The 72089-nt window shown below is 40.3% G+C and overlaps 1 protein-coding gene across 2 annotated transcripts; it reads right to left on the minus strand.

The window, feature by feature from the left end:
- Nucleotides 1-311: 311 nt before the first annotated feature.
- Nucleotides 312-32486, minus strand: LOC137281553 (amine oxidase [flavin-containing] B-like). Of its 2 annotated transcripts, XM_067812857.1 has the most exons (15): nt 32333-32486; nt 31534-31608; nt 26149-26218; nt 25700-25794; nt 7656-7793; nt 7148-7252; nt 6128-6219; nt 5525-5666; nt 5065-5214; nt 4443-4602; nt 3829-3973; nt 3256-3313; nt 3006-3103; nt 2306-2417; nt 312-1492 (listed from the first exon to the last, which is right to left on the minus strand). In XM_067812857.1, the coding sequence occupies exons 3-15, from the start codon at nt 26195-26197 to the stop codon at nt 1283-1285; spliced, it is 1554 nt and encodes a 517-aa protein (XP_067668958.1). In that variant the 5' UTR covers nt 26198-26218; nt 31534-31608; nt 32333-32486; the 3' UTR covers nt 312-1282. The 2 variants fall into 2 exon arrangements, with proteins under 2 accessions (XP_067668958.1, XP_067668959.1); XM_067812858.1 differs by lacking the exon at nt 32333-32486 and having other exon boundaries at nt 31534-31835.
- Between the last annotated feature and the right edge of the window lie 39603 nt (nt 32487-72089).

Below are 72089 nucleotides of genomic sequence, written 5' to 3' on the forward strand. Positions count from 1 at the left end.
CCCCTAAAGAACTTTTTAGGATGAATCTGGTTGACAATACAATATGTTCTTTTTGTAGTAGATCTGATGAGACCTTATGCCATGTATACTGGGATTGTGAGGAAACGAAAACTTTCTGGAAGAAACTTCAACAGTGGATTACTACACGTATCCAAGCACATCATTTGACAAAAAAATTGATTTGGTTTGGCTTTTTGGGTAAGAACCCATTAGTGACTCACTTACTGTTACCTGCTAAGAGGTATATTTACACATGCTCTTTAAAAAAACACAATTCCAAACGTTGATAATTGAAGATATTGAAAGACATATTTACCATCGAAGCTTTTATTGCCAGAAAAATAATAATGTTGGAATGTTTAGTTGAAAGTGGGCAAAGAACATTCAACTTTCCTGTCCACGAATATACTCTGGAGCATCTTTTGTGGATTCGAATATACTCTGGAACATCTTTTGTGGATTCGAATATACTCTGGAGCATCTTTTGTGGATCTTGTAAGACATTTTCAACTATGAATATACTGAAGTTATGTTAACTCACACAACTGACATCTTAATTTTATGAAAATTGTTTTACCACGTCAAAGATGTGCACTATATCTCATATAGAGCATGCACACGTGCGTTGCAAAGGTGCATCATAAATGTCCATTAATATAATGTTATGTATACTATTATTAGCTTGTTCAATATGCAATCAGATAATGTCATGTCAATATAAAGTAGCTATATGTTAATTTTCACAAAACATTCAAAGTAAACAAAGTATATGACTGATTAATTACAATACAATAAATGAATGCTTAGTATCATGTTAAATGGTTACATTATGCCAGATTCATCTGATTACAAACACCCTACTTCAAACAAATGCCAAAACAAACAATCATGTGAAAATTCTCTGACCATTTAAAAACATGTATTTAATGGTAATTGTTAGGAAAATATTTCCACTTTTAGTCCTAACAAGTGATGGATAGGATATTGATAAATGAATGGAAGCACGTTGATGTGTTGAACACGGAAAATTAATAACATTTCTTCAGTAAAACAGTGGGCAAAATATTACAGCATAAGCAGATAAATAACCCTAACCCAGCACTTGCAGATTGATTGCGTGCCACCAGGAAACCCTATCACAAAGCACCACTAGCCCTACCATGCTTAGAACCGACCTCCACCACAGAAGTCATTTTATCTCAAGAGAACAGTAAATGTCAATATGTCAGTCACTAGACTGCCTGTCACTGACATGTAGCTGGGATATCTGCTTGGTGTGGATTTAACCAAAGATGTCAGTATCCAGCAACTGGAGAATGACTGCTCCTAGAGCAACGCCGCCAGACAGCACTGCGCCGGCAACCACGGTAGTCACAGACGGCGAGTTCGCTTGCATCCATGAAGTCGCGATGGGACTGGCAGGATAGTCCTTTGATTCTGGTTCATCTTGCATAATCTCTGATTCTTTGATCTTTCCCTCGGCAAATAACACCTGCAAATAACAAATTGTTTCTTCTAGTAATCCGTTAAAATGTGGATATACTGTTATCATCCCTGAAGTTGACTTGACACAAGGATATTGTGTGCACGATTGATTCACTAAACAGGGATCACCAATATATCCGTGACACTTGTGATCCCCACTCCATGTCTACACTTGTGATCTCTCACTCCATGTCTGTGACACCACTCCAAGGATACACCTGTGACCCCGCTGTATGTCTACACCTGTGCCCCACCCCCACCCCATGTCCATACCTGCAATCTCCCACGCCACGTGTACACCCGTTAACCTCCCACTTCATGTCTGCACCTGTGATGCCCCGCTCCATTTCAATATCTGTTACTCTCCCTCTCCATGGCAACACCTGTGATCTCCCAGTCCATGGCAACACCTGTGATCTCCCATTCCATGACTACACCTGTGACCTCCTCTTCATGTCTACACGTGTGACCTCCCACCTTGTGTCTATACCTATGATCTCTGTTTCTTTGATCTTTCCCTTTACCTGTGACCTCCCATTTTTTGTTCACACGTGCGATCTGCCGCTCCATGTCTACACCTGCAAAACCAGTGTCGCATCGACTCCCATTTCTATACCAGTGACCCCCATGTCTCCACCAGTGACCCCCACATCTCCACCCAGTGGTCACCATGTCTACACCAGTGGTCACCATCTCTACACCAGTGTCACCCTTTTCTACATCAAATATCACCCCAAGTCTTCACTAGTGGCTCCCATGTCTACATCCGCGTCACCCATTTCTACACCAGTGTCACTCCATATTAACATGTGTCACCCACCTCTCTGGCTGCCCTCTCCCCAGCCTGGATTGCTCCCTCCATGTACCCCATCCATTCTGTTGCTGTTTCTGTTCCAGCAAAATACACACGGTGGTATGGCTTCCTGATCTCCCTGAAGAAAACATTTCGTCATATGCATGAAATATGTCTCCACTCAAATAACAGTAATGACTGACAATCATCTTTAGTTGGCATGACAAAGCAATGTACACTCGTATGATCAGACTCAACTGTCAGTGCGTTCGTGCGTTCGTGAGTAAGGAGAATACTGAATACTGTATTAAGGCTGTATCTTCTATTCTATACAAACACTCAAGGGAAGCGCAAACATAAAGTTCCCTATTCAGTATTAAACTACCACACTTTGCTATGTGTCCACCCCCTTGGCAGGCGCATTGTCGTAATAACATTGTGAGGGGAGCACTTTTGTGCTAGCTGAGACAGCATTGTCAAGCATTATCATGTTACCAAGTGTAATGTCATTTCGCTTTCTTTCCACACTGTGTTAGTACTCTGGGGGTGAGGTGTGACTATGTCACCTATGCTACCTTCCATACTCAGTCAGTAGAAGTGTGACCAGGTAGCATTCTCCTGAATATTGAATTATTGTAATGTCATGAAGCTTACCTTCCATACTGTGGATTGTCGACCGAGTAGCACCCCCGAGAATACTGAACCAGTGTAATGTGGTACAGCTTACCTTCCATACTCTGTCAGTACTCCAGGGGGAAGTGCGACCGAGTAGCACCCCCCAGAATATTCATCCTCCATCCAGTTCTTCTCCACATATCCGACAGGCTGAAGAAGTATTGTTTTGAGTGATAAGAAAGGTCTAAAGATGGCTGATATCAAATTGCATGAACCAGATATGTTCTTCTCTTTATTAGAATGTACCCATGAAACATTGAAGAGCAAACACTAAAACTATTCACGAACATCAAACTTATTACCTCCAAAAACTTCTTGCTTTTAAATATTTCTGCAAATTGCTGGCACAGCTTCTGCTTTCTGAAACGACGTATAACAATATTATCATGATAACATATACTGGACAAAATCGTTTAGGGATACTAGTATTTTTGTGACTAATATTTTATCAGTATGCCAATGAATAAATACATCATCATTCAGAATTTCAAAAATTTACAAACATCTCTAACTATTTTTGTCCAGTATATACTGAAATACTATTCTAGCAACAACAAAACTGACTGCCCCAGGTCTGAAGAAAACCATGACATACACTCTAAACAGGTTTTAGACTAAAAGACAAACTACATGCTGTTCATGTATATAATCTTTTGCTAAGAATATTTCTGGTAGTAGTAGTAGTAGTAGTAGTAGTAGTAGTAGTAGTAGTAGTAGTAGTAGTAATAGTAGTAGGGCGAGCATATTGTACAATTTGACATGGCACACTGATGGACATGGATGCTGACGAAGTTATCAACTACTGGTTCTCTTGGACCAGACCCTTCTGTTTGCAGGCTTTTTTGATAGAGATGACTGACATAACATTGACCCACCTCTCTTCCTTTGTAAGTTGACTCAGGCTACGACACTTGTCAGCCAGGATGAAGGCCATGATCGAACCTTGGGAGCCGCCTGGCTTTGTGTCATCAAAGCATGCTGCAGATGGCCCTGTATCACTCGAAGCCATTCCACTCAGATCTGTAAATCAAACATCACTAGTGATGAGACGATATTGTGCCACTTTGATCTGTAACTTTGTATATCACTAGAAATGTAGTATTGATGTGTAATTTAGATTTGTAACACTACCAGTGACGAAAACCTCATTTGCCTCTTAGACCTGTATCATTATGCATCATTAAAATGTATCAAGGGTGTGCCATTTAGATTTGTACTCGTAACATTACTAGTGACGAAACACTCCTTTGCCACTTAGATCTGTAAGAGTGCTCATGACTGGTGACGGGAGACTTCCGTGCCAGCTGGATCTGTAACATCAGTGTCACTGGAAATACACTTCATTGCCTCCTCGATCTCTAACACCATATACGACTAGTGATGAAACATTGCTATGCCATGTACATATTTAGCTCTTCCACGTGGATCTGTAAACTCATCAATAACAGCAGACCAGCTATTAGTTCCATATATCGTGACATGTGCTCACCAAGCTCTCTCCAGAATGGGGTGCTGTAGAACATGTTTGTCTTGATGATGGAGCCCATGGGGACTCGCTGAATCAACTGGGCCTTGAGACCAGGTAGCGGAGGAGTGAAGCGCACTCTGGATATCAGCGGCAGTGGCATGGCGCTGATCACGTATTTGCACTGAGGGGAAGAGAAAACACTCCTTAAGTCACCCGGGGCAGTGTGGTATTTTATGATTACAGTGCAACCCTGTTGTGTGGAACACGTCGGGACCAAGGGAAGAAATCGAGTTATCCACGTGTTTGATACATCAGCACAGAATAATGATACAGATAAGGAAAACGACAGCGAGATGAGTTCGACACAACCTATAATTCGTCTAATGTTCGAGAGATTAGGGTTCGACAGTATTTTAGTTTTGATAGTTTTTTTGTCACTGTCGGTGATATGCAGTTACAGTGACATTTTTTGCCCATTTCCTTGTCATTGTACCTTTATCACCATTTCTCAAGCAGTTTATGTGAGTGTTTCCGATGCATCTTATACCAATAGTCAGGTTTACAGAGCTTTATGCTTCAACCATTGATCCAGGGAGCATGATGCAGAAAGATAACACCAGTGTGGCAAGTGTGAATTACCGACCTTGACGACTTTCCCATCAACGGTTTGGACAATTGCTCCTGCACGATCCTGTGTCACGCTGGTGACTGGGGAGTTGAGATGAACATCAGCACCGAGCCAGTCACTCATCCCCTCAGACAACTGCTGGGTCCCACCAACGATCTTTTTCTCCTTGGAAGACATAAACAATGGGTAAGCACGACAGATCTTGCATACTTCACGAGAATTTGACTAACATTCATTGCGTGGTACATCATTGATTAGGGACAACCTGTTTCTACGGTATCCACATTGTATCCATTGTATGGATGGAGTACAGACTGAGACTATCAGACCATGTGTGTTCCATCACTGATGAGAGACAACATGCTGACATTTAGGTCTCTGTGAGTTTAGGGCAGTCTGAGACTAACATTCAACCAACACCATACTGACATTGAGGTCATTGTCGGTGGTGTGCAGGCTGAAATTAACATTCTACCTGTGCTCCGTTAGTGATGAGAGATATCCTGTTGAAACCATGACCACCGTGGATATATTGGAGGAAGTATAGAAGGGACAACTGATGGTCCTCGGATGTAAAAATAGAGTTGATGAATATCTTGAGTATTCCTCTCACTTCCCTGAAATATAACAGAAGGTGCAAGAGCAAACATCGTCTTTTTAAAAAGAAGTCATTCTCTAGTTCTAACAGTGATTTGTACTCTTTCTAAATGCTAATTGTAACCACCATCAGGATGAGAGGCATATAGAAGATCCTACGCGGCCTTCTGTGTAATGTCATATTTATTGTACGAGTTAATGATTTGGAGTCAAATAAGCGAAAGCGGGTTTGATACTAAATGTTTCTCAAGTACAATCAAAATGGTATTTCACGGAAGCGACTTTAGTATTCCGTTTATTACTCTCCAATGTAATTGAAAAAAAACCTGCCTACAGGGTGATCACTCTCTGCTTTCCATGAGTCAAACAAGGTCTGATACTATTGTGACAGAGGTATTGTCAGACGTCAGAACTGTAAACCGTTATGGCATCATACATCTTGCGCTTGTACACTATCTATAATACAACACAATTCCTTTACCTCGTCCAGCACATAGAGTCGATGAACTCCTGTACAGTCATTGAGTCCCACTCCTTCGCCTTGGCTGCCTTCCAGGGAGCTTCGACGGGCACCTGCAAGCAGCATACTACTACGTTCATTCCATTGTTACCTGGTTCATGTTCATAGTGAGTGAGTGGGGTTAGTTCTACGCCGATTTAGCAATATTCCAGAAATATCACGGCGGGGACACCAGGAAATGGGCTCCACACATTGTATCCATGTGGGGAATCGAACCCGGGTCTTCTGCTTGACGAGCGAACGTCATAGATCTTCAAAGGGTCAAGCTACTGATGGTCTCGAAAAAAGTGGGATTACTACAAGATCGTCATACCAGTATCTAAGCGGCAGACGAGAAGTGAAGGCTCCTATAGGACGGATGATGAATATAGTTCACTGGGGTGGTATTCATAAAGGTTCAAAGACTTTTCTTAAGAGTTAAGAGTTTCCATAACAACGTTCTTAACTTGTAAGAAAACACTTAGACAAGTGATTTTGTTCTTAATTTACTTCGTAACTTTAATAAACCTCACGAGGACACCTAACTAGTTAAGAAAATTCTTAGTTATCCAATGTGGCGGGTCATGGAAACGAAACATCATACGCGCACATTTAATACTGGTACATATCATCCCATCATGAATGTGATTTAAGATATTGCTTAAGTGATTGTATGAACAGCTCTTTTCCCAAAATACTTCGCCTAAGGAGCATGGGCATCGGAATGGGATGGGAGATAACTCTCAGTAGAATGTCTGCCATGAAATGACCAAAACTGCTGCAGTACTCGGGTACGTCTTTTTGATGTGTTTTTACATGTTAAGATTTGGACATCAGTTCAAAGTGTTCTGAATATTCAGAGGTTTCGAAATATATTATGTAGATATACTTGGAGATGGAAAGGTAGCCAAAGAGTAGAAGTATTTGTTTTGTCAATCCTTTTTTTGGTGTTTTTGTTTGAGAAGGTAATTGCAACCATCAAGCAATTGCTTTGCTGTGTACCTGTTTAGCCATCTTGTCAATGATTCTCATTGCATTGTATTGATCCAGGTAGCTGATAGGATTTTTCAGAGTTGGTATTCTTCCCTTAAAGGCTGACCAGGAACCCTGAAAATATTCAGACATCACATGACACAAGTATGCAGGTAGTACCTTTGTGACTGTCCATTAAAGAAGTTCCATACAATGTATCTAATTCAAGAAAATTTAAAATTTATGTTGTGTCCACTGATTGGTTTACTCTTTGCTAAGGTCAGGGTGAAATGTCTTCTTACTGTCATTAAATTATTTAAGTCCTGAAAGACTATACATGTTGAGAATATCGTAATAATCGTTGTCATCTATAAGATGCTGCCTTCCATCAACCTCACAATTGGTTGTCAGGCTCGCTGACTTGAGACGTAAAAATACACTCAGTGAGTGACAAGGCACCAATCATTAAAGATGGTCATAAACAGAGATTGTCATAGTTAATGCCAACAAATGGGTTGGCTAACTATTAGTTACTAACATTAGTATACAGGATAGTCCTTTTCTCTTCATTGACATTGTACACTTGTAGTCCAAGTTCCTTGATGAGTCTGTACACTCTGTTCTGGGTGGGTCCAACGTAGGCGGCGCCTACATCTACCCAGCCGTGATTTGGGTCCTACAATTAAACAATCCCCTTTAACAAAACATTGATCACACGTAGAAAATATATCCTGATTAAAAGGTAAGCATTAGTTTCACCTGTAATCAAAGTCAGTAATCGACACATAGACAGTGATCTACACACCCGATACAAACTCACAAAAGTATCTTCTTGTTGGCAGTTTTAATAAAATCAGTGCAGTAGCTTTTGAAATTATGACACATAACAACATCCAGGTAGACCATATATTAACGACTTTGTATTACACTAGCGTCCAAAAGAAACTCCACCAAATGTTTTGCGGGTCTAATACAAGACTTAACCTAAGTATAGTAACATTAAATGTTTTATTGCAAAAATCAATCATTCAGCAACTTGATGGATAACGAGAACAAAAACGACGCCGCTCGTGATTTAAGATCACATGAATGACGCTGGGGTGCATTGTCCAATATTCGATCAGCAGCACATATTGTTCAATGAGAGGTATGGCCACCTTTAGCACTGTAGCTGAGTCTTGATTAGAGATCCGACACCATTCCTTTATCAGAGCAGCTGCCAAAGCGATCCTCGTCAATAGCTCACGACGTCCCAGTTATTCCCAAAGGTGTTCAGTTAGGGACAGATCTTGAAGAACTGGAACTTGCTTTCGTCAGCAAAGTGCACTCTTCGCCAGTTTCACTGCTGCCGGTGTGGCACAGTCCTGGTTCATCTCAGTCTGGCATGTTGATGTTGCCACGCCAACGTCATGCCCTTGAAAGGTCGATCGGTACAGAGACCATGAATGATGAGTCGTCTGGTCACACTCTGTCTGCTGACTGGATGTCCAGTACTGTTGACTCTTGATAACGTCACAGTGACGTATCGGTTCCTCGAGCGCAACACCCGTAAATATTGGTCCTCGTGTTAGGTAGAGACCTTCAGCCTAGCACTCTTTGACCTATCGGTAGTACTGCCAGTCTGTCGTAGACTTGTGACCAATCTTCCGATGGTGGGTTTGCAGCATCCCATGGCCCTAGTCACATGCTCTTGTGTCTGTTCCATCTGTAACATACCATTTACTCTCTCTCTCTCTCTGCTCTGATGTTAAGCGAGGCATGTTCCAGGTTGTCAATCGATTAAAATGATGTTACAGAAAAAAACAAAACATTTATACCCAAATTTCATACGGATAACTTTGTACAGTTTTCGTTTTATTCACGTAGATTCGTTTTTGTTCTATAAAATACGAAATGCAAGCCCAAATGTTCGCTGGGAACAGACATGTGTTCGAGATGTGTTTTTAGCTAATTTAGAATATTTTGACAATTTATAGTCGTTTTTATTTTGGTGGCCTTTCTTTTGGCCTCTAGTTTAGTTTGGTATGCGTTGGAAGAGTGTATTTTTCAAATTTTCATCACATCAGCTTAATACACCAGTCAACAAACCTAGAATAAATGACCAGTTCCTTGCATGGTTCAAATGTGTATCATATCAATAAACCAGCAGTGATGTTATTTATTTGTAGACAGGTTGGAAGACATCTCTCTCAGCCACCTGATGAAATGAAGCTGACATAACCCTTTCCACATTGTCGGTCACTGATGTATTACAGACTAGTTGAATAAGGAAAAGATGTTCTGTCGCTCACAGTTGTCCTCTCCTGGACTGTTATATCAGATTATTACACATAATGGAAAATGGTTTATTCAGTACCTTGACCACATGGCCCATTGTACATTTACAAGAAAATATACAAAAATTGGTACAAAAATTTTACATTGAAAACATTTTTCAGATATAGAGCAACGGATGTAATAACTGAAACATTTTCACTATTTAACAAATTTATCATACATTGGTTATTGATATTGTGGCGAATAGGCAGACGTTTGTTCCTGAGAGATTCATCTTTGTTACAAATATACTGAACATCATTGAAAACGCACCACCTGTAAATTTTGAAATAAGGCAATAGAATCTTTTGGAAATGGAAAATTAATGGTGGGAATTTTGATAATAACACACTAGATCGTAAATAACGCTCTACAGTAAAAAACGGATCGTTCGAACACATCATCGAACACATCACATGAAAACAACAAAATTCATGCACATCACACACGAAGGGCACAAATTGCATGCAGAAAGCATGCTGTTCAGGGGTATAAATGACCTTCGGCACAAAACCGTTCTCATTTTCGCAGTACTTTCGTAAGTAAAGTTTTTTCGCCATGCCAAGATTGTCACCAGAGGAACGAGAACAGGCCTTGGGTATGTTGCATGTCGGCGCTTCAAGCAGAAACATTGCACGACGATTTGGGTGTCATCATTCGACCATTCTGAGGCTTGCTAACAGATACCAACAAACAGGATCCAGCAGGGACCGGCAACGCCCAGGTCAGGCACGTGTTACCACCCCTCGTCAAGATCGAGACATTGTACGGCGCCATATTCGGGATCGAACCTTGCCCGCTGCCAGAACCGCCAACGCTGTCCAGGGTCGACGTGATTTGATCAGCGCTTCCACCGTCCGACGCCGTCTCCGTGCGGCAGGGTTACGTTGTCGACGCCCTTACGTTGGACCCATCCTGACTGACAGGCATCGCCGTGAACGCCGACAATGGGCTGAACAGCATCGTGTGTGGTTGTTACGACGTTGGCATGGTGAGGTGTTCTCCGACGAGTCGCGCTTTCACTTGCGAAATGCTGACGGGCGTCTACGGGTATGGCGTCGACGGGGTGAACGTTATCATCAGGATTGTGTTGTGCAAACCGATCGGTGGGGTAGAGGCAGCATTATGGTGTGGGGAGGGATAAGTTATCACCACAGAACCGCTCTGATTGTTTGTCGTGGCAGAGTGAATGCCGTTTACTACCGTGACAACATTCTTCAGAACAACGTCGTTCCCTTCTTTCACCAGCATCAAGATCTGCACACATTTCAACATGCTCGAGCCCACACTGCACGATTTTCGATACAGTATCTGGCTAACAACAACATTCCTCTACTTCATTGGCCTGCATTGTCACCAGATTTGTCACCCATCGAACACTTGTGGGATTACATCGGCCAACGCCTCGCACGTCGTCCGCAGATCAACAACCTTGGGGAACTCGACAATGCCTTGCAGCAAGAGTGGAATGCAGTTCCTCAGGACTTTATTCAGAGACTTATCCGTTCAATGAGGAGACGTTGCACAGCTTGTGTTGCTGCTAACGGGGGTCATACACGCTACTGACTTTCCATTTTGACCCCATCTTTATTTCATTGTCAGCTGCATTAAATCTTCACTGTTTTGCTTGATTGTTTTTTGCTTCTTTTCTTTATCAAACATTGGTCTACACAAATATGTAAAATTTACATAGATTGCTCACTTCTGCTCTTAGAAATCCACAATTTTAGGGGTGGTGCGTTTTCAATGATGTTAAGTATAAATAACACGTGTAATTCATCTTCCATACCCAGGCTGCTATGAGGACATAGTGCGTCAGTGTCAAGTTTGGTATTTTCTCGTCCTTTCTTGTTCATAGAAAAATTGTGCAGGGATATTCGGAGTTTACAGTATGCTCGTCTCAACTTTTTATCCAGTGGCAATGTAATATATCTCTCAGGTTGCAGAAGAGACAGTTTCACCTGCTTGTAGTGATCGAGAAAACTTTAGTTGTTGATGGAGTCATGCCAATCTTGTAAATATATATATCAATCAAACGTTGTTTAAACGTGTATATTAACGGTTTATGGTCCCGACATCTTGTATCATCCACACATATGAGAATCCAGTTACAAACAACAAATGTCGTACATTTGACACCCAGGTAGACTTGCCATTCTCATCCAGCTGTTTTAACATCATATAACAGTTCTATGGATATCTATGTGGTTCTTGTCGCAGAAGTCGAATCCAATATTTGATCACTCTAGGTTGACTACGGCACCCGTGGCGAGCCACCTCCTCGTGGTGGGTGCTGGGTTACGCCAAGAGCTCGCCAACACCCCCGTAGTGGACCCGGGGGGGATATTTGGTCCACCAACCCGTTTGCCGTGGGTTGCGGCCCTGTGTCGGCGGAGGAAGGGATCCTGGTGGTTGAGAGCGGTGGGGGCCTGCAACCGTGTTACTGTTGCTCAACACACCACTTTGGCCCTGGCTTCGCCTAGACGGGTGGTCGAGTGGGCCCGGTTCGACCGATCGGCTGGTCATGCCAAGCCCTGTGCATGGATTACATTTATATATGTCTTTGCACAAATTTATTTTGGAACTGTGTTATTTTGAGTCTTGGCCTAATTGTTCATTTCAAACTTTTTGATTTCGATTTATGATGTTCCGAACTTGCCTAGAGTCTTATGCCCAGAAGGCGATGGCTCATGGGCCAATCTGGTAGGACGTATCTTTTCAAGATATTCTCCTGCTTGAGTATACCCTCCTGGTATCCCTGGTGCCGTCTGTTGGAGGTCCATGGACATAAGGCATCGTCCTTGTTGACACTCCATGGTGGGTGGGGAGCTAGGAGGGCGAACTATATTTAATACAACCATGGCACCCCCACTCAAAAAAAGATCGTATGAATCTGATGATTCATTATCCTCTGAAGATGAGACTCCTACTGCCGTTGGTAATTCTGAAAATTGGTCTCGTTTCTTAGTCATGTCTTCACCAAATGATGGTCCACTGAAACTGAATCCGTTTGCTATCGCAAAAGGTACTGAAGGTCTGGCAGGTGACGTGAAAGAAATTAAAAAGCTCCGTTCTGGCTGTCTACTGATTGAATGCAAAAAGCAGATTCAATCACAAATCCTACTATCAACAAGGTCTTTGGCGAATGTTCCTGTAACGGTTTCCCCTCACAGGACTCTCAGCAGCAGTAAAGGCATTGTCCGAGATGTAAGTCGTTGTCTTTCAGACATGGATGAAGATGACATTCTTTCGGAATTAAGCTCACAAGGAGTTACAGCTGTTAAACGTTTTACATCAAAACGAAACAAAGAAATTATTAAGACCAACACGTATGTATTTACATTCGGTCTTCCTAAACGCCCAGAATCACTAAAAGCTGGATACTGTCATTTAAGGGTGGATTCTTACATCCCAAATCCCCTTAGGTGCTACAGGTGTCAAAAGTATGGTCATGGCTCAAAATCATGCCATAACCCAGCTGCCTGTCATCGCTGTGGTGGCAAATGTGAAGACAGTAAACTCTGTGATAAACCTCCTTCATGTGTTAACTGCTCAGGGAATCACCCCTCATCTTCCAGAGACTGTCCTGCGTGGGCATTTCAAAACAAAATTTCAAAACTGAAACATGACCGCAATATCACCTTTTCAGAAGCGAAGGCGTATGTTCTTGCTCTTGAAAAACCAGGGCCATCTTATGCGGCTACTGCTTCTGCCTCAGTCCAAAATGTTTCCAGACCTGTTTCATGTCATTCGGTAGCTTGCTAGACCGAATACACGTGGCTAGAGTCCTCGACTCCAGTTCAGACTAAACGTCTTCAAAAATCATCATGTTCTTCTTCATCACAAACTGAAGATCAATCTACAATGATACCAACGTCGCCATTGGCCCCTACATCGGTATCACAACCATCTCCTGTTGTGAAGACGACCAACACAAAGCAAGATAAATCAGATCGTGTACCGAAGGGTCAGCGTGATCCTATACGGATACATAATAGGTTTCACTCTTTGGAGGACATGGATGTCGCTCCTCTCCCCCCTCGGCGCAATAGAAGTAAGTCGCCTAGAAAAGGGAAAAATAGATCTCCCGTGCAACCTCCTGTCACATGAGCGTTTCCAGTTCGTTAATTCAGTGGAATTGCAGAGGCCTCAGGACCAATTTTAATGATTTACACTTACTAATACAAGATTATAAGCCGTCAGCAATATGTCTCCAGGAGACATATTTAAAAGAAACTGACAACTTTGTTTTACGTCAGTACAATACTTACCATTCATTCTCTCCACCAGGGACTAAGGCTACTGGTGGATCTTCTGTTCTAGTAAAGCAGGGTGTGATCCACAGTCCTGTGTTGCTTCATACCAGTCTTCAGGCTGTCGCAGTTCGGATAACTATGCACGTTGTTTTTACCTTGTGCTCACTTTACATTCCTCCAACATTGACGCTTCAGCTAGCTGATCTTCAAGCACTTTATGATCAACTTCCCAAACCATGCATCATAATGGGCGATTTAAATGGCCACAACCCACTTTGGGGCAGTGACCACACCAACAATAAAGGTAAATTACTTGAGGAATTTATTTCAAATAATGACTTATGCATTTATAACGATGGTTCACACACGTATTTACATCCTGGTACTGGTACATATTCTAATCTCGATTTGTCACTCACTGACTCAAATCTCTTGAATGAATTTGACTGGTGCGTCCATGACGACCTCTGTGGAAGTGATCACTTTCCAACAATTCTAACACCGGTAACCCCCTCTGATGTTCCTCCATCATCCCGATGGAATTTTAAGAAGGCTAACTGGCCTGTATTTGAAACCCTTTGTGCTGACAAACTTAAACCTGAACTTTTTGTTGATGTTGCTGACGCCGCAAAGTGTTTTTCTGATGAATTGAATAACGTAGCCAAACAATGTATTCCTATGTCCTCTGTACTTCCACACATTAGAAAACCGTGGTTCAATGATAATTGCAAACAGGCTAGAAAGGCTCGGAAAAAAGCTGAACATTATTTCCGTCGCCATCCTCTGGTCCACAATTTGAATAAATTTAAAATTCTAAATGCTAAAGCACGACGTACTTTCAAGCAAAGTAAACGCCATTCTTGGTGAACGTATGTATCAAAGATCAATGCACGTACGCCGATATCAAAGGTATGGAACATGATTCAGAATATCAAAGGTAAGGGCACAAAATCTAGCATTCACCACCTCCAAGATGGGGACCAACTACTGACAAATAAATCAGATATTGCAAATAAACTTGGAGAAACCCTGGCCAAACACTCATCTTCTTCAAATTATGTACCTGAATTTCAAAAATATAAAAATCAACATGAAAAGAAAGCTATAAATTTCAATTCTGATAATGGAGAAGATTATAATGAACTATTCTCTATTCACGAGCTTCATACTGCTCTTGAGCAGGCTCATGATACTGCTACAGGAGCTGATGATATACATTATCAACTCCTGAAGCACTTACCAGAATCCTGTTTAGAAACCCTTTTAAATATTTTTGATGACATTTGGACATCAGGAAAATTTCCATCATCATGGCGAGAAGCTATAGTAGTCCCAATACCTAAACCCGGACGTGATCATACCGATCCTTCAAATTACCGACCAATTTCTCTCACAAGCTGCGTTTGCAAAACCATGGAACGCATGATAAATAATCGACTTGTATGGTACTTGGAAACCAATAACCTTATAACCGATATCCAGTGTGGTTTCCGTAAAAACAGAAGTACCGTTGATCACCTGGTGCGTTTAGAGTCATTTGTGAAGAACGCTCTAATCAATAAACAACATGCAGTGTCAATCTTTTTTGATCTGGAAAAGGCATACGACACCACATGGAAACATGGTATCTTAAGAGATTTACATGATTTCGGTTTACGGGGACGTTTGCCTCATTTTATATCTAACTTTTTAAACGACAGACACTTTCAAGTCCGAGTGGGTTCTACCCTGTCTGATCATTACAACCAAGATCAGGGTGTCCCACAAGGCAGTATTTTATCTGTGACATTATTTAGTATTAAAATAAACAGCCTTTCAAGGGTTTTAAGTCATTCAGTTGATGGATCACTTTTCGTGGACGATTTTAATGTTTCTTGTCGTGGTAAAAATATGCATACAATAGAGAGGCAACTACAATTATGTCTCAATAAAATCCATAAATGGTGTCTTGAAAACGGCTTTAAATTTTCTAATTCCAAAACAAATTGTATACATTTCTGTAGGAAATATAAACCACACAAAGACCCAGAACTATTTTTAAATGGCACTCCCATCAAGGTTGTAAAGGAGGCCAAATTCTTGGGACTTATTTTTGACTCTCATCTGACTTTCTTACCACATATTAAATACCTGAAGCATAAATGCCTGAAGGCGCTTGACTTGTTGAAAGTCGTGTCTGGTTCAAAGTGGGGAGGAGATCAAGCTACCCTGCTACATCTGTATCAATCACTCATCAGATCTAAACTTGATTATGGCTCCATTGTGTATGGTGGAGCGTGCAAAAGCAATCTAAAACTACTGGATTCTGTCCACCACCAAGGTCTGAGACTTTGTCTTGGGTCTTTCAGAACTTCTCCTGTTGACAGTCTCTATGTTGAAGCCGATGAGCCATCTCTTTCCCATCGGCGTGTAAAATTAGCTTTACAATATGTTACAAAACTCTACGCTAACGAATCAAATCCTGCATATAAATGTGTTTTTACTCCTCTCTATGCAGATTTGTACACCAAGAAACCTTCTCTTGTTCCGCCTCTTGGCATAAGAGTCAAACCTTTCCTTTCTGCTGCAGGCATTCGACTAGATAATATAGCCCCTTTTCGCCTGCTTTCTTCTCCTCCTTGGCAATTTGTTAGGCCACAAGTTGACCTGACACTGACAGCATTAAAAAAATCTGAAACTAATGAATTACAATATAAACAAGAATTTAATCAGCTAAAAAGTAAATATAATACATACAAATCCTTATTTACAGATGGATCCAAGGATAGTGGCACCGTAGCTTGTGCCACTGTCATTGAATCCAGAACAATATCTTCTCGCTTACCAGATAATAGCTCTATTTTTACTGCAGAAGCAAACGCAATACTGACGGCTCTTAAGTACATTGATAGACACCTCAAATGTAAACGATACATAATCTTTTCTGACTCTCTTTCGTGCCTTGAGGCTATTAAGAATCTGTCTTGCAAGCATCCACTTTTATTAGACATTATTGAATTGTATAATGCTCTTGCTACTGGCCAATGTGACATCGTCCTCTGTTGGTTACCCAGCCATGTTGGAATCTCTGGTAACGCGATGGCTGATCTTGCCGCTAAGGCAGCGCTGAAAAAATCTGTAACACCACTTTTAATTCCATACTCTGACTATAAAGCTGTTATTAGATCTTATATCCGTCATCTTATGCAAAAGAAGTGGGATACTCAAGTAGGTATCAATAAATTACACCAAATCAAGCCAACTATCGGTTATACTTACTTGGGTTGCCTGTCCAGATTCGAAGAGGTCATTCTGCGACGATGTCGCATTGGTCATACAAGATACACTCATGAGTATTTGTTAAAAGGCGAAGATCCTCCGTTTTGTATCCCTTGTGATGAGAGAATCACGGTCAAGCATGTCTTGCTTGACTGCATTGATTTTTCTATCACAAGGGATAAATATTTCAGTGCCAAAACAATTAAGAATCTTTTTAATAAAGTAAATTATCATCTAATAATTGGTTTCTTAAAAGAAATAGAATTGTTGGATAAATTTTGAACAATATGTTTTGTAAATAGATAAATGTTATTTTATTACTGGTAGTGTAAATTGGCAAACTGAGATCGTTAGTGGCTGTGCCTTCAAAGGGGGTTAAAGTATTGTAAAATTATTGTCCCCCTGAGAAGGTACGTAAGTCCCAGAACTTTCAAAGTAAAATTTTCACGTACCAAGGTTTTAAACGTAGTATATTTGTTATTTTAAATTTTGGCTAAATTTTCTCACAGTCGCTGGCAGCTGAGGAGATGATGTAAATCCAGCTAGGATCCATGCAGGTAGCAAAGGTAATGTAAGTCCCCATGGTCCCTAGTATGGTGATCTACCCTTGGTTGTTGGTGACATATAGCCCGTGTTTTATATTGTATTGTCTTTCCTGATTACAGTATTTTAGTTTTCCATGCTAGTTTTATGTTCATATCTGTGATAGTCTAGTATTTTACTGTCCTTCGATGGCAGGTTTTTATGTACTAAATTTATTTATTCTAATCTTGATATAAATTAAAATTGTTCTCGTCACGATATGGCTGCAATATTGCCGATGTGACGCTAAATATTAACTCACTAGGTTGACTACAGATGTTCATGGGTGAGTGAGTGAGTGGGTGAGTTAATATTTAACGTCACATCGGCAATATTTCAGCCACATCGTGACGAGAACAATTTAACATGAAATGGAATATATTTATATCATACAAAAACCTGTTAACAAAGGACAGTAAAACAACTAGAATATCACAGAGAATGTAAAACTAGTTATTAGATCTAGAACAGTTCAACTATAAGAGGACAATACAATATAAAAATGGGCTATGGATTGCCAACAACTGAAGGTAGATCACCATACTAGGGACCATGGGGACTTACATTACTTTTGCTACCTACATGGACCCTAGCTGGATTCACATCATCCCTTCAGTCATTGGCGTTTATGCGGAGAATTAGCCATACATTAAAATAACAAAAATACTGCGATTAAAAACCTTGAAACCTTTAATTTAGATCAAATGTTTCGGGACTTACGTACCCTCTCAGGAGGACAATAATTTTACAGTACTTTAAACCCCCTTTGAGGGTACAGCCACTAACAATTTGAGTTACTAATTCAAACTTCCAATTATAAAATATATATCTATTTACAGATCAGCTAACAGATCTAATGCTTTTAAAAATCCTATGATTATATGAGAACTAGTATTGTTAAAAAGATCCTTCATCGTTCTTGATTTGAAATGACTCTCTTGTGATGGAATACTCAACACTGTCTAGCAAAATATGCTTGACTGTGATTCTTTCATCACAAGGGATACAAAACGGAGGATCCTCACCTTTTAGTATATATTCGTGTGTGTATCTTGTGTGGCCAATGCGACATCGTCGCATAATGACCTCTTCAAATCTGGACTGACAACCCAAGTAGGTGTAACCAATAGAGGGTTTTATCGCATGTAATTTGTTTATACCCACTTGGGTGTCCCACTTCTTCTGCATCAGATCACGGATATAAGATCTAATGGTGGCTTTATAATCACTGTAAGGAATAAGAAGTGGTCTCACAGATTTGTTGAGTGCTGCCTTAGCAGCAAGATCGGCCAATGTGTTACCTGAGATTCCTACATGGCTGGGTAACCAACAGAAGGCGATGTCGTATTGGCCAGTGGCAAGATCATTACACAGTTCAATAATTTCTACTAAAAGTGGATGTCTGCATAAAATATTTTTAATAGCCTGAAGGCAAGAAAGAGAGTCTGAAAAGATTATGTATTGTTTGTGTTTAGGATGTTTCTGAATATATTGAAGAGCCGTTAATATGGCGTTAGCTTCAGCAGTGAAAATAGAGCTATTATCCGGTAATCTAGACGATATTGTTCTGGATCCAATGACAGTGGCACAATCCACTGCGCCACCGTCCTTGGACCCATCTGTGTATATAAATTTATAGTTGCTGAATTTACTTTTTAATTGATGATATTCTTGTTTATATTGTAATTCATTAGTTTCTGATTTTTTAAATCCAGTTAATGTTAGGTCAACTTGTGGCCTAACCAATTGCCAAGGAGGAGAAGAAAGAAGACGGGACGGAGCTATACTTTCCTGTTCAATGCCGGAAACAGCAATAAATGGCTTAATTCTCAGTCCAAGAGGCGGAACAAGAGAAGAGTTTTTGTTGCATAAGTCCTCATAAAGGGGATTGAACACACAGTTATGGGCAGGGTTAGATTCATTAGAGTATAATTTAGTAATGTATTGTAAAGACGATTTTATACGCCGTTGAGTAAGAGATGGTTCATCGGCCTCAACGTAGAGACTATCAATAGGTGATGTTCTGAAAGACCCAAGACAAAGTCTTAAACCTTGGTGGTGGACAGGATCAAGAAGTTTAAGGTTGCTTTTACAGGCTCCACCATATACAATGGTGCCATAATCAAGCTTTGACCAATGACCTGTAGAGGTGAAGGAGAGTAACTTGATGTACTTTCAGTAGATCGAGTGCCTTCAAGCATTTTGTTTTTAGTGATTTGATATGCGGCAAAAAGGTCAAGTGGGAGTCGAAAATTAGACCCAAGAACTTGGCCTCCTTTACAACTTTGATGGGAGAGCCATTTAAAAATAGTTCTGGGTCTTTATGCGGCTTAGATTTTCTACAAAAATGTATACAATTAGTTTTTGATTTTTTTAGTTCGATTGTATGCATATTTTTACCTCGACAGGAAATATTAAAATCATCCACAAATAATGATCCATCAATTGAATCATTTAAAACCTTGGATAAACTGTTTATCTTGATACTAAAAAGTGTTACAGACAAAATACTGCCTTGTGGGACACCCTGATCCTGATTGTAATGGTCAGACAGGGTTGAACCCACTCGGACTTGAAACTGCCTGTCTTTTAAAAATTGTGATATAAAAAGAGGCAAACGACCCCTTAAACCGAAGTCATGTAAATCCTTTAAAATGCCATGCTTCCAAGTGGTATCGTATGTTTTCTCCAAATCAAAGAATATCGATACTGCATGTTGTTTATTTACTATTGCATTTTTGACAAAGGATTCTAGACGTACCAAATGGTCAATGGTACTACGATGTTTCCTGAAACCACATTGAATATTTGTTATAAGGTTATAGGTTTCCAGATACCAATTTAATCTATTGTTTACCATTCGTTCCATGGTTTTACAGACACAACTCGTTAAAGAGATTGGTCTATAATTTGATGGATCAGTATGATCCCGGCCAGGTTTTGAAATGGGGACTACAATGGCATTACGCCAGGAAGATGGGAACTTCCCTGAAGTCCATATTGAATCAAAAATATTTAGCAGTGTTTCCAGACACGATTCAGGCAAGTGCTTTAGGAACTGATAGTGGATATTGTCAGCCCCTGTTGCTGTATCATGAGCTTGCTCAAGGGAGGTATGTAGTTCATGTATTGAAAATAATTCACTATAATCCTCACCGTTTTCTGAGTTAAAGTTTAATCTTTTCCTCTCCTGATGTTTCTGAAACTTTTGAAACTGTGGGACATAATTTGATGAAGATGAATGCTTGGCGAGAGTTTCACCAAGTTTATTGGCAATGTCAGATTTATTTGTTAATAAATTATCACCATCTTTCAGATGGTGAACAGTAGATTTTGCCCTTTATTCTTTGAATCATGTTCCACACTTTTGACGTAGGCGTGCTTGAATTGATTTTCGATACATAATTTCGCCAAGTCTGACGCTTATTTTGTTTAAAAGAACGTCTAGCCTTGGCATTTAAAATTTTAACTTTGTCAAGATTATGTACGGTAGGGTGTCGGCGAAAATACTTTTCAGCCTTCTTCCTACACTTCCTGGCCTGTTTACATTCATTGTTGAACTATGGCTTACGGATATGTGGAACTGCGGAAGACTTGCGAATGTCATTCAATAAATCGGAAAACAACTGTATTGGGTCTTCGCTGTTCAGAAAAACATCAGGTTTTAAGTTATCATTACACAATATTTTATACAACGACCCGTCAGCCTTGGCAAAGTTCCGTCTAAATATCGGTGGATCATCACCAGGGTCAATTGTTTTGAGAATGGTGGGAAAGTGATCACTCCCACATAGGTCGTCATGGACCATCCAGTCAAATTCATTATATAAAATGGGGTCACCAAGTGATAGATCCAGGGAAGAATATGTTCCCGTAGCTGGATGTAAATCAGTGGCTGAATCATCATTGAAAATACATAAATTGTTATTTGAAATGAATTCCTCCAGGAGTTTACCTTTGGTGTTAGTACGGACACCTAACCAAAGTGGGTTGTGCCCGTTAAGATCACCCATGATAAGACATGGCTTCGGAAGTTGATCAAAGAGTTTTTGAAGATCTGATTGTTGAATACTGGAAGAGGGGGGTATATACAAACTGCACAATGTCAGCACAAAGTGCAGAGTCAGACGAACGGCAACAGCTTGAAGATCCGTTTTTAGAGTCAGAGGGCTATGAGTGACGCTCTGATGGACTAAAATAGAAGAGCCTCCAGTAGCCTTATTTCCTGGGGGAGAGAAAGAATGATAATCAGTGTATCGCCTTAAGTTAAAATTATCAGTATTTTTAAGATAAGTTTCTTGAAGACATAATGCTGACGGTTGAAGGTCTTGAATGAGTAATTGAGTAATTGTATGTCATTGAAGTTATTTTTAAGCCCTCTGCAATTCCACTGAATTATATTATCCAACTGAGTCATGGTGGCTCAATTGGTGATCGTTCACGGGTCGTTTGAGGAGGAGCTGTTCCTCCGACTGCCTTGTGAGGAAGGAGTAACCTCCATATCCAGAGGTTCAAACGAGTTTTGTAGAGGGACCTCTGAAGGTCATGGGGCAATAGGTGGATAGTTTCTATTTAACCTTTTTCCTTTCTTCTTTCCTGTTTGGTCAGTAGCTGTTTTTGAATGAGATGGCTGTGAAGCAGATGTCTTTGATGTCGAAGGCTGAATTTCAATCTGAGACCCGGTAGTAGACTGAGTGACTGCTGAAGTAAGTGTTTTTCCTGAATTAACTGGTCTGTCTGACTGAACCCAGGTCAAGTCAGTCTGACAAGCAGTCGAGGATGTAGCGGGTGACTGCCGCAGAATAAGAGATATTCAACACAGTTGAAGTTTGATTTGTAAACAGTTTCTTGGCATCAAGGTATGAAATGTTCTTTTCGCATTTGATTTTCATTATTTAGATTCCCGTATATAACAGGACAGGATGAAGCTGCATGTGGGCCTTCACAGTTTGCGCATTTTATGTCATGCTCACAGTCTGCACCCTCATGATGGTCACCACAGCGATGACACACCACAGGGTTTCGACATGAGTTAGACCCATGACCGAAATGCTGACACTTATAACACCGTAGTGGATTGGGGACATACACATCCACCCCGATGTTAACATACCCTGCTTTTATTGACTGTGGAAGAGAAGATCGCGAAAAGGTTGAGAGGTAGGTATTAGTTGGAGTGATATTACCATCTTTCTTAAAAGTGAAACGTTTCACCGCTGTAAGTTCAAGAGCTATATCCTCCTCTGACATATCACAGAGACAACGAGCTTTGTCCCGTATGATGCCACGGCAAGAATTCAATGTCCTGTGCACAGACACAGCAACCTCGATATTGGCAAATTTCTTGACAGACAGCAGATTGAGAAATTGCTGTCTCCGTGCACACTCAACCAAAAGCGAGCCACTACGAAGACGGGTAACGTTCTTTACCTCACCACAAATTCCAGAGATTGCTTTTGAAATTGCGAAGGGATTGAGTTTGATCGGTAGAAAGTCCTTAGACTCAATCACTAAAAATCGAGCCCAAGAATCGACATTTACAGGAATAGTTTCAGGTGTACAATCTGTTTCAACCAGACGCCTCTTTTTTTCATAGCGAGATGAACCAGCTTGTTGGGAAAACATCAGGAAAGGAAGAGTATTCGGCACCCCTGCTCCCCACCCACCATGGAGTGTCAACAAGGACGGTGTCAAATAACACCGGATCTCCAAGATGCCAACACCAGGGATACAGGGATGTTAAGATGTTCATGTGATATCGCCCTGTTTCTCCAAGAATAGCTTTATTAGCTGCAAACTTCCCAACTCCTATCAAACGCTTGAAATATGCTGCATGTAATTTCTCTATAGAATCCTGGTAAACAGAGCTCCATATCTCTGACGGGTACAGCAGTATTGGAGACACTTAAGAGTCAAACAGTTTACACGCAGCTGTGAAAGATAGGTATTTGCACTTATTGAATAACTGATACAGAGGTGTAACAGTCTTTCCCGCTTGTGAGGCCAATGTTTGACATGCTTTTGTCCACTTTAAAACACAGAGAACACTAACCCGAGATATTTATAGTAAAACACAATCTTAACAGGTTTTCCGCATAATGTCCAGGATTCGTGTCTTGAAAGGATTCCACCATTCCGAAAAACGATAATGTTAGTTTTCTCCATCTTAATTTCCAATCCCCATTTGGCACAATACTCCGTAATACAGTTCAGCTGTCTCTGTAGTCAAACCACGGTATACGAGAATGTAACAATATCGTCGGAAAATAACAGCAACATAATATCGTCTATTGATGCAGAAACAAAAAACTCCTTTTCCAATGGAAGAATACATGTCGTTTACGAATTCGTTGATATATAATATAAATAGCAATGGGCTCAGTATACACCCCTGTCTTACTCCAGAGGATGTTTGTAAAGGAGGAGTTTTCTGTCCATAAACCTGAATGCAAGATATAACATGATTATACATATTCTTGATGATGGTGTACAGTTTCCCATGACAGTCACGTTTCAGCAGCAGGTAGAACAATTTCTTTCTTGGAGTGAAGTCAAATGCTTTTTAAAAATCAATAAAAGCAGCGTAAAATCGCCCATTTGGTCTCGATAGATATTTTGCACACAACGCTTGAAGGACGAACATATTGTCTATTGTTGAATAATTTTCTCTGAATCCTGCTAGCAAATCATTACGTTCAATCCTTGTCCGTAGTCGTTTTTCTAAAATTGTTGTGAATATTTTTCCAAAAACGTTTAAAAGCGAAATACCACGATAATTACTGGGGTCTGCCTTGCTTCCACGTTTATGCAGTGGCATTATCAATCCGACTGCCCATGATTCAGGGAAATTTCCAGTATCCATTACTTTATTAAATAGTGGTAGGAGAAAAGCTGTCAATAATGCAATATCAGCTTTCAGGAATTCCGGAGGAATGCAGTCCTCTCCTGGGGCCTTTCCATTTTTCAAATATTTAATAGAGTCCATGACTTCAGTTTCTGTGATCTCCTTAGACAGAAAGTCTGTATAGAAAGGTGTTTCATCACACGTTTCACAAGTATGATTATTTACAAAATCATGTACAAAATGGTCAAATTCAGTATTGTTATTATCTGTTGTCTTCGGATTCAGCAATGTATAAAATATTCAAACAAAGCTAACAAAGCTACATTACTAACACCCGTATACCCTTCAAGAAATTTTCCAGAATTGTTTACAATCCTTGATTCTCAAAGTTTCTTCAATGTCTCCCGTTAACTTCTCGTGATATTTCTGTTTCTTAACTTGCCAACACTTCCTAAAGTCAAACTCGACACTCAGATACTCATGTAAATTTTCCTCACATTTATGTCTCCTGTAGTGATTTAAGTTTTTTGGTATTTCTCTGACTTCAATCGTTCACGGTCATGATCAAACCAAGATGGTTGTTGCTTCCACTTATGTTTGCGTCTGTCAGATGACATTACACATAATAGTTGCATAGGATATATCCAAATAGCTTGTTCATTACGTGACATATTCACACTGGAAATAACACTGCAAGGCAGGTCAAAATTATGGTTTCATTATCACTACCATGACATTGTTAGAAACCACAAGGGGGACAGAAACTCCAAAGGTTGTGCTAAATATCACAATGCATTACCAGTATGGCATGTGGTATCTGATGTACTTCCTAATTACTGGGAACAAAAGTTACAATGGTATACTGTGAGTCAGAGGGACATAATATGTATATTATATGTCCTTCCTCTTCAATCCGTGCTCCGAAGTAAAAACAAAAAAACCCGAACATTTCACGCACACAAGTGCACTTCACAGTTTCGAATTCTGTGGGAAATTACCTGTTTCTCGACACCATTCACTATTGCCTCAGCCAAAGCTAAAGTTCTGTAAAAGACCTGTCAAAATCATCGCAAATGTTGTTATTTTTGAGACATTGACTGTCACGGGCACGGACAATCACTAAACAAAGATGCAAGGAACTGCAGCAAAGGCTCATATGACCTATTCTTTTGTAAACATATTCAGGTAAATTGACTTCAGTGTGTTGAGTAATTTGGAGTTCATTTCAGAGCTGAAGGTGGCATAGAAGAAAGAAGACAATTACAACTGACAATGTCTTTGACAGGGAGCTAATGAGACTAGACTCAGCCAGACCAGTGCTTGTACCTTGACTGTGTAGGACCGTCCTCCGACGCGGTCCCGGGCTTCGAGGACAGCAACACTCAATCCACTCTTCTTGAGTAAACAGGCAGCACTCAGTCCTTTAAGAAAGATAATCACATAAGTTCACATAAGCAGGAAAACTGTTAACTTGGATAAATAGGCTCCATTAAACATATGATATCAAGTTCACCACAGTTTGCTATGTGAGGAGTCATTGACAGCAGGTGCTGCTAAACAGGATTGTGTTATAACCTGGTGAAAGGAGAAATCGTCAATGATCATGTTGAAAGAGTTCATGTTAATGTTTGTGAGTAAACGTTACAGACTCCTACTAACAGCATCTAAGATGCCTTCAGCTTGTAAATTGTGTAACTGTCGTAAGAGAGTAAATCTTGTAAACTATCTCCCTAGCAGAGAATCCTAGATGCAATTTCAACACACAGTTTCCTCACCACTGATACCACCGCCAATAACTGCAACATCCACACGAATGCCGTCCATCTTTAGATGCTCAGAGAAACTCTATAAAGGAAGATGAAAATTCCAAATATTGACACTGCTGTCATCTGATATGTAAATCTGTGATTATAATAGAACTGCCCAGTTCATCAGGATGTGTTTTGCTGGGGCTGGATATTTAACACATTTCGATTTTTCTAGCATAGTATAATGCCTCTCAATAAATACTAGTAACTGAGTCTGAACCAGACAATCCTATGATTGGCATCATGGGCATTAGCCTACACAGCTGGGATATGATAACAGGCATCTACCAACCAACTGACCACCTGACCCCAATTGTCGTTTCCTTCAACAAATGTGGGTTACTTGAAACCAATCCTATTCCAGATCTCCACGAGTTCACGAGCCACAGTATTGTGTTCCTATCTTGACATTTTTTTCTCACAAACGGGGGTATATTAGCTGTTAAATGACGACTGAGAGGATTACTGTTATGCCCCCTATGGGTGAAAAGAGACGAAATATATTGGTTGGGGAAACGAACACTGTGCGCATTCGTGATGTAGCTCTAGTCTATTCGTAACATGCATACATTCAATCATTTAGAATACGCATGGGGATAGTATCGAGTGAAAATGGCAAATTGGAAACAGACACAATATTGGAATGATTCACCGTTTACAATTCCCGTCTGCCCTACCGTCTGGAACGGTCTATTGTTATTTCGCACTGTGAAATTTCAAACGTGGTCTATTATTATCGTTATCGAGATGTATTTCATATCAGACAGGTTCTTTTGTCCTCAGTTTGAGGTGTTAAAGTACATGTATTCTGATAATTATGTTTAACTACTTACGATTGGACAGTTCAAATTAGGATACCCAGTCACAACACGGGTACTCTTAGTTTTTGTTGAAATTCGGACAGGCAGGCTTTTGTCCGGACTTGTAATTTTGTAAAGTTACCAGTCCGACTGCCTACGTGGAATTAAGGGAGTTTTAAGTACTGGGTAATGTGACATGTTTATATGAAGTTGTGAAAGTGTCTATGCAGCGTGACGCCATGACTGACGCAAAATCACGCAGAACGGCAACGGTAGTCATCGGCATTACTGGCTTCTTTTCTTACTTGCAATGAAAACGATATAAACATGACAGTACACAGCATGTTGTCTTTTTCCGACGTCAAAAATATATATAACAACAGGGGATCGTAACGCTAAATTCTGCCATCAAGGCATGTACTTTTTAGAGACTGAGGCATTTTAGAAGTTGCAAGGATGAAGGAAAACCAAGTTCTGTTTTATTCTGATGAGTACGACGTTTCGGCTTCGAGGAGTTTTCTAATCTTGTAGTCTGCTCGGTTGATTTCCAAAATATCAGATGTTGCTGCATTGTCAGGGTTGTCTTGGTTGTCACCGGCTATGGCGGATTTGGAGTCATTTTTCTGGACTGAGGTTTTGTGTTTGTGTTAATTCGTAGAGGGAGCGGACGGGATGGGGCTAAAATAACTTTTCAAAATATGTTTTGTTCTAAATGTCACGACTTAAGCGTTATTTCCTTTATGGTTTGAAACATGAAAATCGGATAGCTACTGGGAAGATTGATCATTAATTACACAATTAACTTATTAATGATCACTGATATTAAGGTTTCATGTACCCAGTAACGATAATTCTGAAACGTAGCCGATGAACCCAGAATCGGTTGTCATGTTTTCGACCATACACTTACACAAGTGCACTTTCCGTCATATTGGATAGTGTTTACAAACTCACGTTTCGCAAAGGCCAGTATTGAGATGCCAGTTACAATACATATATAATATGTTCAGCTGCGACAAATGCATCACTGAATTCCCCGTTCATTTTCGGATCAAATTTCAACCGGTCTTTGTCACCAATAGCAATCGTCTAGACAAAATGAAAATGAAATACATTGGGTGTGAAAACAAACGCTGTGTTCGAAATACTGCGCTTAAATGAACCGTGAACAAAGAAAAAAATCCCTTTTTGCACTGCGTAGTATTTTCTAAAACGGTCCGACATATTGCCGTCCATCCATTGCTTGTAATGGCTGAATATGTTGCATGTACATTCAACATCAAAGCACTCAGATGGTAAAGCTACCTTATTCCTATTGCACTCATTATATGTTTTCAATGTAAATTTGTCTCCTGCGTAAAGTCAATATGATGTCATGCTGGAAAAAAATGTACAAACTCTACCTGTAAGATGTTTTACAAAAAGTGGCTTCTGTGTACATGGATAACATCAAAGTTATGTCACAACAACGTTTATGAACCACGTCCAGCCCAGACTACTTCACAAATTCATCATCTCATAAACAAGCGTGGAGGTGTACCAATGGCAGCACCCTTACACGGACATGCATGTTTTGACCCTGAAATATTGAACAGTAATGCAATGGAGGCTGTCAAAAGTGGTATCTGTCCAATCCGGAAAGCTGGCAACACCGCCTTAGAATCTCAGTCCCATCCGTAGCTTGTACATTTACCATCAACTCTACAATCCAGCACTTTATCTAAACCGGATTGTTTTTTCCGTCCCAATGAAACACCTTTCACTGTATATGTATTGCAAAGCTATGCCACTAACAAGGCCACTTTACAAGATTCACATCCCATAAGGAAGCGTAGAAGTACCACTTGCAGCATCCTGATATATGAGACCAGTATATGGAGGACAGCCTTTTCTTTATTGTATAACACGACGTTTCAGGGCTACGTCTTGCCCCATTTATCACCTGAAGAAGGGACAAGACCTAGCCCTGAAGCGTCGTGTTATGCAATAAAAATGAAGTTGTCATCCCTATACTAGTCTTATATGTTCACCAACTACTAATGTCTCTCAAGAGTCTCAGCACCCTGAGAGTATCTTACATATACATGCATGTTTTGACCCTCAAATGTCGAACCGTACTATGTATTTTGGAAGACAGCTTGAGAGCCGTGAGTCACACCTACCCGGACTTTGAATCTTCCGCACTGTTGACAATTTCCGGGGGATAAGTTTACACTGTACGTGAATACTCGTTTCATATAATCACCAAATTCTAATGCCTCTCACCAACCTCAACGTACATACACAGGCATGTCATGTAAACACTCTATATGTATATATGTATATATGTGTTCACGCGTATAGTTTCTACACTTCGTGTACACTGCAATGCAATTGCAAAGCAACCCCCCATGTATCATACCACAAGCATGAAGACTGAATACCAAAGCAGCAATTTGTCAGTGGGCCAAGATTCCAGGATATGTGTTAAGGTCAATGCAGGTGATGCATTTAAGTCTCCCATAACTGGTGACGCATTTAAGTCTCACACAACTGTGAGAAATCTGTTGACGCAAGAATGAACCACACTTTGCTGTCTGATGATCCACAGCTTAAATTGTGATTGTGAAATTAGGCTGTTGGTGTTTCGATACGAGATTTGATACAGAAAGTGATATGAATTGAAGCCATCTGTGAACATGCCCTCAGAAACATGGACCAGATTCCAGTTCCGGTCGAAAGATTCAAGGTCTCATGCAGCTTTAACTGCAATGGTAGTTTTAACATCAAATGCCAAGTTCAGTCAAAAGGTATCTACAGGAATCTTGCTGAGAGACATAATTGTTGAAGTACTAAAAGGAATTTGCAGTCTTACGACAGGAAGACGTGCTGTTGTACTGCATGGATGACAGACACGGAATAAGTATCAGAGCACCAGATTCTCCACTGGCTTCTCGTGACAGAGTTAAGCGGTGCACTTCTGTGCTTCTTGTGCGTGATATTACAGAACATACTGATGGAAGCATTTACAGAGGGCAAGTGTTTGTTTCTGTCAAGGACAATCTCTTTGATGCATCCACAGCTTTGAGACACATGGAGTTTCCAAAGACATTGTCTGGTAATTCCCTCAAACCAATTGAAGTCTTGTTGACAGATGGAGGCACTGACTCCAATTAATTGGTTCTTCCTAAGTATCTCTTAATGTAGATTTTCTTAGCCGAAGTCTTGATATGACTGCTCCATGACGTCAGTCTTGCCCAAAGGATTGAGCAGGGGTGAACTGGGTAAAAAAATGGCAAAAAAGCGCTTATGTGCAAACACGACAGAACAAGAAAACGCCAAACTGTTGGATGGTTATGAAATGTCCAGAGGGGAAGCATGCAGCCTGTCATTAAAGCTTTATCTGAGCGTTTCAGTCACCTCAGCTTGAAACACGTGCCTTTCAAGATAGCTGATTAGGTGTCTGCTGAAGCGGTACCTGAACCTTTCGACCATGCCAAAGCCATACAGTCAGAACTTTTACGTTCTGACACCTCAACACAGAAACCGCTTGACAAGCACAAGAGTCTCATGCAGGATACAGCTACCCATTGAAGGGAAAGACAATACTCCTTTCAACTGAAAAAGTACCAGAAGGCCCCATCCTATGTGTGTTTGAAAAGAAGCCAAGTAATTGATACTTTCAAACAAGAGCCTGAATCATGACAGTCAAGATGATTATTGTGAAGCAGCAACTGTCACTAGCAGATCTCACCGTGAAGATGAAATGTGAAGGCCTGTGTACAGTTTGTCAGACGCCAAGGATAGGATTACAAAAGTTTATGACTCTTTCGTGGATTCATGCTCCACAAATTCATGGAAACAGTGTCGACAAAGCAATGTTCATGTCTTTAATTGATTTCCTTGGCAAAGATGCCACGGAGACTTATCGTACTAAGGCTGATGATGACAAGAAACAGCAGAAACCCAACAAAGGAGAAGAGCCGACAAGTAGTTGAATACAGCTGAATACTAAAAAAAGCGACTATGGTAGGGTTAGAGGCGGATAACTATATCTTGTTGTCAAACTCGCAGACTTGGTTGGCGTGTCATTGGTTCCCATGTCGATGCTCATGCTGTTGATCACTGTATTGTCTGGTCCAGACTCGATTATTTACAGACCGCCGGCAGTATAGCTGGAATACTGCTGAGTGCGGCGTAAAACTAAACTCATTTATTCTCGTAAGAAAACAAGGGAAATTTATTCTAACAAGAGGCTGTGGGCATAAGCTGAAGTGGACTTGAACATGCCGTAAGAAATATGTCTGGTTTTCGATTTAGTTTCAATGGTAAAATTTTGAAGTTTTTTTTAGATATGATTCAGAGAGTAGTGAACTAACAGCTAGAGTAGTCAACGAATGTTAATATCAAAAGTACTATTCAGAGAAAACCAGGCAATGAATATTTCCATAGACTGAACAAGTATGGTGACTTTATTTTATACCTGAATGTTTCAAAATGGTTAAAATATTTCAATTGTTTCTCATTAATTAAGGCAATCGCTCAACATATTTTGAAAATTGTTATGCCAAACCTTTAACTTGATTTACTTCTCAGCAGGATATCCTCTATACTTGCGGATCACCCGTCTTTCCAGAAGGACATGAATCTGGGGACAAGATGGTGGTTATTAGAAAGCTCTCTTGCGACAACCTTGTCGAAATCCAGGGTCTAGACTCTGAAGTTCTTAAGATAGCGTTAAGATAGTCGTAAGTTAATGTAAAGCACTTAAGACTATCATAGCGTTAAGAAGAGCTTTACAAGTCTAGGCCCAGTACTACACATGTCAGCTCTTTCCACCTGTGTGTCTCCTGAATACAGTCAGCATGATGTCATGCAGGAAAGATCTCTGCCAGCAAGGTATGTTACACACGGCGACACAGTCCAGCGATTTCCGTGTACAGCATAACACCAAATGTTACTGCGTCTCTGATCATCGCCAATCGATGTTGTGAACATAACGTATGAATGCGTTTCTGCCAGCCAACACTAATTAATTAGATCTATATCGCATACACAAACGTAAAGATGCACAATCCTGCACACAGTCGTTATGATGTCTGGCCAAATCTGTCCAAACCTTACCTCTAAAATGTATCACAAACGTCCACAGAACAGAGTGGTTTCTGTGTAACATGACATGGCAGCAAAGTTTTATCACTAAGTTTATGAACTACGCCCCGTCAAGAATACTTTACAAGATCCACATCCCATAAGCTAGCGTAGAAGTACCACTTGCAGCACCCTTACACCTACATGCATGTTTTGACCCTGAAAATGCGAACAGTAAGTAACACGTGGAAGACAAAGTGAGAGGCGAGAGACATACCTACCTGGACCTCGAATTTTCTGCACTGTTGACGTAACTTCCGTGGATAAGTCGGGAAATATTTCATACTGTATATCTGTGTTTGTTTACGTTCACTTGCATATTTTCCATACTTGTGATAACAGGACAAGGATGCTAAAGAATTAAAACACATATATGAAAAAGAGAAATTGAAACCTCGTTTGTGGAGAAGACGTATCATTGAGTAGGTGCACATGTACTTTCCGAAAAAAAAATAAAGCGTCAACAGATGTCTATATTAAAGTACACAAAACGCCATTGAAACACAAAAAAGTATTTATCATTTGAAATGGTAACGAAACATATTTACAAGGCGCAATATTTCCAAGCACTGGTACATGCATATGGAAATAACACATCACCGACATTTTCCTCCAGTTCTCCAATCTCATTTGCCTGTATAAAATATTCACTTATTATTCATTTAAGGTGGCGAAATCCCAGTTGATAAAGCGTTTGATCGGCTAGCCAAAGACCCAGGGTTCGATTTATGTACAATGTGTGAGGCCAAGTTCTGTTGTCCCCTGCCGTGGTATAGCTGGAATTAGGACTAGGACGGGTATCACGGATACACGGGCCGGGTGGGTAATGAGTTGGACCCGGGTACCTGTCTCAATACTGAACCCACTTTGATCACGTGACTAATGAATGTCAGGATATTTGAATGTTCATTTGACATAACTTTATTTACGAGATTGTTGTCTTATGCTTGAGGTTCTGGACACGTGTAACATAGGTCGGATTATAATAATTGTTTACATGTAAAAGACTCAAGAACGTAAACATCCGCCTCGAGTAGAGTCTGAACAAAAACACCACCCAGTGACCACATACATTAGACAATATTAATCAGCTATCAGGCTGACATATAAAAGAATTATTCGATTGACATTACTGGACTGAAACCGAACCTGGACCATGCTGCATGGATAGTGTTGCCTCGAAATTAACCTTGATTGTGACTGGTTGCCGTTGCAGTTGTGATGTCATGGAAATGCGAAAAAGGGAATATTGTGTTCAAAATCCAAATCCTTCAAGATCTATCTATGTGCCAGCTTTTGTTACAGAACACCAGGGATGGCAATTTTCCGCAAATCCGCTGAAATACGCAAATTTTAATGCAAATCAGTCAATCTTGAGATTAGTCTTAACCCGAGGAGAAAATATTTAGTTGAACTGAGGTCCCACTTATAAACGTCAAATATCCACATCTGTGTCTCCAGGGCTTTCATATTTCAGAACTTTCGCGTTATAAAATCGGTGAAAAAGCCATGTCTCCACGTTTCTACCTGCTTTCTAAGCTATCACGCCACTGGATCACTTGGGTCAGCACAGACAGTAAGAATCGCAATTTTTTTTTCATGAAACCGTAAATGCGAATCCGCGCACTTAAATGCAATCAATCGATCCTTGGACCCCTAGACCCCCAGCTGATTTCCACGTCTATGACGTATCCACTCCACTGAGCACAAAATGCATTGATTTTGGTCTTTCTGCCTGGTGCGACGGATTCAAATATTTCCACGTGCCGCTCTTAATTTCGGCCATAGAAAGGGAATGTCTGGCAAATAGTGTTATGACGGGTACCTGTCGGGTAATAGGGTGTCGGGTACCCGGGTCGGAAATTTGGACCCGTCCTGGTCCTAGCTGTAATATCACTAACAACTGCCTAAAAACAGTTCATTCTTTGAGTGTGAGTGAGTTAATATTTCACGTCACATCGGCATTATTGCAGACATATCGTGACGAGAACAATTAATGATACTAATACAAATGAATTAATAGCACATACATTGTAAAAACCTGGCAAAGAAGGACAATAAAACTAACTATAATATCAGTGAGTGAGGTTAGTTTTACGCCGCACTCAGCAATATTGGCGGCAGTAACTAGAATATCACAGCGTAGAATGTAAAAGTAGTGGTTAGACCTAAAACAATGTATCTATAGAGGACAATACAATATGAAAATGAGCTGTATGCTGCCAACAACTGAAGGTAGATCACCATACTAGGGACCATTGGGACTTACAGTACATTTGCTTCCTGCATGGACCCTAGCTGGATTTATATCACCCCTTCAGCTGTTAAAAGGAGAAGTTGGGACAGATCCAAGACATAATCTTAGACCTTCATGATGGATAGAATCTAACAGTTTTAGGCCTTTTTTCAGGTTCCGCCATATACTATGAACCGTAGTCAAGTTTGAAGCGAATGCGTGATCTGTATAAGTGACGAAGGGCCGTTTGATCCCCTCCCCATTTTGAGTGGTAAACAACTTTTAACAAGTCGAATGCCTTCAGACATTTTAACCTTAAGGGAATAAATATGCAGCAAAAACGTCAAGTGGGAGTCACATATAAGACCCAGAAACTTAAATAGGTGTGCCTTTCAGATATAGTTCACAGCCCTTATGTGGTTTGTATTTATATACACCTGGAAATTAATCAAGCAACACCCCAATTTTTTCTATTGGAGCAACTTTGAAGTGTTCTGACAATCAAAATATGCCGGGTTGATATAGTTTGACACTTTTTTATTCAACAGACGATCTCTGACAAACAACTTAAAGGGAAAAAGTATCAAGACTTTGCTTTATTGCAACGAAATCCAAATTCTTAAAACTGTCTTAAATTCATGAAAAAATGGACACAATTTACTATTCATCCACAGACGTTGTTGTCAGGTGTATTAACACAAATGTCACATGGAAAGAAAGAACAGTCATCTGAGAGTCTGCACACCGACTTTCATCAATATCTAGTGTGTCCTCCCTGCGCACGCACCACCGATTCCAGACGCCTCCTCATTCCTTGGATGAGTCTCCGGATCTGATTCTGGGGGATCCTGTTCCACTCCTCATGCAGGGCAGCCGTCAATTCGTTGAGATTATGGACTGGTGGGTCTCTCTGCCTCACACGACGGCCAATAAAGTCCCACAAATGTTCAATGGGGTTGAGGTCAGGGCTCATGGCAGGCCATGGAATTCTGTCAATTGCATTTTGCCGCAAAAAATCATTTACAGCATGCGCCCTGTGAGGTCTAGCATTGTCGTCCATAAATATGGGTCTCGTTGCCAGAGGATGGTTCTCAAAATGAGGTACCACAGCCCTGTCAAGAACCTCCTGTTGGTAACGAACACCGTTAAGGTTGCCACGGATGGTAATGATATCCAACTTGCAGTTCATGGAAATGCACCCCCATACCATAACGGAACCTCCCCCAAAGGCCACAGTCTCCTGGATGTTCCGTGGAGCCATTGCTGTGTTCCTCTGCCTCCAGACCCGAGTACGACCGTCCACCATGTGCAGCAAGAACCGGCTCTCATCTGAGAAATGGACCTTCCTCCAAGAGGCAATGTTCCAGTGCAAACGGTCATTACACCAGGCCAGTCGGGCTGCCTTATGGGCTGGAGACAGTCTGGGTAGCTTGATTGGCCTCCTTGCCCGGTATCCTGCAGCTTTCAGACGATTCCGAACAGTCCTGTTCGAGATGGGTCTCCCTGGAAGCCACTCCTGTCTCAACCGAGAGCTCGAGTCGAAGGACCTGCGCCGTACAAGTCTCAGTAAAGCTCTGTCCTCCCGGACTGTGGTCTTCCTGGGTCTTCCTGGTCTAGGCAGGTCTTTAACTTCATTAGTGGCCCGGTATTTTTTCAAAAGTTTTGAAATTATGGAATGATGTCGTCCGATTTGAGTCCCGATTTGTCTTAGAGACATACCAGCATTCCTCATGCCGATTATTTGCCAACGAGTGGCCTCTGATAATTTCCTACGTGCCATGACATTGAAATGAATGAAAAACCGAATGCAATCGACAACCTGCGCTTGTAAACACCCCAGGGAAAAAGTGCATTTTTCGAAAGTTGAGGTTAAAGCAATGCACGTGCGCTGTGCAAGCTTCACGCGCGTCATATCAACCCATGAAAAGCTCATGCTGTATGTCAATACATCAAAATTGAATAATCAATCATCAAAATTACTTCGTTAAACTTTGTTAAGTTTTTATGTGTCTTTGAATTTGGTGTTGCTTAATTAATTTCCATATGTATATATGCATACAGTTAGGTTTGGACTTGGAAAATTTAGAGTCGTTTTCTAAACACCATTTATTTATCTAGACACACCTGCATTTGCCGTTCAGTAGTATGCATTTTTTTTTACCGCGACATGAAAAATTAAAATCATCCACAAAAAGTGACCCATCAAATGAATCGTTTAAAACCTTTGATAAACTGTTTAACTTGATGCTAAAGAGTGTAACAGACAAAATACTGCCTTGTGGGGCACCCTGATCCTGACTGTAATGATCAGACAAGGTAGAACCCACACGAACTTGAAATTGTCTATTATTTAAAAAGTTGGCTATAAATTGAGGCAATCGGCTTTGCAATCCGAAGTCATGTAAAAATCCCATGTTTCCAAGTCGTGTCATGTGCTTTCCCTAGATCGAAAAATATCGACACTGCATGTTGTTTATTAATTATGGCATTCTTAACAAAATATTCTAAATGCAATAAATGATCAATGGTACTTCTTGCTGTTTGTAGCCCTTACCTTTGATGTTTCGGATCATATTCCAGACTTTAGATATTGACATGCGCGAATTAATGTTTGATACATATTGTTGCCAAGGTTGGTGTTTACTTTGTTTACAAGTACGCCGTGCTTAGCATATACAATCTTAAATTCATTCAAGTTATGCACCATGGGGTGTTGACGGAAATAATGCTCTGCCTTTTTCCGTTCCTTTCTAGCTTGTTTGCATTGATCAGTGAACCATGGTTTTCGAATATGTGGAACTGCAGAGGACTTTGGTGTACACTCTTGAACAACGACATTCATTTCATAAGAAAAACGTTGAGTAGCATCAAGGACATTATTAAAAAGTTCAGATTTAAGCCTGTCAACACACATAGTTCCATATAAACGCCAAATAACCTTTTTGGAGGAATATCAGAGGGATTCATAAGATTTTAGTAACGTTGGGAAATGGTCACCCCCACAGAGGTCATCGTGAACTGACCATTCAAATTCATTTAAAAGGTTTGAATCAGAAACTGATAAATCTGGGGCTGAATATGTTCCTGTGCCAGGAAGCAGATATGTGCTCGACCCATCATTAAAAATACATAAATCATTTTCGGAACAAAACTCACCTAGTATTTTACCTTGTGGATTAGTAGTTGTACCTCCCTAGAGTGGGTTGTGGCCATTTACGCCTCCCATGATAACACAAGGTTTCGGGAGTTGGTTATGAAAATTTTGAAGTTCGGTTTTCTGAAGTGTGGAAGACGGTTAGATATACGAAGAGCATAGTTTGAGTGCAACGTGTAAAGTCGCACGGCAACAGCCTGGAGACCAGTATTAAGAATAATAGGAATACTATTTTGGCTTATAAGGCTTGACTTCTCCAGCAATACCTTGAATACCCATAGATATTGCGAAAGGGTTCTGCGTTCAAGGTGTCTTGTCAGCAGTTTCAATCACTACACAACGTGGCTAAAATCAGTTGATTTGGACGGTCTGAGGTCATCATCAGTAGGATCAGTTTCAAGAGGACAATTGGTTTTCTTAGTTGGGGTTTCATAGTTCATTCATTGATTCCGACCACGATAAGTGTGCAAGAAGTTGCATGTCAGAACTGCAGAAGGCATTGTGCTATCCTAGCTTCAGGAAAGCCATGAGAGACGGGAGAAGACAGTCTTGATCCACTCCCTCTGGTTCAATCTGGCATGTCTGCGGATCTGACCCATTGTTGTTGAGGAAGAGGTAGAGGTGTCAGCATCACTAGTAAATGGTCGTCTAGTTAGGGTACTTGCGGTGTGCAGTCGATTCCTGGTTGACTGTGCTCACACTCTACTTCACAACAACTCTCTGTTTGTGGGGGTTGGAGCTGCAAACCTGTTTCAGAACTGACTGATGTGGCATTCTAGTCAATGGGCAATCTGCAACAATACTCGTCTGCTGCTTATTTACCCATCAGACTGTGTGTTATTTGGCGACTACAGCCCAGGACTCGCGCAGCTGCTGAAATGCCACGCCAACGTTGTGGATGAGTGAGTTGCCGCATAAGCAGGTTTCCATTAAACCGCTAATATAAGCGATATATAATCCGATATATGATTGGGTTTTTTTCAGTTCATCTTAAGGAAAAGATGACATTTTGACAATCATATGCATAGATTGTAACGTAACTGAACCACTCGTCATTTATTTAAGGTCGTGATACCTCTCCAACAGCCAAAATTGTAAACGCAGAATGAGCCGGTGATCTCCACTACAACGTGAAACTAGAAGTTATGAAAGATTTAAAAAATGATGTCTCGAAGGCCTTTAGGTGTTTATAAAGATTTTCCTCGAAAATTTCTAGCCCCTGATTTCAACGTTTTGTGACACCATGCATTATACAATAGGACGGCAAATGTAATTATCTGTGCTACTAACCATCTATGCTATCTAATTCATCAGCTTCCATCACAATCATCACCCAGTGTTCATTACCCCTTGTCCATTGCCAATCTGTCCTTATCACTTCTCCCTTAACTACCTCAGTTATCGGACTAAATGTGTTGGTTTCACGTGTAGTATTAAAACCCTCTCCATAATATCTTTGTTCGGCAGAGGGAGGTTAAGAACATATCCCGACATATGCGATAACAAACAATACTGCAAAATATCTCTTTTTCCAACCGTAAGATACTGAGGTGAGAGCTTGTCTCCGACTTCACCTCCAGTTCCAACTAAAGTGTCATTTTTCCGTGACATGGCACATGTGGTTTAAGACCCGTGTCGTGGGGTCCCCTGTCTTTTGAGTACAAAAAGGGGCTACAAAACTGGTCAACCTAACTAAAGTGTTCCAAAACCTATGGGATAACCGTGAATCTACTCCGGGCCAGAACTAGGCATTTTACGCCGGTTCTTATCCGTGAAACAGGCTTTTTGTTGGGGCCTGTTTATGCCTAGAACTATTACAGGGAATTAATTCGGGGATCTCCACGCCTTCAAAAAGAAACAGAGAGCGATCTCAGGCAAAGCAGGAATGGTTCTAGTGTGCAACCCTCCTGTATACATACCCGACGCCTCCTGTCCGAATTTGAAAGCAAGACCGTACGCGCAGGTTCAATTGTCAGTTTCGACAATAGAATGTGTGACATGCTGGTTACCTTATGCAAGTTTTGGAGGACAGATGCTTAGCGCTGAATACCGAAGTAGTGAAAGTTAGATAATCAAAGATTATCAATGCCATTTAATGGCACAGTTTGTGCTGGTTCCTTTAATTGATTATATTTGACAAAGCCCTGTGTTACGATTAAGCTGCAAAGTGACCTAACATTTAATTGTATGTAGTGTCGCTGGACCGGTTGTGATTGTATATACGAGGGATGTCAATACGTTTTGAGCCTTGCATAGAAAAACACAAAATATTGGCATGAACCACATTTATTTTTCAACATAGTCCCTTTGTGAGTGAAGATACTTGTTCCATCTTTCCTGTCAGGCGCTGATGCCATCTCTGTAGAAGGCGCCATTTTGGTCCTCAAACCAAGCCTCAGTAGCAGCAATAAGCTCATTATCATCCTGAAATCTACGACCACGCAAGGGTTTCTTGAGATTTGGGAACAGATGGTAATCACTTGGCGCCAGGTATGGAGAGTAGAGGGATGCGGCAAGATTTCGTACCCGCATTCCTGGACAGCAGCGGCTGCAACGCGAGAGGTGCGTATTGGAGCATTGTCTTGATGTAGAAGAATATCACGTCTGATCTTGCCCCGGCGCTTCTCCTTGATTGACTGTCGCACTTGCCTCAACAAGTTAGCGTCATATTCCCCATTCATTGTTCTTCCTTTTGGTAAGTAATCTATGTGGATGACGCCTTTGTTATCCCAGAAGACTGTCCCCATTACCTTCTGCACTGATCTGGAAGCTTTGATTTTTTTGGTCCTGGGAGAAGTGACATGTTTCCACTCTATTGATTCTTGTTTGCTCTCAGGATCATGGTGGTGGATCCAGGTTTCATCACAGGTTACTAGCCTAAAGTGAAAATCTTCTGGATTCTTGTTGTATCTGGTTAGCATGGAGTTGCTTATGGTGACCCTTGTTTGCTTCATTTCATCTGTAATCATTCTTGGCACCCATCTTGCGCACACCTTAGACATGACGAGATGTTCATGAAGAATTGTCTCGATGGGTCCGTGTGAAATGCCTGTGGTCTCCTCTAACACGTGGAGTGTGATTCGACGATTTTCCAGCACTAGTCTATGCCCTCTGTTAATATTTTCCTCACTAGTGCTTGTTGTTGGGCGACCTGGACGGGGGTCATCTTCAAGACTCTCTCTACCATGCTTAAATTCATTGACCCATCGTCAATGGTAGCAGATAAAGGGAAAGACTTCCCATAAACTGCTGAAAGCCTTTCTTCAATGTTCTTCGCCGAGTTTCCTTCAAGAGCTAAAAACTTAATTACTGCTCTTTACTCAATTGTATTCATTTTCACTGCCGTGGAGGGGGTCTCTTTCTGTCAATGTGAGCTGTTCAATAACTTCTGATAGTAGGATACAAAAACTTATATATCACATCAGCTACACCCCAAGGTTCAATAGGCTGTGACACCTGGGTAGGAAAAATGCTCAAGGCTCAAAACTTATTGACATCCCCTCGTAGCATCACTTGACCAGTTGCGACTGCTTGTATCCTGAGGTAATAAGCGATAATATGCCAGCTGCCAGGCGCAAGTAGAGTTAGTTAGAGTAAAATAAAGTCAGATAAAACATTGTACAATATTTTTAAAATTTTAGTAAAGACTAGAACTAAATTATGACAAATGTGAACCTGTTATACCGTATCCTGATGTAACTTGGTCGCAGGGCACTAGAAACACAAAACAGCGTTCTCTGGCATCAATCTGTCGTTCAGTCAAGTCGTGTGAAAAGCAAACATGGCAATATACACTGGTAATTATCACTTCCTTACTCGTTAATTCCATTACACTCAAATGGATCACTAATGGCCATAGAGATCAATATCGGATCCAGTATTACGAGTATTAAGCGCTTTCTGTGTATTCTGTATACAGTGATGTACATTAGCTGAACCGCGTCCTCTGTATTGTAAATACTGTCTATAATGGATGGTCATAGTAAAAGGATCCTTCCTGACAATACATATAAACTGATGAAGGTAATGCACCAACAGATTAGTCTTAACACTACAGGACGCGCTGCAACGTTTGCTATGCCTCTGAACACAATACACGTGACAAGTGAAATGGATGGTGGTAATTCTAAGAGCATGAAGTCATTTGATTACATTGAGATTTTTGCAAGACTTGTTGGAATGTACTGTGATCCCCTTGGTCGTCACACTGTTCTCAAGTGGAAGTCTGGGAGAATGAAACTCTTAAACGTAGTGTCCACCTTTGACATGCTGGTATATGTGACAGCGTACAGTGTCTGGGCCATAAAGACATTGTTACTATTAACACCAACCGAGGGTTTGAACCAAAGGAATTTATTGGCACTTTGTTTTGTCATTCAATATATTTGGCTCTTTGTCCTTGGTCTTGTAATTAGCGTTCTTCTACCAAAACGCCTCCCTCAGATTCTTCAGAAACTCAGCGCAGTCTGCTCAGATGAAGGTCGTCCTACCTTCTTAACGATGCCGTTAATTCTGACTTTCATTTCGGTAGCTGCAACATCTATCGTCATTTATGCTCATAGGAATATGTTTCTGCCTCTCACAGATGCAGCACCAGCTTTCAGTGATTCCATCAGAGTCTACCCATTTGAAATGGGCACACTAGAGGGTCGGCTTCTTGCTGTCGTCTACACCTCCATCGCCATAATGTCCGTGATGGGCATGGTTTTCATTTCCTTTTTGATGGTTAAGGTATGCGTCATTCTTGGGAGAGAATTCTCAAGGATAACATCGTGTTTGTATGTGATCCTAGACGAGAAGTGTGATCAGGAGGTAGATATTGACTTGAAGTCGGAAAAGCTTGAGGGTTTGCGTCAACACTACGAGAGAGTGTGTGATGTGGTGTCACAAGCTGATGAAGTCATCAAATACACAGCTCTGTTTGGCTTCTTCTTCGGGATTCTGGTGTTCTGCTTCACGCTGTACTGTATCAGCATAGGCGATTTTGACCGAAAGGAAAGTGGCACGATTCTGGTATTGATGACAATTAGTTTGTCACAGATTATTATCTATACTGTATCTGGATCCCATCTGAATGATAAGGTAAGAAACACCCGTCAATCTACTGCAGACTTTTATAGTGATGAATTCACTAATTAGTGTGTAGAATTAGCCAACTGCTTCAGTTAGCCGACCTTACTGACAATTAAATGAACTTATGTCATGACCTGCTCTTCCTGAAAGTATTTCCACAAACTACTTAGCTCATGAAGCTGAAAATCCTTCGTCCTATAAACAACATCCATTTTCATCAACTGGTTTAAACCTTTATTAATGCCTTTAAAATGTTGCTATTAATATGTTTTCTAGTCTTGGACTTGTACTCTGAATAATAGCTCACGATATTGTTTATATCGTGAATATAAAAGCATTTTAGCTCCTGAGAAATATCTAGATTGTACTGTTGACAAACGTCTTAGGAATATATTTGTTAAGTTCAGATGTGGCTTATTAAGATTAAAATGTAACGAAGGGAGATGGTTAGGAATAGATAAATCGTTTATGTCCATGTTGTAATTTAGCTACTGAAGACGAGTACCATTTTGTATTCATTTGTACATTATATAGCACGCTGCAAATTAAGTACCTCCGTTCTGTGTATCATCAAAATCCGAATATGTACAAATTTAGATCCCTTCTATCGACGGATAATGTAGTAGTTTTAAAAAGCTTAAGTAAATTCCTATGGCATGCATATAAATTAAGAGAAAATACATGTACAACATTAGATAATAGACAGATATCACATAGACAGTATATGACTACCATACTATATATAATATACACTGTATATACAGCTGTATACTCTGCATTGTATATGGGCCTTCTTACTAGAAATAAACACTTGAACCAGAATTCATTTTAACCATTATTGAGATTTCTGTAATTTTGGTGAATAATGGGGCCACTCCTTTCTCATAGTTTAATGACCCATGAAGGTCCCGGGGTAGAATAGGCCTTCAGAAACCCATGCTGGTCATAAAAGGCAACTATGCTTGTCGTAAGAGGCTAACCGGAACGGGTGGTCAGGCATGCTGACTTCGTTGGCACATGCCATCGATTCCCAATTGTACAGATCGATGTTCAGGTTATTGATCAGTGGATTGTCTGGTTCAGTCACGATTATTTACAGACCGCCGCCATATAGCTGAAATATTGCTGAGTGCGGCGTAAAACTAAACTCACTCACTCACTCACTCACTCATAGTTTAATTTCTGACGTTGTTATATAGTTCAGTTTTGATAAAGATCTTACAAAACGTCTCTTCTGATATTTCCAGAAAAATAACTCGACGTTCTGTATTTGATTCCCCTTATGATTTTCACGAAATACAATCTCATCATAACTCCTCAGTATTTGTACGGAAACTATTTTGTACCTTTGCTGTAATCAGCTTCTTTTAAGTTGCTTTCGATGTCGACATGAGAACGTGTTGGTTGTAAATCCATTAGGACATTAAATTTCGCCATTCTGTTGTATTGATCGGTAAATCAGGACAGCTTTAGAAGCCATTTATGGATCACATTTTCAACACGTGACATTAACACTGGGTGAGTGAACACGTATCGATACAGACACTGCAGCCTTACTGTTATTGCTGACAAATGTCAACCTCTCTCCACCCAAATTCGTTTGGTGACGTAGAACACTTTTACCTGTGGATTGAAATCCGAAACAGCGGTCTGGAAGGCATATTTACTCACTGATGAAATAGCCTAATGATGTTTACATTCCTCTCATGTTAGATATATACAGAGAAATTAACACAGGCTCCCGATTGTCTGGACGAGATTGAATTTTCATATGCTTTCATATTTTCATGTAAAAAGTATCACTACTTCTGTATATCATTTTTCAACATTAATGTTTTCCTATTATGGAAATAAACGCTCCAAATTGTTGAAACAGGAAAGTAAATCATGCCTGGAGAAACATTGATTCTTTGCAAACGGAAGCCATTGACCCGACACATTACCAAATAAATGCGACCGTGATAAAGCGAATAAAGCATGCGAACTTGGAGGTTCAAAGCACTGAAAAACATTACTTCTTGTTCTGCATGATGTTGTCAGTAAAGTAATACAACAATCAGATTGCATTCATTATAATGTGTTTGAGTGGCTGTGGGAGGGTGTTTGCCCTGTGCTTAAACCGTTCGCTCGTCACACCAAGTTCGAATCTCATTAAGAGTACAATGTGTGGAGGGTGAAATTTCAGCCATGGCCTTACGTTCTTCACTGTGAGCATCTGATACATTTTCATGTCAAAATAACAGAGCGATGGTGAAGAGTAGATGCGACTTATGAAATGTTCTAAAATATATTTATTAACGGGATATTAATTTTGTATTCTCCATGCTGTCCAATTTCTGTTCCAGGCACACTCTGCGAGACATGTTCTGCTTAAATTCAAAGTCACTGATATGAACGAAAATGCCTACAAAACAGTGAGTTTCAATTAGTGTTTGTTACAACAGTAAAATGTGTTTCGTTTTGTATTATTTTACAGCTTGTTTGTTTGATCGTTTTGTTTTGTTTCAAAGTTAATATTGTATGTAATTAGCTGTGACCCTGTTTAACACGTTTCAAGGGTCGTTCAATCAGTGTTGTCCACAAGACTCTGATGGAATCATCAGCTGTGTGCAGTGCCATAAAAGCAATATTGTACAGATAATATACACCTGGAATTTATAAAAAGGCGAAGAGCCGAGTTTTTATCGTTGTGGCCTATAATTATGACTTCAGTTTGGGAAAATCAGAATATGATTTTCGATTTTGCTTCGACAGGTGTGCATTTTGAAGAAAGCTTTCGAGTCTTTGTCACCAACAGACGTGCACACTTTTGATCTGCATAACTGTTTATGTCATTACCAAAATAATTTATCCAAATGCAGATTTATGTGATTACTGTATGCTTTGCTGTCCAGTATGTCAAATATTTTATATCGTGAAATTGAAATCATATTTCCTCTGTCTTACTTTTGACTTGGAACGCGAAACGTCCATATCCAGACTGACCTGACTGTGCTTTTCATTCCCAAAATGACTTTACAATGTTTTGCACAAACTGTTCTTGTTTGAATTTTGGTGATACTTCACGTGTATATAATTAAACAACACAGCTCAGTGCTATTCCGTTCGATTCAACATATCAGTCTTCGTACTAGTGCTGTTTCTTAGCTTCCGAAGCAGTTTTATGTTTGTGAAGTACTGACTGGTTATATGGACATACAACAACCACCTAACTATCTGTTGACTATCATGTCATAGGGGAAGTGGTGGACGTGACCCAGCGAACCTTAGATCTCGGGATCGAGTCCATCTGTATCTGGGTGTAAAACATTGGCGCCATCGTTGTGTGCAGACTCTGTCCGAGTTCTAACAACCCCTAGTGTACAGTACACAACCCTGTGTTTTTAAAAGAACCCACGAATCCGTTGGTAAATGACCAGATGGTGGCCACATGAATACGTGCAAGTATCGATATACGGGTACAGCAATGTGCAATGACAAAGTACTGTGACTATGTGTCCCCCTCCATCCAGCTGTGCATTGGTACCCCGTAGATATAGGAAAACCACATTAACTCGGTGCGCCTTGTAGATGCAATGGTGTATTATCCCAATGGAGTTGAGCTTGATGATATAATGTGCCGTTTGAGTTTGGCATCCAGTGATCGGGGGACAAGCATCTGATCAGTTTAGCTGGGTATTCGCGCTATACAAATGTAAGCAAAATAAAATAAATAAATAAATATAATCATAATGTCATAGACTCGGTTTACAATACATTTCTCAGGCATTATCTATCCCACTGGGTTCAGTAACGTGTCTACTGATGAATTGCACTATCACTATATATACATCGTACGTATACAAGGCCGTGTTAGTTGTTTGCCATGACAAACATATCATACATTCATTGCGTCTAATGTGTTCAAACATTCAGTTTGTATTTGCTTTCAATCTTTTTTTCAGATTCATCTGTTCCTGGCTCGAGTTACTGGTCAACCTGTTGGTATAACCATGTTTGACACCTTCACCATAGACAGAACATCAACACTGACGGTAAGAACAGTTTCAGCACCAACTGCACGAACCGATTCCGCAAACTAACGATGCCAAGAAAAAAAATGTTTATATACACATAGATAACATGTCATACAGATTACAAAATTTTATGGATGTTCAACTTCTAGAATGACATACAAACAAAACATGTCATATGGACAGAAGGATTCGCCCAAACAACACCGTTCATGGACACAGTAACGTTCGCGGGAACGCATTTTGCAACTGAACTTTTCTGCTGAAAAACGTGCAGATTAGCACATGGTTGTTTCACTTCGATGGTCGACTTGAATGAGAGCAGTCACACTTTGGTGGCTCTCTCTATGTTTAATTGGGTGTCTTTGGAAGTGGTCTAGTTTGTAGACATATGGTTGAAAAGGATGGAGATTACACATTTGGTGTATCTATGGTGTAGTGTCATATTTTGGACACATTATTGTAGTATTATGTTTGGACACTAGTACTGTTGTGTCATTCTAGGACACACTCTGATAGTGTCTTATTTGAACACTTGAATGGTGCCCTTTTTGAAGACATTTCTAATGTCGTAGTTGGTATGTGTAAATATATTTGAGCAAATTGGGGTTATTCATATTTGGGAATAAAGCTATGAAATAAAATTTAAGAAAAGTGCTCTGTTATTATTTGACTTAGTATTCACAAGCTTCCACTGCGAACCAAAATTGGTAGCAGAGCGTGGTTATTTAATCATGCATTGTTGAACACTTTCTTTATATTTATTTCATAGTTTTCGGTCACTGGATGTGGTACTGGTGGTTGTTAAAAATTAGAGTGATTAACTACACTGGTTGTGTCCCAGTGTGTGTTATTTTTAAATTGTATATAGTGTGAATAGATCTGATAAATTCAAAATGTCACAGTCAAGTGATAAGTCCCCGAAAGGGATCAGGAAAGTTAGTATTGGTGATGAGATCACATTAGAAACTGCGGCAAACCTTTCCCTTCCGTCCTCAAGACAAGATGAGAATAATGACGAAGATAAAGTTGTGAAACTAAAACGTCAAAAAATGATTGTGAAATCTGCATTTACTAAATCAAAGAACATGTTACAGAAACTGATTGATAGTGAACAAATCCCGTCACGAAGAGATGTTAGGGATGCCATTGATAAGGTCAATGATTGTCAGACTGAAGCCCTTGAGGTTATTGTTGAGCTCTCTGAGTTGTTTGAGTGTTTAGGTGATAAAGACAATAGCAAGAAGGTTATGCTTGAAGGAGAACATTTGGATGAAGTAGGTACAGAGGTTCAAAATGAAGCCCAGGGTTATCTAAAATCAAGGTCAGATGCTTCATCGAAATGCTCTACAAGAGATAAAACTGAATCAATATCTCCTACACCACAACAGTTACAATTACCAAAAACTCCAGCTTCTAGGCAACCTATTGATAGCTTTGATCAGAACCCACATGTTCTCTCTCACTGTTATGACATTGGCAAAGATATGTGGAAACAGTTAAAACGTGTATCAATACCAGTATTTACTGGTGATGCTAAAGCATATGAAGCGTGGAAGGCAGCATTTATTGCTTGCATAGACCAAGCACCTGCAACTCCAGAGTACAAACTGCTTCAATTGCGTCAGTACGTAGGGGGTGAAGCTTTGAAGGTCATTCAGGATTTAGGGCACAGCGCCACTGCATATGACGTTGCCTTAAAGACGTTGGATAGGAAGTTTGGGGGAATGCGACGTCATATTGCATTGCAACTAGAGGAAATATGTAATTTCAGACCAGTTCGTCCAGGAAGTGCAGCTGATGTCGAGCGATTTGCAGATATGTTGGATGTGGTAGTTGTGAACATGAAAGAAGCTGATAAGTTTGAGGAGTTGGGTTATGGTTCATTGTATGTACAGCTACTGAAGAAAATGACGGACTCAATGATTGGTAATTACCAAAGATGGATCTATGAGACTCAACGACAGGAGTCAGTTGAAGCTTTGCGTGAGTGGGTACTGATGGAAGCAGAGTTTCGTACTATTGCTTCAGAAACTGTTCGTGGGGTTTCCAAAATGGGTAGAACAATGACTAGAGATGTACGAAAACCAGGGTCGTTTTTTGGAAAACAAGCTGAAACTGGCCGGAGGTGTAGAATATGTCAAATGAACCACCCTATCACAAACTGTGTTAAGTTCAAATCTATGCCCATACCAAAGAGATGGGAAATAGCAAAACTGCTAAATCTTTGCTACAGATGTTTAGGTTCCAATCATTTTGGCAAGAAATGCAACTTGACCGACACTTGTGGTATTGACAATTGCGACGCTCCACATAATCATTTATTACATTCAAGTATTCGCAGCAATGCAACTAAAACTGCTAAAAGTGACTCTGTCAAGTCCATAGACAATTCTTGCAATGAAAGGCAACTTACATCAGTTACGTCTCAAGGTGACTCTAGGGTCACAACAATGTCATCTACACATAGTCACAAGACAGAGCTTGTCTCTTTGCGCACGGTACCTGTTGTAGTAAAAAATGGTGACAAGCGTATTGTTATGAATGCATTGCTTGACGATGCAAGTACTCAGACTTACATCAATGAAGATGTGTCTTGTCAACTTGGTTTGATGGGTCAAGATCAAATGGTCTCGGTCAATGTGCTCAATGGTCAAAATGAGAAATTTTCTTCGCAATCTGTTCAATTTGGTATTGAAAGTTTGGATGGTGCAATTAATATGTCTCTTTCTGCTTTGACCACAACCAGAGTTACGGGCCAGATGAAAGTTGTAGACTGGCAAAAGAACTCGAAGCATAAAACACTTGAAACAAATACCTTTTCCAAAAGTTCAGACTCCACTGATTGTTGACTTACTCATTGGAATGGATTACCTGGAACTCCATCGTTCATACGAGGATGTAGCTGGAGGTGAGGGGCAACCTATCGCTAGACTAACCCCACTGGGATGGACTTGTGTTGGAAACGTTTCTGGTCATAACAATGAACATAGTTCCAATACTTTTTTCACAGCTGGGTCGAGAAAGGACTTTGAACTCAATTCAATGCTTCAAAAGTTTTGGGAAGTAGACGACCTTACATCTAACGGTCCTGTATTCACAAAACAAGATGCATCCGTCATTTCATCTGTCCAAGATACCATCAAATATGAGAATGACAGATATGAAATTGGCATACCGTGGAAGGCTGAACCTCAGTCTCTCCCGGAAAATTATGATATGGCCTATAAACGGTTATGTAGTACTGAGAAGAAACTGTCAAAAGACAATGTTGTTGCTGAAATGTATGAGAAAACTATCACAGATTACCTCAGAAAAGGATATATTGAGATTGTGGAAAATGTAGAATTGTCAGGGAATCAGTGGTTGTTGCCACATTTTCCAGTTGTAAAACCAGATCGGACTACCACGAAAGTGAGAGTAGTTTTTGATGCATCAGCAAAGTGCCAGGGTATATCTCTTAATGATACCATACATCAAGGTCCAAAACTCCAAGGTGACTTGTTTGAAATCCTTCTTCGCTTTCGCAAATATCCCATTGCATTAGTGTGTGACATTGCAGAAATGTATTTACAGATAGGCATATCTCCTGCAGATCGTTCTTTCTTCAGATTTTTGTGGCGATCGATGGATGAAACAAAAATCCCTCAAATTTATGAATTCACAAGGGTTGTTTTTGGTGTAAATGCTTCACCTTTCCTCGCACAATATATCTCCAGAGAGAATGCTCGTAGACATGAAGATAAATTTCCAAAAGCTGCAAAAACTGTCTGCAAGTCAACATACATGGACGACAGCATGGATTCGGTGAAAGATGTTAAGGAAGGCAAGACTCTGTATAGACAACTTACAGAACTTTGGGGCAAAGCTGGAATGAAGTCCAGAAAGTGGTTGTCGAATTCACCAGAAGTCTTAGAGATCATTCCTGTAGAAGATAGGGCATCAGAAGTCAACTTAATAAAAAATGAGTTGCCGTCTGCTAAGACTCTTGGACTTGTATGGATTGCTCAGAATGATGAGTTTTGTTTTCGAAGTTCCTCCTCAGATGATAAGTTCATACTGACCAAAAGGGGTTTTCTCAGGGAACTTGCAAAGTTGTTCGATCCACTTGGTTTCCTTTCTCCATTTCATATTCGGGCAAAAGTTATTATGCAAAAGCTTTGGCTTTGTGGACTGGATTGGGATGATGAACTCACTGGCGAGCTGAAACAAAAGGCATCAGTGTGGCTTTCAGAAAAGTCAGAGTTGAATGAGTTAAGGTTTCCTAGATGTTTGCAACTGAACCTTTCAGTTAAGGAACAACAGTTGCATGTTTTTGTGGATGCGTCAGAAGATGCTTATGGCGCAGTTGTCTACTGTGTAAATACTTACCAAAATGGTGAGGTTTCCAGCCAGTTTGTGGCTTCCAAGAGTCGTATTACTCCTTTGAAAACAGTCTCGACCCCAAGACTTGAATTAATGGCTGCAGTACTGGGAGTTAAGTTACTGCTGTCTGTTGACCACGCTCTAGAAATAGGGATCTCATGTACAACTTTTTGGACTGACAACTTGAATGTTTTGTTTTGGATAACAAACCACAGTCGGTATTTCAAAACATTTGTGGCTAATCGTGTTGGGTTTATCCAAGAGCATAGTGAACCATCACAGTGGAAGCATGTTCCTACAGAATTGAACGTGGCAGATATACTTACCAGAGGAACAACAGTTTCTAACTTGTCGTCAGAGACCTGGTATTGTGGTCCAAAGTTCCTAAAAATGAAAAAATGTGATTGGCCAGAACAACCATTGAAGTTAGAATCAACAAATACTGTTGACTCAAAAAACATCAAAGAAACTCGCACTCTGGCAGCATATTCAAATTCAGTTTCCCTAGTGGAACCATCAGATTTTTCATGTTGGAACAAACTTGTCAGAATTACAGCTTGGGTGTATAGATTTGTCAACAATATCTCTTCTGATTCTTCTGAAAGATTAACAGGTTGTTTATCAGCAGAAGAGATTCTTGATGCAGAAAAGCAAATAATTTTCAAAATGCAAAGAGTAGCATTTGCAGAGGAGTATTCTTCATTAAAGGCTTCAAAGCCCTTATCCAAAAGTAGCAAACTCATAGGTCTGGATCCTTTCATTGATGATGATGGTCTCATTAGATCACGTGGCAGACTTGAGCATGCTGAGTTTTTGCCTTATAAAGCAAGATTTCCAATTATCTTGCCAAGAAAGAACAGGGTCACCAAACTGATTGTGAAGCAACACCATGAAGATGCTAATCATGCAGCTGGGACAAATCATCTCTTGTCCATGTTGTCAAGCAGGTTTTGGATCATTGCTGCACGCGAGGAAATAAGGGAATGGGAACGCGAATGTGCATTTTGTCGTCGTAGAAAGGCAAAACCTGTCACTCAAATCATGGCTCCACTACCGAAGGTTCGTCTGAGGCATTCTCTCCGTGCTTTTGATCAAACAGGTGTGGATTTCGCGGGTCCATTTATGACAATTCAGGGACGTGGAAAAACAAGAAACAAACGTTATCTTTGCCTGTTTACTTGTCTTGCAACAAGAACAGTTCACCTTGAAATGGCATATGCCCTTGATACGGATTCATTTCTCAATGCCTTCTCTAGAATGACAAGTAGACGAGGATTGCCATCAGAAGTGATTTCTGACAATGGTACCAACTTTGTTGGGGCCGCAAATGAAATGAAGCAACTAGTTTCAAAGCTAGATTCAGACAAAGTGAAACAATCTTTAGCAAATCGGGGTGTTCGTTGGCTTTTCAATCCTCCTCAGGCTCCAAATTTCGGAGGTGTGTTTGAATCAATGATTAAGTCAGCGAAGAAGGCAATTTTTGCTATACTTGGTTCTGGAGATATTACCGATGAAGAGTTGACAACCGCTTTCGTTGCTACAGAAGGACTCATTAACTCCCGTCCTCTTACATATCAAAGTGTACATCCTGCTGATGATGTTCCATTAACACCGAACCACTTCTTACATGGCCAGTGTGGAGGAATCTTTGCACCAGATTCGGTAGACACTACCTCGTTCAGTCCCAGAAAGAGATGGAGAAGGGTTCAAGAACTAGTTCGACATGTTTGGAGAAGGTGGATGAAGGAATGGCTACCTTCTCTTCAATGTAGAAAGAAGTGGTTCACTCCCAGCAGAGATCTTCGTGTTAATGATGTAGTACTAGTCATTTCACCTGATGCACCACGCGGTACTTGGAACCTTGGGATAATTGTCAAAACATACCCTGGTTCAGACGGGCATGTACGAGTAGTGGACATAAAAACTGAAACGAAAATTATAACAAGGCCAGTATCAAAAGTATGTCCATTGGAGATAGCGAAAGAGGATATATGTAGAGGATGGACAGGACCAGATGGAGAGGAAGAAATAGAGAGAAGAGGAGGGACAAGAGAAACGAAGAGGAAGGACACAACAGATGAAGAGAAGATAAAGAGGAAGGACAAGACAGATGAAGAGGACAGATGAAGAGAAAGGACACAATAAGTGAAAAAGAAGAATGAGGAAAAACAGACGTAAAGTGAGTGTTGTGTTATATACTACTGAGATGTGATTCATGTTCAAAAGAATTCCAGGATCGGTGTTACATCTGTGCAGGTTGAATAATATGTATGTATATATGTGTTTTTGAAAATATGCTTTATTTCCAAAACTGGACTTATGTGTATATTCATGTTTTTAAAAGAATTATCTCATTTCAGATGTGGACTTACATGTGCCTTTATTTCATGTAGCATATGTTCCTGATTCTTTGGACGTTATTTTCAGAAATTCTATGAAGTCCAACCTTGTGGGTGTAGAGTTTACTGTTAGAAATATAGCGTGATGATAAAACTTGATTTTTTCTTATTGAAAAGATTCTTATTGAACTGATTGATTTTGTGCTCAAGTTGAATGATAGTTTTATCATGGAGGGGGGAATGGACAGAAGGATTCGCCCAAACAACACCGTTCATGGACACAGTAACGTTCGCGGGAACGCATTTTGCAACTGAACTTTTCTGCTGAAAAACGTGCAGATTAGCACATGGTTGTTTCACTTCGATGGTCGACTTGAATGAGAGCAGTCACACTTTGGTGGCTCTCTCTATGTTTAATTGGGTGTCTTTGGAAGTGGTCTAGTTTGTAGACATATGGTTGAAAAGGATGGAGATTACACATTTGGTGTATCTATGGTGTAGTGTCATATTTTGGACACATTATTGTAGTATTATGTTTGGACACTAGTACTGTTGTGTCATTCTAGGACACACTCTGATAGTGTCTTATTTGAACACTTGAATGGTGCCCTTTTTGAAGACATTTCTAATGTCGTAGTTGGTATGTGTAAATATATTTGAGCAAATTGGGGTTATTCATATTTGGGAATAAAGCTATGAAATAAAATTTAAGAAAAGTGCTCTGTTATTATTTGACTTAGTATTCACAAGCTTCCACTGCGAACCATCATACATAATATTGTTTTTTTCAGGTTCTTGGAACAATACTCTCGTATGCTGTGTTGGTTCTTCAGTTAAATTCTTCAACATGCAACACAATCATGCCTTGCTTCAATGTAACAACTATCTGAGACGTGCAAGTGTACACAGATATCAGATCCAGCCTATACTCAGAAGCCAAAATGGAACTTTCAGGTACCCACCTGGATTGTGTTGATCGTGTAAATAAGGGGAAAGTGTCGTGATAGATCCACGATGGACTGCTTGTGAAGACGTCACAGATTCAGGACAAATCCCAACATGTATGGTCCCCGTCATAAATTCCGAACCACCCTCTAGGCCATGGTATTGTCTCGGTGGCATTGTTTTGGAGATGCTGAACAACAGCTCAAGCACGGTGTGGTCTGGCATGATCGTGCATGAAGACTGGACGTATAAGGGAACTTTGGGCATCGTGTGCCTTGGCGTACGAGAACACGCTCTTCCCTGTCATTGCTTTTTCTGGGACATGCAGACGTCGGTGCATGCGTCACATCATATGAAGTAGGATACTTGCGCATTAGCCTGCCTGACGACAATGTGATGAATATGCATTTGTGCTGCACGATATCAATGCATATCAATAATTTGCCATCTATGCTCAGAGGTAGTGGGCGCTTGGGCATTGCACTGGTTGGTAAAATATACCTTAATTTATGCCCCATCAAATTTTAACTGTGTTTGCGAACATAACATAGGTCAAAGAGGTCAAAAGAGGCTATGTACATACTGCATTTTAAGCAATCCGACCCCTGGAACAATCATTCTCAATGCAAGCATGCACGTGAAGCTTGAAACAGGGTGTGTCTATGAAAATTATATATTTTTTATGTTTGATGGGATGTAGATGACGAGGTGTATACATACAATGGACTCATCCGCACCATAGAAGTAACGCAAAGAACAAACGGATTGGCTCTGATGTTATGATTATGTGACTATTAAACAGCAAACAAATAAGACGAGACACGTCATGCCTCGGGTGTCCTTTCATTTAGGTGATCGTAAGCCACTACGGCAACCTTAGTGTTATGTTAAAGAGTGAGTGAGTTTAGTTTTACGCCGTACTCAGCAATATTCCACCTATATGGCGGTGGTACGTAAATGATTGGGTCTGGACCAGACAATCCAGTGATCAACAGCATGAACATCAATCTGCGCATTTGGGAACCGATGACATGTGTCAACCAAGCCAGCGAGCCTGACTACCCGATCCCGTTAGTCGCAACAACATAGGCGCCTTTTGTTAAAGAATGGAAGTTAGGTTAACCGTAGTAATGGTTGCTTCGTGAAGGATCCCCTGGATGATTTAAATAATGCCTACGACCTCAGCAGCTGCGTTTTGTGTCTTTACCTACCACTACGCCCGCAAGCTAATTTGTTTAAGTTTAGTGTCACATCTGCAATATTTCAGCCATTTCGTGACGAGAATTTGAAAATGTAGAATAAATACATAAGGAATAAAACAGTGTCGTTAATGGACAGTAGAATTGCTAGATTATCACAGTTGCATAAGTTGCAAGTAGCTGGTAGTATTTCAAAAAATAAAAAATTAACATCAAGATGTCGTAAAATGGGCCATTTATAACCAGCAAATGAAGGAAGCATCATGCTTGGAACCATGGGGACTTATAGTCCCAGCCTGCTGTATTGTTCCGTGGAATTCCTGTTCGGACAAGTTGACACTCATCTGACGAAATTGCACCCCTTTACAATAATAGACGAACCAGTTGTGACACGGTCAGGCAATGCATTATTATTGACTTGATCTGGTCACGTTGAACAAGTTGTATGCATACTACTCAACACAGTTCAACAACTGCTTCCACACACAGGATCATGAAACCTGCTTAGTGGTTCTATTGGTCCTGTATTGCTAGAGGCAGTCATAGTTTTGTGAATATGTTAACATTTTCATTTGTGAAAACAACATTATTCGATCAAGTTATTTTAACAAATTGAGTAACGTTTTCCGTTTCTTGTTTGCTTGCTGTGGGTACAATTTGTAGTTACATGGCAGCAATCTGTGGAATAACTGAGTCCATGCAAACCGGTGATCAACATCATGAACATCAACCTACGAGTTGCGTTTTATATCGTAAAGTTAGGATGTATAGATGGTTTGAAGTATGGTGACCTGGTGACAGCAGGTATGGTAAAGACTGTATGTACAGCATCAGTTTAAATGGACTCTCTGTATCTGTAAACAATACGCATTTATCAGTCATGACAACCGTATGGCAAGCAGTCGTTTATCTTGAGAGACGGTACAGTGTGGCTGGATAAATGCAGTGGCAGACTAGGTATGCTGTTTATCAGATAACAAACACGTCAAGTGATGTCCTCATGTGCCCGCCTTGCTCCATCAAACTCTATTGAGATATATCAAACATCACGCTCAATACTAGTTTCATTACAATGCACCAAACCAAATAAATGTGTGGGTATTTTATAAATGTCGTTTTCATCTCAGATCCATAAGGCTGAACAGCCATTGTGTGATAACTTCAACGGCGTATTCAGCTAAATACGACAACAAACAGTGTGTGGGTCTAGTTTGACGTCGCAGTCAGCAATATTTCACAAATATGGAGGCGGTCTGTTAACAATCGAGTCTGGATCAGACAATCCAGTGATCAACAGCATGAACATTGATCTGTGCAAATGAGGACCGGTGTCATGTGTCATGTGTCGAGCCTGACCACCCGATCACCGTTAGGTACCTGTTACGAGTATGGGTTAATGAAGGTCAATATTCTATTGCGAAGCTTGGTGGGCCACGATAAGATTAATGTGGAGTGAATCAATAGTTGTACAATGTAAGATCGGTCATGTAATGGCGATATGGCTGAAATATTGACGTGACCTCACTCACTCACTCACACATATGAAGGAATATAGAACAATCATTTTAAGTCATAGTCTGCCATCATCATAAGCAGTATTTTTTGCTGCTAATACCGGGTTAACAGATGTTATGTCACACCCAGTTACAGGCTGCATTTTCCTGCTTCATTTCAGCCCGGAAATAAATGGGGAATTTTGTTGCATTGTTCGTGTCGTCGTCTTGTGCAGATAATACGTCTGTGGGCATATATGATAATATAAGCAGGATCTATGATTCAAAATCAGAATGTTTTCCTCATTGAGGAAAAAGGGGATGGATACATTTTGCATGAATCTAAACCCAAACACCTATATAGGCAAACTCGTGAATTTTGAGAGGCAAAACATGAACGAACGAACGAACGAACGAGCATTCAGTCTCAGTTAACACGACACAAAGACTAGAATTTTCCACTGAAATACACTGGTATGTTTTGACAGTTATTACCATGTATGTATATGCACGTATCAGCTATAGTAATCTTCTGATCAGAGTCGCCCAATGTTATCACCTGCACGTTATCTGTGACTCAACAGTGAATGATGGTACCTGTCCAGGTAGGTGTGTCGTGTCGCATCTCTTACTAAATTCCCTCCACTACAGTCACAGTTTGATCTTCAGGGACAAACCTTGCATGTATGTGCCAAGATACTTTGAGGATGCTTCAACTGGTACCAAAACTGTATCTTGTATATATATATTTTTTTCAATGAAAAGGTGATTGCTGAACTACATTTCTAGTGATATACACCGTTACAGATCAAAGTGGCACAGTAATGGGATATATGGCGGCAGTCTGTAAATAATCGAGTCTGGACCAGACAACCCAGTGATCAACAGCATTGGCATCGATCTGAGCATCGCCTCCTAGAACACAGTCCCTTGTTATGGCAAGCATGGCTTGCTGAATTATGGCAAGCATGGGTTGTTGAAGGCCTATTCTACCTCTGACCTTCAGGGGTCGGATAAAACAATATGTAAGGTACAATGTTGTAGCAGATAAGGAAGGGAGTAAGAGAGAACATTGTAGTGGATAAGAGAGTTAAAAGGTACAACTTTGCAGCGGATAATTGGATAAGTAAGGTACAACGTTGTAGTGGATAAGGGAATGAGTAAGGTAGAGCGTTGTAGTGGATAAGGGAATAAGTAAGGTAGAGCGTTGTAGTGGATAAGGGAATAAGTAAGGTAGAGCGTTGTAGTGGTTAAGGGAATCAGTAAGGTAGAGCGTTGTAGTGGATAAGGGAATGAGTAAGGTAGAGCGGTGTAGTGGTGGTTATCCTCTTCTTCCTTCTCTTGAAAACTCCAGCAATGTCACAGAGATGTCACCAGAATGAAACCAAGGTTTTTAACCCGCCATGATGAGTGAACGGTTTTACAGCTAGGCCACACCAACACTCTGATGTAGATAACACATCTAAAAGGAATTTTGTTTGCACTGCACTGTTCTTAGATTCATCAAGCGCAATTTTCTAACGAAACGCGTCTAAGAAGCGACACACCAGACTCCTTGATTTGGGATCGGAGCAGCATATGGCCAACTGATTTCACTGTCGTATCGTACATGTTGTAGAAGGCCTTAGAAAAGCAACTAACCAGCCAGTGATAAACAAGCACTGAGGCTTATGTAAAACACATATGAAAATGTGATGTCATGAAAATGACATACTGCTCTATTAAGTAATACGTCATCATAGCCCAACTGCGGAGATCGATTTTCAAAATTTAATATTGGTTTGCAGTTAAGGACGTCATTATTTACACACAGTCAACACACTTCTTGAAGGCTGTATTTGCACAAAATCGTTTTGTGTCTTTTAGAATGGACATGTTCCCAAAGTGTACTGCCTGTCAGCTGCAGTTTACCCTGAAAGGCCCCGCCCCATACCTACTGCCCTGTCTACACGCTGTGTGTGAGACGTGTGTGACATCTGCCGCTGGTGGTGTGATAGCATGCTCTACGTGTCAGAGGGAGGTCAACCTCACAGACACAGCCCTCCAGAAGGATGAAGTGAGACAGAACGAAATATTCCACTTGACAATTACACTGCGACCCACAGAACTCCTCTGTCCACATGAAAATGATGGCAACCAGGCTGTGTGTTGGTGTCAGGAGTGTGAAGGGTTACTTTGTGAATATTGCCATAACACGCACAGCAGCTTCAGACTATCGAGAAATCACTCCGTGCATAACTCAAGGGATATTGCTCCTCAAAATTTAGTGTGTGAAACAAATTGTAGAATACATAATCGGTATCTTCTTGATTTGTCTGGCACAAGTTGCCACACATCTACCTGTTGTCGATGTTTGAGAGGAGACCATGCTGGTCACGAGGTGGAAGAGTAGCATAAACAGTAGGGGTACGGGACCAGCCCATATAATCCATAGAATATAAAAAGGCATCCTTCCCTGACTAATATTAATTTATCAAACCCATAACACGACTACTTTTCATCTTCCCTGTAAAAAGTACCAAATAGTCTTACTAGTGAGAGGAAGACTGTGGGGTAAGGGACTAGTTTATGTAAGACAGGGAATCAAATTGTAATCATATCAACTTAAATAATTGACTTCAGCAAAACAGTTTAACCTGTATCTTCTATTATGTCGTTGTTTTTCATAATAAATGTTTGTTGGGCTTGGTGTATCCATTGTTTTATACATATATATATTCTCGTCCTCACTTGTAGCAGAACTTTTTTATGAATCTTTGATCGAATCACTTCTTTCATTTTGTTGTGTTTTTCTAGTTCATTTAGGATCAAACGAAACTCTTCCTCTGAGATTTTATATCACTCAGTGCGATGGAAATATGATCTTCTATCGTGTTTAATGTTGTTTCAGCAAGAATTCTACTTTCATCGTGTTTCTTTGCTTTATGATTCAGTTTGCGGGATATAAATTTAAACCTCCTCCCACTATAGCTGTTAGTCCTAATACTACCGGTGTGGACACAATGGTTGTCCACAACCCAACTCCAACTGAACCTAACCCCATGCTAGTTGTTGTTACGGTGGTATCAGCACCAGCTATGTAGTTTAACGCTCTATTGTATTTTTTTTTTATGTGACGATGATCGAATATCACACTCTTGTTCTAGCTGACATTTTATTTCACATATCGGTTTAAGTCAAAATCCCTCTACACGCTTATAGGGTTAGATTACCATACAGGTAAATGGGTGAGATATTAATAATTGTGTATTCATCTACAATACGAACTCCATCGGTGCTTTTAGATGGCTCATAGCCTTGTCTTATTATGATTCGACAATGTTTATTCTCATGTCTTTTAAACCAAATTATTCTAAGGCCATCTAAAAGTATCCTTGGCGCGGAAATCTCTTCGAGATATACGTCTGCTATCAGTGTGATCTGTGATTTTATACCATAATTTCAATCTGCAAAAAAATCATGTTGGTAATCGTATATACTGTGAATAACTAAACTGGCATTCAGGTTGACAGGAACTAACATATTATCAGTGTGACCTGCTATTCGTAATACTTGTATGGTATTATCTTTTAAGGGATTAAAGGATGTGAGAAGGATCCCGTTGTCAGTAATCTTGTCAGAATCCTATATAGGCAAAATATACTGTAGAGAATTTTTAAAGGGAAAACATGAATGAATGAACGGGTGCCACCCACGAACGAACGAACGTCACGAGCGAATGAATGAATGAATGAATGAATGAGCATTTAGTCTCAACAGGTTGCCCAATTTGGTCGCCTCTTATGACCAGCAATTGGGTACTGTGGACACATTCTGCACCGGGTCCACACGGGAGAAGCGCCCTTAGCGTTACCCAGCAACAGGTGGCACGAACGAGCGAATGAAGGAACGAACGAACGAACGAACACGAACGAAGGAAAGAACGAATGAGCATTCAGTCTTAGTTAACACGACACACAGAAACTAAACAAGAAACTGCCTCACCTCAAACATACTACGATGTGCCTACAGCTGCATTCAACGCGAATGGTTGAAGTCTGATATGTGTGGATATGGTACTATCAGTGCTTTGAAAGACGAAGAGTGATGGTATGCATACCAAACCAGCGGTCTTATATCAGCTAAATATGATATGATATGATATGATATGATATGATATGATATGATAATCCTTTAAACTTGATTCATGTGTTTTTGTCTGTCATTATTTATACTAATTGCTTATACCATTTCAGAAAAGGCAACACAGACCGATGACATTTCTGAAGCTCTTAAACAGAAAGAGGAAAGGATATGTCTAATATGCGATGGGTCCACGTATGAGAGTATATTCGTCGGTTAAAATGTGTTAGTCCATATCTAGCATGCTGTATAGAGAAATGCAAACTTCACTATCTCGAACAAAGTAACTCAGCAGACATTATCAGATTTACTGTACTGCATCAGACATTATCAGATTTACTGTACTGCATCAGACATTATCAGATTTACTGTACTGCATCAGACATTATCAGATTTACTGTACTGCATCAGACATTATCAGATTTACTGTACTGCATCAGACATTATCAGATTTACTGTACTGCATCAGAAAGTCTCAATATATAAAACGTCAAAACAACTAAACTGATACAAGTCGTACCGCAGCAACGTGACTGAGTTTGGAAGGGGCAGCATTGCTGTACACATAGACAGCCTCCATATTCTACTTAAAGTATAATCTATGTTTTAGGAAGTTGCAGAAATGAAACCAAATTTTGCTTCAGACCAAGAAGAACATCATCAGCTAATTGAGAAGGTGAATGCCCCAGCAAACAACATGAAGCTGGTATGTCACTCAGATAATTTGCCTAAATCACAGGAATGGTAGATATGATTGCTTTAAATATTGTTTGAATACGTAGGGAGCATCGTTTAACTTGTCCAAACTGGTTATCATTGAGATCACAAATTCAAGAACATCACAACGTTACTTTACTATTTGTCCTCATTATAACCCTGTATCGGTAATTTTGCATTATATTAATATTTTACGGACATATATTATATATGAGAATATGTGTTCTTATTATTAAAAATGTATCTAATTTGTCAGTTTCAATAAGTACACGTTAAGAAGCATCTACCAGTGATTTCACTATCGTTTGACTTGTCCAAGCTGGTTATCATTCAGATCTAAAATAAAGCCATCTGAAAATGAGGCTCAGCCGCTACAAAAGTCTGGTGAGCCAGATGCATTGTGAATCATTTTACGACCTCATCAAATAGGGACTGACTGTGACGACTTCGTTGAGGTCATGCTGCCTGCACCTCGCCATTAAATATAAATATGGTGTAACCAGAGTTGTTTGTGGTGTCTACTTTCACTTTTTCTCAAGAAAATGCGGACCGTCTGAAGAGTAGTTCCTTTTCTGAATAGGTTAATGAGACTCATTTTTTCGTGTGATCAAATATAGTGCATTACACTAATGTTTTACAGATATATACTGCATCCGTGAATGTCAGTTTGAATTTCTTTACCAGCAAGCCGTTTTTCATACTTGCAGCTGCTAGCTGAGAAAGACAAAAGCCGTGAAATCACCTCAGAAATCATTGATCGTCCAGAAACGTCCCTGACTGGTACATACAGGTATATTTCAGAACGTTTCCCAAACTGATCTCTCTTCCTTTTCTTTTCCACTTCTCATATTATCGACACAACGGCCGATTGATCTGAGTCGTTGTCTAATTTTGTTTATCGGTAGGGAAATGTAAAAATAAAATGTGTCATATTTTTTTCTGAAAATATTACGTTTAGTCATGTTGAGGTTTCTGGATAGGCCATGTTATTGTAACCTTGCAGGTTTCACAACTGGAGGTTGCGTTCATATGTTGATGAATGGCACTGCATTGTGAGTACATGATTATATCTATTGAGAGGATGCCTATACACCTCTTCAACCCGCTAAGTCCACTTGTATTTCTGCTATGGTTTTGTAGAATCTAATAATAGATGTGAATAAGGAATAACAAGTAGTCAGGTATACATTAATGGTCAATGTAAGTAGTGCTGTGGAAGGTACTATATGTATCTATTGTGTCAGTCAGTGTATCTGGAGTCTTCTAGAACTGCACAGATGCATATGACATAGCTTTGACGTACCTAAGGTGTGAAGCGTCCCATTTCACGACGAACAGTTTGTGAATAGCAATACCTCTTCCTGGGTACCATTTCTAGGCCTAGTTTGGAAGTTTCATCACTGAGGCCATGTGGGGAATGTTATTTGTCTGCTACTACAATTGTTTCCTTTCATTTATGACCGCTTACATGGTGTAGTGCTTAGAGTGTCTGCCTGGACAAGGGAAGGCCGCTGGTTCGATCCCGGTCGCGTCATACCAAAAGACGTTTAAATATGATGCTTGTTGGTTCCTGTCTGGCACTCGGCATTAATTGGTACACAAGGACTGGTCGACTCGGAGTCAGAATACTGAGTCTGAGTAAGATATTCATGCTTAACTGTGGCATGGTATCTTGATGACGTAGCACTATGAAACCAACTTCAGTCTGGGCTAGTAGAAGGCGCCACACATACACATGCATGCACGTCATCGTTTAAGCGAAATATTCTTAAGGGCGAGGTTAAACCCCATTTTACCTCATCTGACGTTTTGTTTACACAGCCATTTAATTTGTCCCCGACACAAAATTGTGTTCTCCCATAGTAATGACTTAGTTATGTTTATTGCTTTGTAACCTTGGTTCACTTTATGATACAACTGAAATATTAGCACCTCACAATGATAGCAGGTGAATTAGTGTAATGTGTAAGAAAAATGTTGTTGTATGGCATATATTCACAGGGACTTGAGAGTGAAAATACAATGTGCCGTTGACACTGACATCCAAAGATCGAGGAAAAACAAAAACTACTTTGAGCAGCTGAACATGATATCGGCGCTATACAAACATAAATATTAGCATACATATATCAGAATCAATATCAGAAACCCTACACCAAGTAGAAACTTAAATAAAGTCATGGATGACTGAAAGAAAACTAAAGTTAATGATGACAAGACCGAGGTATTGTTGGTTGGAAGACAACAGCACATCGATAAGGGAGATGTTGAACAAGTGAAGGTTGCTTCTGCCAGTATTATACTGGAAAAAACTGCATCATGTTTTGGTTTTCAATTTTAGTTTTAGTTTTCAAGTCTGTTTAAATTGAGATCTAATGTTGTTGCTTTTTTATTTATTCAGATTTTCAAATGTTCTTGTTTTTCAAAACACATTAAGCACTTAATACTTTTAATGTAATTTTCCAATCGTTCAACCCCATCATTACTGTTACGTTTTTCTGGTGTTGTATAGACATATTCCACAATGACCTTTTACCCTGAAGGAATGCGCCGAACGGGCACAGGAACCACCGAATCGTGAATATGATTGACAAAAATATGACATAGTGCCACCATAAATGGTGCCATACCACCGCTGACGCGGTCGATGCTGTTCACCATAGAGTGAGTGATTAAATTGCATTATGACAGGCGTGATAACATTTGGCCCAGGTTTCTGCCCCTTGTTTCTGCAGACATCTCCTATGACATTCTGAATGTTGTATTGGCTTTCAGCTCTGAATTACCAATGTTGAGGGCGCTCAGTTTGTCGTCTCCTGACGTTTATCAATTTTGGCCTTGAAAGCGGTGATACAGTTTGCTTGAGACGTCACAATTTTCCTATGATCTGTGTCTTCTTTTTGAATTGGTTCCAAATGATTCTTTAATTCAGCATTGTTTTGGTCCACTGTGTTCTTCAAGATCGTTAGCATTTCACTCATGGACGCTACTGTCTCATTTACCGCATCAAATTGACCAGTCAGTGCTTTCATAGACTCACTCACGCTGTTGTCCACTTGGTGGACATCGTAGTAGAGCGAAAAGTGCCTTTTTCATTTTTAGTCACCAGAATATTATCCACAAAACTGTTGAAACCTCCCAAACTTCTTCGTCTTCTCCGTACTGGCTTCCGAAATTGAAAAAGTTAAAATCTGAGGTGCATCGCTATCAATCGACATATTGGTCACGTCACATAAAGAAGAAAATCGTTCCAAGTGTGTTTGGATGTTTACAATTCATTCAGTTGCTTTTGATTTCAGATGTTCTTTTCATTTAGAACCGCGTGAAGATCCGAGATAGAATTGATCTTCCATGCTTATGGTAAGAGACAGCTAATGGGAACTGCCAGTCTGATTGACACGATAGACAAATGTCATCGTATCCCAGATCCGCAGAGACCCGTGAAGGTCCCGGGGTAGAATAGGGCTTCAGCAGCCCATGCTTGCAATAAAAGGCAACTATGCTTGTCGTAAGAGGCGACTAACTCGATCGGGTGGTCAGGCTCGCTGACTTGGTTGGCTCATGTCATCGGTTCCCAATTTCGCAGATCGATGCTCATGGATGTCACTGGATTAACTGGCCCTGTCTGCATTATTTTACAGGCGGCAGCCATATAGCTGGACTATTGTTGAGTGTGGCGTTAAACAGCAAACAATCAATGCCTCAACAGAATTTTGTCACATTCTGGAAAGTATAATGAGGCAGAATGTTTGGGAAATGTTTTAATGACTGAAACCAGGTCATGTGACACTCCAATCCTGACATTGTTTGATATTCCATCTACTGTTGTGTTATTGCAACACGTACATTCGTTATACAACATTTTGCCAATGATATTGAGACTTACCTACCTAGCAGATTGCATAATGTAAATGTCATTACATGACTCACTTGACTTACGTTTGTAGGTATAACACTGAAGTATGACAAGGACAGAGTCAATAACGACAAAGTCCACATCAACACTGGCGGAGAGCTGGTCAACAGGAAGTCGGACACCAGATCTGCAGGGAAGGGGAGACTGAAGACGTATGAGGGCACATGCAGTACTGACGCCCTCCCCCAGGATTGCTGTCCCCAGTACTGGGAGGTGGAGAACTGGGTCACTGTGGACGAACCACTCTCAGAGCCCAACCTCATCCTGGAGATTGGAGTAAGTAGGGAGGAGGAGAGGGACGTGCATCATTGTATAGCTGGACGTCCTCACTCCTACAGTATGAACGTCTCCCAATGTACTCTACTCGGAGGGATATGCAGGGTGATATGGAAGGAGGGGGAGTGTGTACTGTGTCTGCCTGACACTCTCCCTAACACAGCAGGGGCATCACACACACTACATTACGGTGTTGTCTATGACGATGTCAGGAAGAAGATTGTCTTTGTTGATGTGAAGGAGGAGAAAGTCATGTCGACGGTAGAGAATGTCAACTCAAGTGAACCACTGTGGCCGATGTTCGGAGTGTATAACCCAAGTCTCCTCATTGTCAGCATGAGACTTGTATCGGGCAATGACATCAACATGACAGAGGAGAAAAAACCATGATTGTCAAGGCACTGAAGTGATGGTGATACTGATACTGATGCTGACTATGAACACACCGTTTTGTAGCAGATACCTAAGGGCCTCCGTAGTTAATTTGTGTATGTCATCTCCCGCCGCCCTTAGAAATCCCACCCACCCATATAATAAAGAAAATATTTTTTAAAACTTTGCGCTGCCAATTCTCAATTGTACCCCGCTCATTGAAAAAAATGCCTGACAAGAAAAAAAATCAGCGAAATATATTAAATTTCATTGAAAAACGAAAACGAAAAACGAATCTTCAACCTGAACTCTTGCACCTTTAATCCCTGTCACGACTTAAGATTGCCATCCACTGCCATTTACGATCCGACAATGTTAGGAGTTTGCGATTTTTCACGCTCATACATGGAGATCAGCTTAACAATATCGGTCAACTAAACAATATCGTGTATCACTGGTAGGGACTTGGTTACAGCGAGAGTTGAGTCTTTGTGGTTCTTGAGACAGAAACGTTATGATTTGTGGCAGAGTCTTTCTGATGACATATCGCGTCTACAAGGCGAGGTGAAGGTAAAATATATGTCCCAAGATCAGCTGTAACGGGAATTAATTCCGCGTTTACCTCAGTGCTATGTTCGTTCAAGATCCATCATTGCTATATTACTCAGAAAACCGTTGATAATCATACAAGTCATCAAAATGACTTTCAGTGCAAATTATTGATGTCTGTACTTTTACTATGTACGTAGATTATAAAGTTGCAAGATGATATCACGTATAGATTCGAATTACTATAGCATTTTTCCATCTCTATGAAGTATGTGCAGACCATTGTTTCTGTATAATGTTGTATAACCTCCGTTGAATCATCAGCGTTAACCACGTTGTCACTGAGCAGTGACACCGGTCAATCAGTAATAGCACTATTGATTGATTTACAGTAATAATAATTACTGTAATTATACTTGTAACAATTATTAGACATTGCTGAAACAGGCGGAGAAGGTATCTCATCTCAGTAGCACAGTGCATCGTCCACATACCTGCACCTCCCAATAGCTGCCGGTCATGATACACCTGTAATTAGAGATATAATGCAAACGATCTTATCCTTATATCAAGATTTATCATTCCGCGTGTTCAGTCCAAACAAATAATGTTATATCCCACAATTGTCTGCAGTTTGATAAAATGATTTTTCCTGAGCAACCCTCCAGTGAGTGGAACTTGAAAAACGTGAAACTAGGTGTTATACAAAAGGAATTACTCGAGACTCTTGCCACTATTTTTTTTTCAAAGAATGTTGTATTCTTGGATAAATGCCCTTTGCCCTCATTTCCATCAGTTTCTTCAATTTGGTAACCATATGTCAATGCCGTTTCTAACATGGGCTGTCATTGTATAACATGGGTTTCAAAAGGGTGGTCATGATGTTCAGTTCCAAGCAGTTGGAACAATTTCAACAAAGGTTACAAACGACAGACTTTAGCTTGTGTTTTTCCTAATATCTGGTCCGTTATGATCCGTTTATTCGTTTTTAGGCCATCGGCCCATGTACATCGTTGAACAATAATGTTCAATGATATAGTAACAATGATTATGCATTGCGGAGAGACAATGTTTAACATATTTTGCTACATTTCGAATAATTTCATAATCTTTACTGCATACTAGTTACTCATAAGACTAAGTAGTAGGGTTATCTGAAATATACTCTTCAAAAAATGTAGGGGAACCTGAACTTTCAATTTGGATAGGAAGTGTAAACGTTGATAAACGTTTCAAGTACAGACATTTTATGAACGCACCACCAATTCCCTCTTTTACCACCCCCTAACACAACGCAAAATATGCAGGTGCGCAACGCAGTATCCCCATACACGTGCATGGGATAACATTCTTGAGTTTGACGGTTTTCAAGAAGGTCGAGAAATCACTTAGAATATTAATTGTAACACTCATCTTGCATCAAACATTTGTTAGTGTTTGTTTCTAGTTGTTTGTTTTAAAATGAAAATCGTACACATGCAAATTACATGCCATACACCAATCATCTTTCAAAAGCGACTACATTCCAAATAGTTATGGTTGTAAGGAAGTGCAAATGGTGATGCACTCTCAAAACATTCAATATTATCACAGCAACATTGACTGACTCCGATAAATCTCCTAAATATTTTTAATCGTAAAAAGTATACATGTTTAGCTACTGTATCATTACAGTTCTTACAGAAACACAAACGTTTATCTATACCCTGTCTGCAACCAATAGTTGTTTAAATAGGCAACTGATCTATCCTAAGCAAACATAAACATCTCCTCAACTAACTGGAGATACTCTTTCATATGTACTTATGTTATTAACATTACTCGAACATTACATTCACACATGCCTTGCTTCCTATTTAGCATTAAAAAGCATATCCACAATGCCTATATCCCGAAAGATTCACACATCAAGTCCGAAACTGAAAAATAGGTGCCTTACACCACTTGCCAATATTGTCCTGCCAGATTCATCGACTTGTCTCATTAAAAGATAACTCTGCCTGGGATACCTACTAATACCCATCCAGTTTGCAACAATACTGGACACATTTAACATGATAATCCACATGCAGTTGATGCCTACCACGCTCCCCCAAAACAGCATTACTTGAAATGTATTTGCTAACACCTCGCACCAACTTACAGAAATTAGAATATGATGATTCTAGCACAGGGCCTAGATTTTCCAAGCTCTCTTGCCTCTAAGGTGGTTGTAAGTTAATGTTGGGGCGGTGGGGTAGCCTAGTGGTTAAAGCGTTCGCTCGTCACGTCGAAGACCCGGGTTCGATTCCCCACGTTGTTCCCACATGGGTACAATGTGTGAAGCCCATTTTCTGGTGTTCCCCGCCGTGATATTGCTGGAATATTGCTAATAGCGGTGTAAAACTAAACTCACTCACTCACTCAATCACTGTAAGTTAATGTTAATGTAAGTCACTTACGGCTGTCTTAGAGTGCTTCGAAAATCTAGGCCCTGGATATATTCGGCATCATATTCGGCATTCCTGGGAACTTAAAACGTAGCTTTTTGATGAAAAACAGGGCCTTATTACACTTGAAAGCTAACGTGTCTACACACTCTGACCAAGACAATCTATTTGACAACAAAATAACCAAACACGTAGTAACCTGTATCTGAGTGCCACTAAAGAACCATTTTTCATAACGCCTTAAAATATACCATCATCTATGAAAACCATGACTTTTGTTAATCTAAATTAACCCGAAGACCCCTAATATTGCAGAAAGTACGAAGAGCTATCAATGACACTATCATCAACAAAACACAAGTCATCCGCATGTAGTAATAGCATTATTTCCACAAACTCTTGACCAACCTATATACCTCTTAGAGTGGTCGATTCTGTCATACTCGAAAGTTCTCACATAAACATGGAACATAACAATGGACAAATAATACACTAATACACGACCATGAACACCATTCTATATTACAGAAGACCAAAAAAGGTTTCCTTTAATAGGGTCAAAAGCCTTTTTGAAATCTGCAAAAATGATGATGATGATGATGATGGATAGCATTTATATTAATCTCTGAAAGGACTCTTTGCGCATAATAAATTTTTCCCTCGATCACTGGATGTCAATCTCAACAGCACATCGTATGTCAATCTCAACTCCTTGGGGAGTATACAACTCTTGCTGCCACTAGGTGCACCGAGTTTATTGTGGCTCTCTGATCCTAACGAGGTACACAATTGACAGCCTGGATCACTAGCCTGGCGCCTTAGCCAGCTCGTCCACCATGCCTCTCCCCCAATGCATCAAAACCTTCCTCCCTTTTTAGATATATAGATATTTTTTAATCAAGCCTTATACAGTATACATATTATCAACAGTACAGCCACCACGTCTAAATCCAGCCTGTGCTTCTGGGACCTTTCTATACCGTTCGGCAGACTGAGCTAATCTATCATTCTGAACCGCAGTCAAACGTTTTCCTAATGTGTCAAGGATTAACCTCAATAATTATTAACATCTTTCACACTTCCCTTCTTATGTAAAGGAATAATACAGTAGTAACTACTTTTAACAAACGTAGAAGGACACACGCCAGAACCTATGCGTTCAGTTTTCGCCAAAATAATTTACCGTTATTTCTTGTGGCCATAGGCACCCGTGGCGAGCCACCTCCTCGTGGTGGGTGCTGGGTAACGCCAAGAGCTCGCCGACACCCCCGTTGTGGACCCGGGGGGATATTTGGTCCACCAACCCGTTTGCCGTGGGTTGCGGCCCTGTGTCGGCGGAGGAGGGGATCCTGGTGGTTGAGGGCAATAGGGACCTGTAACCGTGTTCCTCTTGCTCAATATACCACTTTGGCCCTGACTTCGCCTAGACGGGTGGTCGAATGGGCCCGGTTCGACCAATCGGCTGGTCATGCCAAGCCCTGTGCATGGACTGTGTATGTGTCATTGCACAAATATTATTTTGAATTGTTCGAATTTTCTTGGCACTACTATTGATCTCTAACGTTTTGGATTGTGAAATATGATAATATGAATTTTGCCTAGAGTCTTATGCCCGAAGGCGGTGGCTCATGGGCCAATCTGGTAGATCAATTATTTATAATTCTTCTGCTGGAGTATATCATCTGAGTATCCTTGGTGCTGCAAGTCGGAGGCCCACTTGTTTTTAGCATTGTCCTTGTGATACTCCGTGGTGGGTGGGGAGCTCAGATGATGAACCATATTAAAGTAACTATGGCTTACACAACCCCCATTAAAAGAAACAAGCGTCAACTTGACAATGATGATGATGAACTACGACCGTCTATTCCGTCCGTTGAATACTGGCCACGATTTCTAGTGATCGAGACTCTTGACAAATCACCTTTCAAATTAAACCCATTTGCGGTATCTAAAGGTATACATGGCATAGCAGGTGAGGTACGAAATATCAGACGACTGCGTTCAGGTTCCCTACTTGTAGAATGTAGCAGGAAACAGCAATCAACCAACCTGTTGTCAACTGAGCTCTTTGTTGGAGTCCCGGTTTCAGTTACTCCACACAAGACTCTGAACACGAGCAAAGGCATTGTTAGAGACCGAGATCAATTGTTTGCAGATATGACTGAGTTTGACATCGTATCAGAAATGAAAGATCAAGGGGTGACTTTTGTTAAAAGATTTACAACTCGGATAAACTCAGAAACAAAACCTACTAACACATATCTCTTCCACTTCTCTTCTCCAAGTATTCCAAAATCAGTAAGAGCAGGATATTGTAATATCAGTGTTGACACTTACATCCCCAACCCGCTTAGGTGTTTTAAGTGTCAGAAATATGGACACGGTGTAAATACTTGCACATTGTCTGTTGTGTGTGCGCACTGTGGTGAGAAAACACACACAACAGAAGATTGTGACAGTGACTATAAAAAATGCACCAACTGCTCAGGCGATCATTCGTCATTTTCTAAACAGTGTCCAATTTGGAAAGAGCAAATGGAGATAAATAGAATAAAGTTTACTCAAAATATCTCCTTTTCCGAGGCAAAAAAACTGGTAAAGAGATCTGATCTTCCAGAAAGTTATGCTACAGTAGCAAAAACATCATCTGAGTCAAGCTCAAAAAGAACAAAATCATCCACAGGCTGCCAAACTACCTTGACATGGGTGAATTGCGATTCTCCACAACTTTTGTACCCTGCTATATCATCTCAGACTGAGGATTCACTTCCTAGTACCTC

Source organism: Haliotis asinina, chromosome 4, assembly GCF_037392515.1.
Source record: "Haliotis asinina isolate JCU_RB_2024 chromosome 4, JCU_Hal_asi_v2, whole genome shotgun sequence".
Lineage (NCBI taxonomy): Eukaryota > Metazoa > Mollusca > Gastropoda > Lepetellida > Haliotidae > Haliotis > Haliotis asinina.

What these genes read in the sequence shown, in the direction of transcription:
- LOC137281553 (XM_067812857.1), bottom strand. Translation starts at nt 26,197, where the DNA reads ATGGACGGCATTCGTGTGGATGTTGCAGTTATTGGCGGTGGTATCAGT. An exon ending in TTGATGGGAAAGTCGTCAAG is followed by an intron (nt 4,603 to 5,064) that starts GTCGGTAATTCA and finishes TCTTCCCCTCAG; the next exon opens with TGCAAATACGTGATCAGCGC. An exon ending in CCCATTCTGGAGAGAGCTTG is followed by an intron (nt 3,974 to 4,442) that starts GTGAGCACATGT and finishes TTTGATTTACAG; the next exon opens with ATCTGAGTGGAATGGCTTCG.